Source organism: Tyto alba, unplaced genomic scaffold, assembly GCF_018691265.1.
Source record: "Tyto alba isolate M040663 unplaced genomic scaffold, T.alba_DEE_v4.0 Super-Scaffold_16, whole genome shotgun sequence".
NCBI lineage: Eukaryota > Metazoa > Chordata > Aves > Strigiformes > Tytonidae > Tyto > Tyto alba.
In genome coordinates this window covers 29,605,675-29,676,050 of record NW_024881278.1, presented here as the reverse complement: position 1 = coordinate 29,676,050, position 70,376 = coordinate 29,605,675, and the positions used below count along the sequence as shown (strand labels likewise).

General features: G+C 49.1%; 1 protein-coding gene across 5 annotated transcripts; it reads left to right on the top strand.

The window, feature by feature from the left end:
- Positions 1 to 19,903: 19,903 nt before the first annotated feature.
- VEGFA (vascular endothelial growth factor A) lies at positions 19,904 to 44,169 on the top strand. 5 transcript variants are annotated; one of them, XM_042789714.1, is made up of 9 exons: positions 19,904 to 19,960; positions 20,666 to 21,379; positions 27,470 to 27,521; positions 32,672 to 32,868; positions 34,648 to 34,724; positions 35,139 to 35,171; positions 37,946 to 38,017; positions 39,177 to 39,308; positions 41,606 to 44,169. In XM_042789714.1, exons 1-9 carry the CDS (start codon positions 19,922 to 19,924, stop codon positions 41,625 to 41,627), a joined length of 1,338 nt encoding a protein of 445 aa, XP_042645648.1. In that variant the 5' UTR covers positions 19,904 to 19,921; the 3' UTR covers positions 41,628 to 44,169. The 5 variants fall into 5 exon arrangements, with proteins under 5 accessions (XP_042645648.1, XP_042645649.1, XP_042645650.1 ...); XM_042789718.1 differs by lacking the exon at positions 19,904 to 19,960 and adding an exon at positions 35,335 to 35,481 and having other exon boundaries at positions 20,289 to 21,379; XM_042789715.1 differs by lacking the exon at positions 37,946 to 38,017.
- Positions 44,170 to 70,376: the final 26,207 nt, after the last annotated feature.

Below are 70,376 nucleotides of genomic sequence, written 5' to 3'. Positions count from 1 at the left end.
TACTCATGTAATATTTGAGGAAGAAGGTGGCACTATGGGCGTCTTGAAACTGTACAAGGGGAACATTGGACGCGTGGGAAGGGCAAACTGGAAGGGGTATGGTGACTATGCAGTAACACAGCCATCGTCCTTTCATATGTTTACAATGATCATTTTATCCATCCACTTTTTGGGATGAACCCAAATATCTTTTTTCTGGGAAGATATAAGTCCTTTTTTTCCTCTGCTTGGTTTACACTAGCCAAACACCAAGCATAAAAATTGTTTTGCCACAGCCTCTCCCTCCCACTAAAAAAAAAAAACCAAAACCAGAAATCATCTGTTCAGAACAACCTCTTCATCCTGATATACCAATGAGACAGATACATAATCCAGGTAAAAAGATATGTACTCGTTCTTCTCCATTTCCAAGTATGAGATGTAGAGAAAAGGAATCTCCTTCTGAGGAGGTGAAAGGATAAAATCAAAGACCCATGAAACAATCTGAAGTTGAAACTGGGGATACAGCGAGAGATGTCTCCATTATCAAGTACAGAGGGAGTGTTCCTCCTGGAGATTATTGGATGGACACATATGGATATGTGCTTTGGGATGTACCAGATCATCCACTGATGACAGACAAGCATCTAGAGTGGATAATTTCTGGTTAAATGAAGTTCCAAACTAAGGCAACTAGTTTTCACGGCGAGAAGGGAAGGAGAGGACTCTCTTGCCTACCTCAAAGACTCTGGCACTCAAGAGAGGTAATGAGAACAAGGAGAGTTCCTGCATATGAAGACAAACCATACTTCTTAAAACAGCGCTGAACACACTCTGTTCTTGGCAGCACTTGAGCTTCAGCTGTGTTGAGATCAGGCTCAGCTGCACCCCTTTGCAGTAATTGCTAGCGCAGCTATGCGGCATACGCAGCGCTGGGACTTCATGAGGAACACGGCCGCTTAGATGGATGCTCAGATTGCAAAACGCCATACTGAGCCCTCCCGTCGGTTCCAGGAAGTTTAGTGTACAAAGAGCTTTCAAATGCTTTCATCATGATGGACACTACAGGGGGCTGAGGAAGAAGCCTGCGGTCACACTAACCTGTGCAAGCTGGGGATCTGGGGAAAATATTATTTCTGGTGCATGGAAAGGAAGCCTTCCTTTCTGCAGTGGTATTTCTGGCATAGTTACAACCCCAGAAGTAGCGGAGAGCTCCTGGCTGGAATGTTGTGGGCACCTTGATACCAGAAAGAGCAATAAAAAACAGCTAAAAAGCTCTGGTTTATGTAAGAGCAAGCACATGCTACAGGTGGCCTGACAAGTCAAAATACAACCGGGTTTATGGCCTTGTTTATTTGTTGACATTGTGTGATCAGGACAAGAAAGAAAAATGGGAAGAGGGAATGGTTTGCTTGTTTCTCAGCTAGAAACAGCAGTGTTTTTGCATTGGAATCTTCCTTGAATTTGATGTATGTTTCAGAACCAACAGATGTTTTATGTCTAAATTTACAGAATGATTGTTAACAAAGATACTATTCTTTTCCTATGTTTATTAGTTGCCAATATTAAGAAAAAGAAATGAATCCTTCAACTTAAAAAGCCTGTGTGCTATTCTCTTATGATGTAAGAACTGTCAATAGTTCTCACACCATTTCTTGATAATTCAGGTTACAGGAGTCTGAATACAAGAATGAAGAGAAATTACTCCTTTTAAAAATGCTATGAAAACATTATTAAGCATTTACCTCTTAAAGTCTATAAATTCAAACAGCTTTTCTTTGGAGGCCGACTTTAAAACATTCTTAAAAGATGATGCCATAATATAGAAATTTAGAGGAAGAATCACATTTTGAGACAATCAGAGACTGAGCAGTTGTTTTCCCTGGTTTTGATTCCCTTTATCCTTTTTTTTTCTTCATATCCTTTGTGTTCTGGTTTTTAATTCCTCATGGAGGTCAGACATTTGAGGCATTCAGTTCTGATTGATTGCTGTGGAAATAGGGATGAGGCAAAAGTGAGAGCGGTGACATCATGGGAGAAACAGATGGTGAGAGATGATGAACTTCTAAGAAACAAAGACACTTCTGCCAATAAGTGTTCCTAGAGAACAAGAAAAAGAAAACTGAGAAAAACAATCTTAGTTCGTAATGCGAAGGAGGACTGCTTGGAAATTGCTCCTTACCAGTAGACTGTCTGAAAGGAAGAACAACTATCATAGTGGATAATCTTTTGGACTCCACTAGGCCTTTGATTCAAGCTAAATTAGAGTAGTGTTGAATACTGGAAATGCAGAGAGTAGATCATTCAGGGTGTAAAATCTCCCAGACGCTTCCACGTTATTAGGAAGGTAGTTTAGAGCAAGCTCACAAAAACCCTCCCTCTTTGCTCAGGCATCTTTGGAAAATTTCCTTTCGGGGAACGAGAGTCCTCACAACAAACCAGGCTTTTCAGTTGTGGGGTGATATCGGTATATTTAATGATCTCGTTGAGATGCTGACATTGTGCCAATATTGCTAAATTTGAAAAGGAATATGGGTAAAATGACAGTCAGCCCTGCTATTAAAGAAAGGAAAAATCAGGAATCTGCACAAGTGGATGTGTGTTGTCTTCTAGCGTGAGGAACATGAATAAATGGCTGGTTTGGGGAGGGGGGTGGTAAAGCTTTTGAGTTTTATTCTACCACCTGTCATAATACTGGCATTATAATGACACTGTTGTCTAAATATGAGAGTATTTTGTGATTAGAAGCTTGATTAAAAGCCTAATATCTAGAGTTGCTGGACTGTCTCTGGCTGCATCATCAGTGGGGGTAGTAATTGCCATGTCTACTGTGGATGTGATTTGGAGGGGTCCGAGTGTAGCCTCCTGTCATGAGGTAGACAAGATGAGGTCTCACTGGTGACAAGCTACGAACTGTGCTAATGAAGGCAGCTGAGTTGATACACCTTCTTGATATAAATGTAGAGATTAGGAAGTATTTTGCCTCACATTACTTTGGGGAAACATGAGCTAGCATTATAGAAGTCTGCATCTTATTGGCATCTGCTCAGTGACACCAGACAAGCAGCTCTTCCCTCAAGTGGAGTTTGCTGTGAAGTCATTCTTCTTCTTGTTGAGACAGGGCAATCTGACTCCACTGATGGCAGCAGAAATACCCGAACCAAAGTTGTTGGGTTTAAGGCTGAAGCTTAAGCCTAGCTATCTTCAGGCATGTGAGTGGACACCACTCCCAGACAAGGAGTATAGGGTTGTGATTCCTTCATAGAAAATCCCCCTCCTTATTGTCTATTACTATTTGATCACATCATGGAAAAGACATAGATATTACTTCATGCACTACAAAAGCCCCAAACCCCGGTGACCATTGAAGTACCTTTGTATTAGGCACTTTCCATACACTTTCATCTCTCTCAACTTTTGATGTTTATGTTTGAGCTTCTGCTCCAGGCAATCTTTATAGCCAAAGGAGGGAGATAGGCACTTACAGGACTTGGTTCATCCTAGCGCTTTTCAACATCTACCTTAAAATGAGATTACCCATGCCCCAGAATGCCTGTTTCTCTCTGCTGACTGTTAAAGTAAGTCTAGACGTCTAGCTCTGATGTAAATGCCAACATCTGGACAGGTTTATCCCACCAGCAAAACGTCCCCTGGTAAAATCCAGAGCAATTACTTTGTTCTCTTGAAAGTACAAACAGCTAAATCAAGGGTGAGAGCAGAGAAGAGTGAGGCTGAAGAGAAAGCCAGGGAGAAAATGATGAAGTGATCAAATTTCCATACCACTTCAGGGCCCGTAAGGAACAGAATCAGTGCAGAGTCCCAGCTCATCCCCTTATCTATGAATTTGGTGGGAAGAATTTATAGATTTCAGAGGGAGGAGACAGGAGGATCTGAATGTTTTGATATGGTCTGTAGAAATAAGCTAGTAAGTGCTGGCCCTGTATGTAAATGAAGTTATCCCATTCGCCTAAACTCTGTGATAGTGTTCTGGCTTTAAGTAATGAGCTGTTATTTACAAAGGAGCTGTACATTGTTAAAAAAAAAAAAAAAAAAAGAGAGAGAGAAAATACAAGAAAATTTAAAAAATAATACAAAAAAATAAAATGTTATGGTGTACTAGAGGAAAGCAGAGATGCTATGGGGTAGGTCATCCACTGACAACTGTTCTGCTTATCCACTAAAGGAGCAAAAAAGCAGTGCTAGGTGGTGTGTCACCAAAGAAGATCGCTTCTTTTATCAGCACCTCCAGCACAAAGGAGCCTATAGATAGCTGCTTTCTCACATACTTGAGAATACTTGACGATTTTTTAATTTCTTTCTTTTCTACCTCTGATCTTCCATCAGACCAACAGACACTGAATTGTCTCTTTAAATTTCATCCCTTAAGACATCATAGCTGCAGAGTTGCTGAACTTGACCAAGACAGCACAGCACAACAGTATCTGGCCTTCACTCATATGTATAGATGCATTTTTTTTCTTCTCCTGTTAAAATTTCACTCTCAAACATTAGAGATGCATCTGTTCTTAAATTTCTGGTGTTCTGTTGCTGCTTGTAAAGGCAATTACTATTTTGTGTGAGGAACACTGTCTGTGTGACTGCAGTGTATATTCATTACTGAGTTTTCTGCTGTAATGGAGTCAGTTAAAATTCATGTAGTGTAAGGAGTAAAATATCAGTGTGACTGCTGGAAAGTAAACCAGCAAGAAGTGTCCCACGTAGGTGTATTCATATATGACTTGTTAAAAAATACAACATAAAATACGAGAGGAAGAATGTTGCTATAATTAAAAACAAAGGACTGGAAGCAAGAATATCTGGTTTCTGCTTTCGGCTGTGTCACAGACGCTCTGTGTGTCTATGGAAGTATCACTTCTCTCTCCTGTGGGTTTCCCCATCTGGAAAATGGTCTAATGATACCTTCCAAAAAGGTGCTTGGGAAGCATGACTCATTAATATTTGTAAATATCCAGGGATCAAAGGGCCTGTAGATACACAATGTAACATATTATTATGCTGCTTGTTCTTTGCCAATTTCCCTTCTCTGTAAGGATGAGCTCTTTGAATTTATTGCATTTCACTTAGGCAAATGGCCCCATGGGACTCCATGTTTTTATTGACTCCAGATGAAGTTTTCTCATGTTTACAAATAAAGCGATAACTTCCTGACCTCCCATGCCCACCGTGCAAGCCCGCCCTTGGATCTGGCTCCCCGAAGTGGTTCTCTCTGGTGCACGGCAATAAGCAAAATGCCACATTTCTAGTGAGCAGAACCAGTTTTCCCTCTCATAGCTGGACGGCTCCTGTGGGGCTAGCACAGAGGGAAATGCTGGATGTTTCGGGAGAAAGCAGCACAAGGCAGGCACAGGGAGCTCAGCTCTGCTGTAAGGAGTGGTCATGGCTACAGATATTTTGCAGACCATGATGTGATGCTGTTCTAGTAACAACTGGTCCTGTTTTCCCTGTTCTGGGATGCAGACAGTTTACAGTTCTTCTTATGAGGCAAATCACTTCTGCAGCTGCCCTGCTGTGGGCATCTTTCAGAGCCAGAAGAGCCAGAGAGCAGTTCCTGCAAAATGTTCTCTCTAACTGAAGAGAGTGTATCACCAAACCAAAACCGTCTTGGAAATGCTTGAAAATAACACCAAGGTTATAAACTTTCAGCTATTGGAGTGTGTGAGAGAGTCTGAATGCGCTGGAGTCCACTGGTAGATAACAATTTCAGAGAGAGATTCTGCATAGTTGCAGTCAAAGTATTTCACCAGCCCTTAAAAGACAGAATTTACATCAAAATTTACTCATTGCTATTTTGTTCTCCGGCGACAGCTGAAAGAGTTTGCGATCTGGTAAGATGAACGAGTAGCTTTTACTTACTGGAATAATTACGTCTTTTGGAGGTGGATGGAAGCTGTGTTTTGCTTAAAATAAAGTGCTTGAACATTTCAGATATAGCTGCATTTCTCCAAATGAACCATACAACCCACTAGAGAAGAAAGAAGTGTGATGGCCTAAAGCCAACATTGGCTAAATTAGGGACAGAAGTTTTACTCAGGGGAAAAGTACTTTAGTTTTGGGTAATTTTTTAAAAAAATTATTATTCAAAAATGTTATCTTCATGGGAACAAGAGGTTGCAGGAGAGGCCAGGGCTGACCACTTTGAGCAGGAAATTATTAACGATTCTTATCTTTTGGAATTTGAGTAGATTTGGTTGGTGATCTTTATAGAACAATATTTATCTTTCCCTGGTGGACTTTCTCTTTGTCTCCACCAGCTATCAGAATTATAACCTGGCGTTCTGCATGAGTGGTCTTGTAACTGTGAGCCGAGGGACCCGGGAGCAAAGACAATAGAGTTATGGTTACGGTTGGCAAATTGTGAAGACTTTTTGTTTAAAGGTTGGATGGTAATCACAGGAGATTGGGTTTTGTGATTACTAATGGTCCTTCACTCCCCTTTCCCATGTGAGTCTTTGTACAGAGCTGCAAGAAATTGCATGGAGAATTTCTTTTTTGTATGCTATTAATGTGAGTTAAGATTTCAGTGTGTTTTTTTCCTCCCACTATTTATACTGCTTCTGTGTTTATGAAGGAGAAGAAAAACACAAATGTTCTTTGGAGATCATCTGATGTTTAAAACTCTCTCATTCAAATTTCTGTCTTCCTCTATCTCTCAACTGCCCTGGGCAAAATTTCTCATTTTCTTTTCTTCCTACACCACCTTATCTGTCCTTCCTCACTGTGCTATCTTGTCCCATAAATACCCCAGAATCTATATGTTTGTACGACTTCAACTATTTTTCTTACACTATCTTGAGCTATTCCTGCTGCATATGCAATAATAAACAATGATAGCACAAACTGATGGCAGTTTTTACTCTTTGTATATAAATGTGTCTAATCCCAGTTGTTGGAAGAAGTTGCTCTTCACTTCCTTGCTTGAAAATTGGTAGTGTTGTATGGGCTAACAGTGCTAGAAGTGTTCTACTACAGGGGAAATCAGTGCTGGATTCCTTACAAGATAGGCCAGAGATATACTAAAAATTTACCTTATCACTAGTGGGGCCATGCTGCCCCTGTTACAGCAGGGTCTGTGCTCCCTTATTGCTTTATTCAGAGTGGTTTGTGGTGGCGTGCAGCCCACAGACCAGACCACACGCTAGCCCGTTGTGTTGGTAGGCATATCAGAGTCCTTTTGTACAAAAGTCTGGGCTGTATTTTACCTGATGAACAAACTCTGAAAGAGAGAGTGGGTTGGGGTGGACAGGGAGCTTCATCAAGAGATGACAGGGCTATTTTGGCAGAAAGATATTGACAGAGAGATGGAGGTATCCCAGGGGCTTCTTGATCCTCAGCTCTCTCCAACAGGAATATAATCTTGGTTTTCTTTGGGGTTTAGCAGCCTTGCCCCAAAGTCCTCTACACACAAAGAAAACGCTCAGAGTAGCTTCAGTGTACTCGGGGTCAGGCCTTCTAATGGCCTGATGGGATCTGGGGAGCACAAGAAATATGAAGTGCAAGGCCAGTTGCATTTCACTCTGGAATTTTTCCATCTTCTCACAGCTAGAGCACATTCCCTGGAAAGGCCAACTAACATGCCCCTCCATTAGCCGCATGTTAATTATTACCAGCTATCTCAGAAACGGAAATCTTCACTCATTTTTCTCCTTAATCCCATTCTTTAGCAGAAAAGTCCTGTCTTCAGAGGGTGGCTGGCAGGAGGGGACAAGCCATTCATTTGAGTTAGTACCCCCCATATCTGTCTTCTTAGTAATAACAACAACAGCAACAATACTAATAAGTTAATTTTTAGCTATCTATTTCTGCTGGGGTTATGACCGGACTGTCAGAGGGCGCAGGTAATGGGACTGCTCTTCCACTTCCAGCTATGAGTCATGCAAAGTGTGAGGTAGCATTCAAGTTAATGACATTCCTGTTCGCACACCTGCCCAATGGCCCTCTGTAGCTCTTTGATGCTGTTGAGTCTTTCCTACAGTGGTGTTTTCAGGCAGAGTCTTCCTCGGCTTGGGTGACTGTGTTTACATAGGCTTTATTTTCTTGCTAGCATCAGCCGAAAAAAAAGAGGCATTCCTCGTTGCTCCCCTCTCGAAACACACGGGTGAGGGATATTTAATCCCGTGTACCTCCAGGCGCGGGACCAGGCACCATCGTGATCTTTGTGTGTATTTTAGCTCCAGAATTTGAAGTGGTCAGAACTGGGCCGGCTTGCAGCGGGGGCCGAGCGGCGGTGTGGCCAGCAGGGGGGAGTGTGGGCAGCACGAAAATTTAGTCGCTTCCTTCTGAGGGGGAAAAAACCAACCAACTGACCAAGCGCGGTCCCAAGGGTTTGAATGCTGGTGCAGGAGATGGGAGTCTGCTCTGAGTCCCTCCCTGGCTCTGCCACAAACCTGGAGTATGAGATGGGCAAGCTGTTCGTCATGGGAGTTGCCTTACCTGCTCAAAAGTTGCTGTTAGCTGCCCGAAAATTTGCCTCTGACTCAAGTCTGAGGCAGTTGCATAGCTGCTTTCTGTAGCCAAAGAGAGAGACACAGACGTCTTTCAAGGGCATCTGCAGGGTCTTTCTCCAGAGACATCTCTTGGGATTTAACAGTAGGAGCAGGGCTGGAGGAGCGTGAAGGCTTGGGCACTCCGGGACAGGAATGGAGCTGTGGGGAGTCAGGAGTGGCCTGTGAGAGTTTGAACCTTGTGAAAAGCAGGAGGTAAGGTAATGAAACAGACAGCAGCTTCTGGCTGCAGAGATGAAGAAGGAAAAGGGGCTGTCAGAAAGGGATTCGCTACCCGGTGCAGTGAAACAGCACTGACTGACCAGCAGGAAGGCATGGATCCATATTGGCAACGAGAGCAAGCAACAAATATACCCACAGAATCCATCAACTTTTAGAACAGATTCAGAAACATAGAGCAGAAGGGATTGTGGTGACCATCTCATTTAATCTGTATAACAGCTGTGAAAGAATCTTCCTGAGTTCATCCCTGTTTGAATTAAAGAGAAATGTTAGAGCTTTTTTCTAAAAAATAAAAGACTGAAAGATTTCCAGTTTTCAAAGAATCCACCAGAGCTTATTGTAATTTTCCTCCGTTGTATTTTTGCCTCATTTCTAATCCCCAAGATTGCCTTGCATCATTTCCCTCCCCATTGGCTCTTTTAATATTTGTAACTGTTAAACCAAAGAGAACCATTTGTTATTGCATTGCTGTCTTCAGTGTAAGACTCTTATATGCCATGACAAAATCACCCATGACCTTCTCTTTCATCCAACAAAGAGGCTGCCTCCTGGCAGCTCTACTCCGTGGCATCTCTTCCAGTACTGCAGTCATCCTCTGGCTTTTCTCAGCACCCTCCCGACTCCTCCCTGCCCATGCAGTTATCCCAGAAGCAGTTGTCTTGGTGCTAAAGGCTGGGATAATGCAACCTCCCTTTTCCTGTTTAATATTTCCTGTTTTGCAGCCCAGGATCTTGTTACCCTTGATACCATATTTCACCCTGGCAGATACTTCCATGACCTCCAAGTCCTCTCCAGATTTCTGGCTTGCTTGGGTGGCTGGCTTGCAAGCCCTTATTGGTAGGAGGTCTCCTGCTTTATTTCACAGCTGTGTCATACAGTTTTGCATTAAAATGCACCGTGTGTGCATGAGCCCAGGCAATCTGTATTGTTCTGCACCAAAGACATACCCTCTTCATTACTTAATAGTTCCATCTTTATGCCATCTTCAGACTTCAGTAGGAATCTTTTCATACATCTTTCTGAGTCAAATTTGAAGGAGCTGGGCCAAAAGCACCACCTGCCAAATGGTGACTCTTTACTTACAGTATTGCTTCCTGAGACTTATTAGTTAGCCAGTTTTTAATCCATTTAATAAGATCCATGCTTATTTTTCGTCATCCTATGGCATGAACTAAAATGGGCTGAAGAAGTCCAAGTAAATTACATCAACCCTGTTACCTCTGTCAAGCAAACTTGTAATGTCACTGATAAAAGCTGTCGTTATTCTAACTAGATCCATTCTCTACATATCTAGGCTCACTGATATGAATTTTGAAAAGCTCAGGAATGGAGGCTTCGCCAGCTCTCTAGGTATCTTGCTGCAGTGACGCACAGCCTTCTTCATTTACTCATTGTAATACTAGTACAATGCCACTTTGTTCCTAGGCCTATGAAACCTGTTTTCCAAAACTTATTGAAGCCCCTCAGAGGCTTTTTCTGCCAGCTTTTTTTAATGCTTTGCAGGTTTGCTTTTTTTTGATTTGGTTGGTTTTTTGTTTTTTTTTTTTTTTTTTTGTGTGTGTTCAAACTAAATTGCTGCCCTCAGGTTTCTTTTACTTCTAGTAAATTTTAAAAAAACTCCGTAGTCCCTCTTGAGAAGGAAATATGTCATCACTGTCCAAAGTCTACAACAGTCATATTTGTTGGCTACAACTGTTCTCTGTATCATTATTGGATAATTATTTCACCACTATTTTCATGCAGAAATGAACTAGAATTGTTTTATATCCTTTGTTTTTACTCTGCTTTAAAAAGCTGCCTTACTGCCCTTAAATCTCTTGTCCACAAATACCTTCTTGTCCTTTTGATCCCTTTATCAATTTTCTACAGTTACAATCAATTAAATTGTCAGTCACAATAATTATTGTTACCAGCTTCTCTCTTTCCACCCCCATATCTACATACACACAAATCCATAAAGAGACCAACATCTACATATTTAATTATTGTAGCTGCTTTATTTTCCCTCCAAACCAGCCTTCTTTCTCAACTGTGATATTTCAGCACCAATAAAAATATTCAGTTTCCCAACTATTCCATTTCTTCTGTTTGCGTTTCTGTCCAATCTCATTTAGCTCAAAGCTGAATTGCTTTCAGCTTTGGAAACTGGCCCTTTTAAAACTCCAGGTTTGTACATTAGCAGTTTGGACTTTATTCTGTTTGCCCGTAACAAATCACATTGAGTCACGCTCATTGGACTCTTAACTAATCAATAATTCATTTTTAGTTCTGTAGTTAGTAGTCTTAATCTAGTACAGAATACCAATAAGGAATGAGTTTCCACCAAAGTATAGTGTTTTGGAAGGTGCGACCTGACCCCTCCTACCCCATCCTGCCTCCGTTCTGCCTGCACATGTGTGCTAACTGTTTTGGAATCACCTTCCACGTTGGCCTGGGTGCTGCTAGAGCCGGTCAGAGTAAAATATGCACTAGTCACACGTCTCCTGGGATGCAACTGGCTGGTTTGCTTTTAACCTTGCAGTGCTTTGGAGTCAGACACACTTTGGTGCTTTCAGCACAGAAGCAGCCAGCAATAAAACGCCCTGGATAATTTTTCCCCGTTTGCCAGCAGGTGACTGTCCTCAAGGTGTCTGCAATGACAGAGCACAGGCCATCTTCTGTAAGATGGCACAGAATCGCTGTGCCAGCTGGCTCCAGCTGTGCACTTGGGTGCCTCCAGCTAACTATCGTCCAGTAGCGCGCAGGGACCTCCACATGGCCCACGTCCTGAATCTTGTCTGGTTTCTGCTACCTGGCCATGTCTGATGGTGACCCCATCAGAGACCTTTGTTCTCTCATGTGGCCAGATATATATACATGTGGGATGCCAGGAGAGAAGTGCCTGCATGATTCTCCCAGTCCTCCCCCTGCCTGGATGAGCCGCAGACCTGGGAGAGCAGGTAGCCAACCTGATAGCCGCTCTCTGAAGCACACGTGCACATTGTTGGAGAAAAACGCAGCTGGCTCGGGCAACCTCAGCAGCTGCTTAATGAGTCTTGACTCATCCTAGTACACCAAACATTCAACCAGATGAAATCGGCACTGGCGGATGCGGTTCCTCCGTTCCCACTGCTCGGTCCAGAGCAAAATGAAAGGCAAGCGCTTTTGACCGAAACCTGGCCCCAGCCTCCAGCCTCTGCTTTCTGCGCCATAGGATGCTGTCCAGCAGCGAGGCCAGTCTGCACCTGGGTCAAGGATGTACATTATTAAAGAAGACAGCTCCCTTGGCAACCACTTCCTTCTCCAAGGCGGTAGCCCTTGGGCTTCTCAATGTCTCTAGTGTGCCAGAGGTGCTCTGTTACATAGTGAACTGACGGGTTGTCCTCTTCCCATGGAATCCTTCAGGCTTGATGGTGAAGAGCTACAGAACTTCCACCAGCACCTTCTCTAGCAGCCTCTGCATTATCTTCTCACCATGCACTCTCTGCTGAGCCCAGCCCTGCGTGCCCAGACCTCTCCTCAGTCCTGGGCAGGGCAGGAACACGTTCATCAGTAAAAGAACTGAAGTCCAGAATGAATAAGGTATTTCTGTTCTGAAAGTCACCTATTCCCTTCAAAGACTGCAAAGCCACCTTCCTTTCAAACAGAAAAGGCCAGCTCAATCACAAGCACAAATTCTGCTTCAGCAGAGCTTTGCAGCTGGAGCCCTTTGCCGTTGCAGGGTCGCTCCATTGCGTACTGCAAATGATCAAAGCAAACTCCCCAAGTGAAATGCAGCGAAATGTGTCAGTGTGTAATGGGGAGAGCAAGCAGAAGGGTCAGAGTCGGGACTGCTGGTCTCCAGAGCAGGGCTAGCTAGCCAGGCATGGCGCTGCATGAAGCACACTTATTCTTGCACTGAGTTTTCTGCCTAGCTTCGTTTGCTTAATCGTTTGTTTTCACAGATAGCACTGGCTTGTGCAATCATTTTCTTTGAAAACGGGATTCAGCTCACGTTATTTCACCTAACTGGGCTGATGTTGAGTGAAGCCGTTTTGCTGACAGCCCTGGTTCCCAGCCAGTGTTATGTACTTGGGATGTTGCCTCAGAGAACAGTTGTCTTGTCCCGATGTCAGGCATGTCCTGGGGCCCCAACACAGCACTGCGCATGGCATTTGGGAGACATATAAGCCAACCCCCAAAAAACTAATGGCAGTTACCTGCAGCTACGGCATAAAGATATTTTGAATGGGCAGGAGGGGCTTTTTACCGTCCAAGCCTCAGGGTTACAAGCATAAAAAGGTAAAGTGGCTTAAACGTTTAGTCCTGGGTAGAGAACGTGTTTCAGGGCTTTTGAAACTTTTGGGGGATAAATGAGAAAGGAAGATAGAAAGAAATCGCGTGTTGTTATTTCTAAAGGTTGAGGGAATCTTTATTCCAACTCAGCTTGCTTCTCTTGTATTTGCAAACTGGTTGGCTCTGGACATGAGCTATCCAAATATAAATGCATTGCTGTAAGAGGTTTTTTTATGGCTCACTTTCAGGGAAAACAAACTGCAAGGTACTTCACAGCAAGTTTTTTTGGAGCAAGCACTGTGTATTTTTCTTTTCTAGGAAATCAGCTTGCTCTTTCTGAGCGCTGCTGCCTCACATTGTGATGGTAAGAGAGCACTGCCCTGTGCAGGTTTGGAGCACTGCCCTGATGGTCCTGTGCTGCGCTGCAACATAATACTGATGAATAAGAAGTGAGTGGGTAAAATGCTAGTCCACCCACAATGTAACTCTTGTGAAATGTCAAGGATGGGGATGGGTAAACATGCGCTATATTTCTTGCTACCAGGGTAGAGATAATATGTTAGATTCACTGACGATTTGCAAACTCACATCCCTTCTTCTGTCCATTGTCCTCTGGAAGAGTTAATATTGCCCCTTGGGGAGAAAAATAACATATATGGGAATACAGAGAATACTGAAAAGCAACTTCTCTATCAAACTATAGATATCAGAAGCTAAGTTCTTTGACCTATAGCTTAGTTCCAGAAAAAATACTTCTTTCTAGATGAGCAGAAAATAAGCTGGAAATTATGAAACTGATCATATGTTTGAACTTTAATTTTGTTGATGGATGGCAGTTGTATGAGTAGCTGCCCCTACGGTTTTTGTTTTAAATCATCTGGGCATTTAATATTGACCTTTCTGTGAATTGGTGACATCAGAAAACCTATTACCCAATTCAGATTTTGCCAATTCTTCTTCAAAAGCAGTTTTATTTATGAGTATCATATTTGTAAGAAAGGGGGCATTTCTGGCATCTCAGGCTTCTTAAGCCTTGGCTATGTTTTGTCCTACTGGTGTAAATGAAGTTTTCCCAGAACTGACACTAGTGAAGTGTTGTCTCAAGCTGAAGCTGTTTGGACTAAAGTTCCTTCCTCCAAGATTTGCCCTAAGAACTTGGTTTCGAAATGCTGAGAGGAAAAAGGAATTTGGGAAATTATAATTAGCAAGGAGGAGGTTGATGAGCTTGGCCAAGGATGAGGAAGGCTCGCTCTCAAATTCTGTTCTCGAGAAACGCTGTACAGGCTGCATTTCATTTCCAGAGCCGAGAAGTACTCCCCCAGGAGACTGAGAGCCGGAGAATTTAGGAACCTCCTAACAACTTATTTGCCTTTGTTTTGATCTTCTATTAGTTGAAGTATTGCCCAGTCTTTTTTGAGGTGTGAAGGTGTGGCTTTGGGCAGCCAGCCACCAAGGTGTGTGGGCATCTGCAGAGTCCAGAGACAGAAGGAATTTAAGGAAACTCCTCCACTTTGAGCAACCCAATGTGTTCTCATGAAATTGCTCACTGAACTGTACTCAATATGGTCTAGTCAAGGTCCTGACGAAACTGAAATACTATCTTGTGTAAACTGTGATTCAAAAGACTTATCAAATTTCCATTTATCCAAAACATTTTGTTGAAGTCTGTTATTTAAAAAAAAAATAATAATGTTTTTGGAGTGTAGAGCCAGACATTAACATACCTCTGAGACGGAAGCTTTACAATTGTATGTATGGTTTGTGGTTTACACATCAGATAATAATCTAGCATAAGTATGAAAATATTTAACTGGCATCCAGTTGTAGATTTGATTGGAGCATCCTTTGGTTCAAGTTTATAGCCTGCACAGTTGAGTGGGAAGGATTTCCTGAAGGGATTGGGCCCCAGGTCATTCATGAAGGTGAGACAGGGGTGATCACGAGTTACTTGTGGGAGAGGGAGTGGGAGGAGGAAATGGTGCAAGGAGGTCTAGAATCACCTGTGGGGAAGTGGTGTTTGGGGATGGGGAGGTTCCCTACCTCAGACCCTAATTGCTGGGGAAGAGGCAGAGGCGTTGCTTTGGTGCATATACATTTCATGCCCCGCTGGTACCCTGGGATGGGGAACCACAAATGGCTGGCTGGTAGCTGCTCCTCAGCTTTTCACCCTAAGGAAGTTATAACTCCCAAATCTCCCCCCCCCCTTCATTGCAGGGGGGCTTTTGAGTCTCACCAGGCAGATCTTGAGAGGAGGTTGGGTCAGCCCTTGTTGGCACCGTGCCTGTGTGGCAATAATGCCACACTTCCTGAAGGGAGTCAGGAAAGGTTTCTCCTGCCTTTGAAGGAGAAGGAGGCTTCTGGATTTCTGCTGCAGCTTCTTCCTTCTAGGGGAGCATTGGTGAGTGGGTGGCCGGAGAACGTACATGATTCGTGACAAGGTGTAGCCGTGGTCCTGTCCCCAGCATTTAATCCGACTGTCAGGTCTGTGGGCAGAGGGGAGTTTTTCCTTGATCAGACGGACATCGCTGACTGGGGTTTGCTGCCTCCCTCTTTGGTGCTGACCACTTCTGAAAGTGATGTGGAGCACTGGTGCAAACTGCAGCCTGCCACTGCCGGGGCTTGGAGAGAGCCTTGCGTTCTTCTCTCTTCCTGTGGCACATTACATTTGTGGTATTTGGCCTTTGCTACAAGTCTGAGGTGCGGTGTGAGGTGCTAGGGGGGCCTTTGTGGCCCATGGCACACAGAATAGATGCTTTGTGGGTTCCTCTGGACTGAGGGGCCATTAGCTTGCCTTTGCAGGGGACTGTGCATGCTGACTGTCCAACTCCTGTGTCTCTCTGTTACCATACTCACTTGATGCATCATTTATGTGATTCTGACTTGATCGTTATATAGGTTTATTTGTTGCTCAAGTCAATATTGCTAATGGCCACTTGATTTGAAGGAGAGGGATAGGCATGGTTGTGTTTAGCTTTGGTTTTGTTTGGCAGTTACCAAAATGTTGAAATCTGAGACCCAGTCGTACCTCCTTCAGCAAGCAACATGTGTCCAGCACCTGGGACAAACATCAAGTGATCAACCTCAAACAACAGAACAGCTTTTCTGAAATTAGCTTTTGGTTCTTAGACCCATAGCCATGAATAACACCCACTCCCTGTGCTCGGAGTGTAAAATATGAGCTTCAGAACAAATGATAATAAATGAGCCCAAATGAATTCTCCCCTCCAGGAAATTATTTAATATGTAAGGCTGCCCCATCAGACGTTTCTCTGGAGACTGTGATGTAAGTGTAAGGTGAAGTACTATCGCAATAACCATGTGTGCATATTCCTACCAGCTCTATCAGCTGGGGACATATAAGTCAGAGTCAAGATGTCTGTACCCTTAGGCTGACAGTACGTGTAGTTTTGGCAGGAAAAAAGCTGTTTGAGACTCTTGATCTCTCTGTAGATATTAAAACAATCCCGATGATGGCTGAGGACCCGTCCTGTTACCTCCACTCGTCACTGCCTCTGCTGCTTGCTGCAAAAGGATTGTACGAAGACCCCGCAAGAGACCGGAAAATAGAGATGGAGAGTAAGGAAAGGGGAGCAACTCCCCATAACCTGCTGTAATTACTGACTATGAGAGGAGCACCCGGAGTACAAAATCAACCCAGCAGGACAGAGTGAGTGATGGCGCTGTGCATTCGTGGGCACTTTTCTCTCTTTCCAGGAGCTGAAGATCTTTGGACAAACTCCTGAGTGACAGAGGCAAGTGAAACTGCCAGTGGGTGGTGCATGGACATCCCTAATGCCTGCAAATACAAGCCTAGTGCTGCCCTTGCCCACTGCATGTATTCTATTTATACCACAGCAGAGGGAGCGTTGGCAAAGCATCTCAGAGGAGCAACCTTTTGTTATACCTATAGCTGCTCCCTTCCCTGTTAGTGCAACCAACACAGAAATAATCACAATAGTAAGGATTGTGCGGTTAATTGATTCACTGTCTTGTGACCATGCTGCAGCCGACTCGGCCGTAGCCGCGTTACTGCATCTTGTGTCCCTGTGTTTTCTTACAGGGAAGGGAGCACCTGAGATACCTCAGGACATTTAGGATCCGTTCACCCTGGTTGCTTTTCTCAGCAGCTCACTCCATCCTGGCCTTTTTTCCATGTCTGCTGGAAGGCCGGATCAAGACGTTGATTTGCCTCGTGCTGTTCTCCAGGCTCAGCGCTGAGGGACTATATTTGAAATCAGAGAGTGAGCTGTGTGTTAAGAAATAGCTCTGGCACTAAAATGTTTAAAATTACTCTTTGTTTCCCTGACTTCTCTCCTAATTTAGATTATCCAAATCCAGATTCCCCCTAGACTTGCCCACAAGATGGAATTCTAAGAAAATACTGTTTTCTTTCATTTGTTTTTTAACGTCCACATTTCTCACATTTCCTGTTCCAATTTCAAAGTGGGCCCGAGCTCCTCCGCTAACATTTCTCCGGCTGTTATTTGGGGATCTGAGAGAGGGGAGAATAAATAAACAAAGTACAGGGAATGCATTTCTTGCATTTCCGCCTTGCCAGCCACAGGTTCTTTTAGGCAAGTCTGTAAAGAGCTACTGACATTCCTCTCTTTTCAGGTCACATAGGGGGATTATACAAACGGTATTACTAACATGGGTCAAGGTATTAAAAAATGGATACCTAAATTTAGGCTCCTAGTTTTGTATTTTGAGCCCCGAAATAAGGGCTTGATCTTATGCCCTTTGAAGTCAATGCCAAAGCTTCCACTGAATTCAATCTGCAAGATGAAGTCCTAAATTATGGTCAGGTTCTTAAAAGTTCGCAGCGTCTCACAGCTCCAAATAAGTCATCACCCAGCCTCTTTGCAAATCACGCGTCTTCCCTCAAGTGCCTAAACATGGAGCTCGTACTTTTAGGTATTCCATATTTAAAATCCTGCCTGTTGATGCTGTTTTTCTTTCCGTCTCAGGAGCCATTGACAAGGGAAAGATAACAAGGCTAATGAAGCGCAGCCGGGACACGCATTGATTTGCTTTTTTGGTGAGTGGTGCTCAGCACGAACACTGCGGATTCTATAGCAATGTCAGTATTTATTACGGTGTAACATTAACATGGAAGGCACATGAATGTCCTTGCTGGTGCCAGAATTCAGGCAAGTACATGACCATTTGCACAAACTTCACACACACCGCTCTCCTGGTAACAGGATGTTGGCAGGTGGGAAGATCACAGGATCCAGATGAAACCTAAAACGAGATGAGCAATCCTGTAGTGGTAATTTTAGAAGCTGGGTTCTGTACATTATTTACAGTACATTGTAACTTTAAGGGGATAAGGCTACCCCTTGCCACTCGTGGATTTAATCTTTTCTGCGAGATTTCTGTGCGGGTCTTTCAGCAGTGCAGCAGCTGGAGGGATTTCATCCATCCCGAGGAGTGTTAAATTTGTAAGTTATTTGCAGTAGCGCTGCCTTCATTCATAAAATTCTCACCTAGCGGGAAGGGAAAAGGCACCTAGGACCTTCTACCAAATAAAGAGAAAAAAGTACCAAGTGAGTTATCTGGTTGCTGCTGATCTGAAGTGCAGAGGCCTGGGATAAGGAAGGAGTGAACTGTGAGAGCGTCAGAAGCGGTTCCTGCCTCCGGGAACTTTAATTTGGCTTTACCTTCAGTTAGTGAAATATCCCCTCTTTTTCTCAGGGGAGACTTGAAGTCTCCCTATCTCTTGGAGGACATTTTTGACAATTGCATTCTTAATATGGGAAATTCCAGTTATTTTGGATGGATATTTGTTTCTTCAGAAATCCTTTGCAACAATTAGTTTTTTTTTTTTTAAAAAAAAAAAATGGAGAGAGCAAAGCAAAAGGGATTCTTTTGAAATGTCTGAACAAGACCCACCACTCCTCTGTAGAAACGTGATCCTTGAGGGGAAAGGGACTGTATTCTCCTCCAGGCTTTTTGAGTAGGCTGGATTTCTCCCCTTGCCCAGAAGGAAGGCTGTGGGCACCAGGGGTGCGGGGTGTGACCCCGCTGCGGGGACAGCGGAGGGACCGGGCAGGAGCTGGAGTTGCTCCTTGCTCAGACAGACCTGTCACTCATCTCCCAGCCTCCCTCGGGATCAGTGTGACCCGGGAGACATCCCCACATACTGCACCAAGGGGAGACACAAAATCTGTAAAAAATAAACAAAGGGAAGAACAGGTCTAAGATCTACCAAAAGCAAAGATTATTTTTTATATATATATATATATATATATTTTTTTTTTTGTTTCGTGTGTTTCCCTCAGCCAGCAGGTGCCTCTATAGAGCCAACGCTTTGCCTGTATCAGTAGGAGTCTGTGGCACAGCACTAGAATACCTGCTTTCGAATGATAATATGGCCTTTTCTTTCTCCCGTGTCTTTTTCCCTTTCCCCTTCCTCCAGCCCATGGTGAGCCCCAGGAATTTGCCGGTCTGGACTTCCATTCCAACCGCCACCCAATGTCCTTGGAGGACGGTGGCAGGAGAGAGATTTATATATGTTGACGCACACATATCGTTACTATACATCCCACATGAGGAAATTTTGCCTGTGACACAAGGGAAGCGGCTCGTTTTGGGGAATGCCTGCGGTAACCCCAGTGAGACAAAAGCTGCCTTTTTTTTGCCCTTCAGATACCTCCCCAGAAAGCAGGGTGGGGTTTGTGTGGCAAAATCTTCACCCCTGCAGTACGACACCCTTCTGCACGCCGGGACACCGCTCGGCCCGCGCAGGCAGGCCCCCTGCGCCAAGGTGGGTTGGCACTGGACAAAGAGAAAACCCAACAGAGGATAACCCCCCACCCCCCCACCCCGCACACACCTCTCTACCACTTAGGTGCTAAGAAATCTCTGTATCTGAAAAGGATACGAAAGGGACGGAGGATGACTGTGATCGCAGTTTGTCCCCTGCTGCCCCCTCCCCCCAAATGGCTCTGCTGGACTTTGGAGCGATTCCCACGGGCAAGGTGAATTTTGACCCGAACGTGCATCCATCGGCGGGGCAGAAAGGGTGGAGGAAGCGCGGCCCGTGCGGCGGGGGTGAGGGTGGGGGGGGGGGTGGAAAGCAGGACAGGGAGGTTGGGGCGACGAGTGCCGAGCCGCGGGGGGCTGCGGTCCCGAGTGGGGCGGGCGGGGAGGGCGGCGGAGGGGGCGCGCACCCCTTTACCTCCGTGGCCTTTTCGCCCGGCGCGGAAGGATGGGAGGGGAGGAGGGAGGGGAATCGCCGGGGAGGGTGGGACTTCTCCGGAGCGTCTCTCCCCGCGGCCGCGCCGAGCAGTTGCAGAGCGCCGGCGAGCGGGCGGTGGGGCGGGCGCTGCGCAGGGAGCGGGCGCTGCGCGGAGCCGCCGCTGGAGTGCGCGGAGCTGCGGCTGCCGCCGCGCCGGGGGCCAGGAGCGCACACCGCGCCGGCGGGGGACAGCGCGCCGCGGGAGCAGCCCTCCCCGGGCACCGGGACCTGCTGTTGGCTTGCCGCCTTGCTTTATCCTCTCGTTTAATTTATTTTTTTTCCCACCTACACTTTGATCCGCTGGGATTTTTTTTTTTTTTTTTTTTTTTTCCCTCCCTTTCCTGCAGAGCCTCCCCCCGCCCCAGTTCCCTCCCTCTCTAGCCAGTTTGGATTTTTTTTTTTTTTTATATATATTCTGATTATTTTTTTTTTTTTTTTTTTAAAGCGGTGGACAGAGAGAGGGAGAGAGAGACAGAGAGAGAGGGCAGGAGGAAAACGCTCTGTTCGTCCTCTCCGCCACCACCACCCCGACTTGCGGAGAGGGGTCGGGCCGAGCGGCGGCGGATCAGCCCCTTCCCCCCGGGGAGGCGACCCCGGCTCGGGGAACCGCCGGAGGCAGCCGCCGCGAAGAGGGGGGCGCAGGCAAAGAGAATGCATTGAAACTTTCCGCGCAAACTTTGGCGTGAGTGCGCGAAACCGAGCGAGCGCGGCGCGGGGTGCCTTGCCTGCCCCGGCGCGGGGAGAGCGGCCGCGGCCGGGCGCCGCTGTGGAGCTCGGACTGCCCGGCGGCGGGGGCCGGGCGGCGGCGGCGGGGCGGCCGCGGAGCCTGCGCTCGGCCCGGCGGAGCGCCCACCGAAAGCAGCAGCGGGGGCCGGCGGAGAGCCGGGCTTATGGAGGGGTGAAACCGGAGACCCCGAAGAGGAACCCCACTTCCCCCGGAGCCCTTCGCAGCGCCCGGCCGGCGGCACCCCGGGAGGCGGCGGCGGCGGCGGGCACGGAGGAGGCGCGGGCGAGAGCGCGGCGGGGCGGCGGCGGGGCGGCGGCGGCGAGGCGGAGCGCGGCGGGCCCCGTTCCGCGGCGTGCGCCGGCAACCATGAACTTTCTGCTGACTTGGATCCACTGGGGGCTGGCGGCGCTGCTCTATCTGCAGAGCGCGGAGGTAAGCGGCGGGGGCTTTGTGCCCCGCGAACGGCGGGGGGGGGGGCGGTGGAAAAGAGTTTTTCCCCCTCCTTTTTTTTTTTTTTTTTTAATTCCTCGATTCCCTCCCCCCCCCCCCCCCCCCCCCCCCGTTGTTTCCCACCTGCTTGGTGCGGTGCCGCCGCGCTGCTGGCACCGGGTGGGTGCCTGCAGCGCGCACACGTGTGGGTGCGTGCGTGCAATGCTGCAGCTTGAAGGGGGGGGGGGGGGTGTGGGGGGGTGGGGTGTGTTGGGGAGGGGGGGGGGGGGGCCGGGGGAGGAGGGTGGCGAAGCGCTGCCCGGCGCTTCTCAGGCCCCCCGGAGCAGCCGGCAGCGCCGTGCGGAGTGTCCGCGCACATGTGCGCGCATTGCACCCCGGCGGCGTGTGGGGCTCCGTGGGGTCCCGGTGGGGCCGTGGCCGGGCCCGGGACGCTGCGCGGCTCGGCGGGGCAGCGAGGCAGCGCGGTGGCTTCTTGCATCAGCCTCGCCTCCCGTCCTCGGGTCTCCTGACATTGCAAAAGGGTGTTTCGGCGGTATTTGCCTTGGGTCCCGGCTCGGGTTCGTGCCGCCGAGTGGAGTTCAAAATATCTAGCTGGAAAAACAAATAGAGATCAAAGAGGACAAAATGGATCCTGAATTTCTTCCAGACTGAAAAAAAAAAAAAAAATCAAAATGCATATCTCCTACACCGAGATTACAAAACCACGCATTTTTCTCTTCTCTTCCTCCTCAGTCACTTTTACTTTTGCCTCATTGTCATTCCTGAGGGGTTAGAAACCAACTCTTCCTCCTTTTCTTTCTCTCTCTCTTTTTTTTTTTTTTTTTAAGAAAAAGAGGCAAATTTCTGTGCAAACCTGTCCAATAAATCTCTCTGTTTTCTGAAGAGTCAGAGGGCTGTGTTGCCAAGAGATATTAAGGGGTTTAGACACAGTGCCCACGTGAAAGTGGCTGTTCACTAGGCGGGCACGGATTATGTTTTAAAGGCTATAACAGGTTAGTTCTCTCCTGCCATTTCTCCTCGACACTTGGAGAGAACGTGGGCCAGATCATCTCCCACAATCGTGAAAATAAACGTTGCTTGCAAACTAATCAGTTATTCACATTGTTTGTTCAGCACCGATGCTGGAAGGTAACTCCCCAATTAGGAGCCATTTCGGCTGTAACTGAAGTCATGCAGGCACTGCACGCTTTGTTTCTAGCCTGTTATATCTCTACTTTCTCCAGTGACAGCCGCACGTTAGGCTGTGCTCAGTGGGAACCGAGGCGCAGCTCCCGCTCGAGTGTGGCACGGAGCAGCTCCGTCCTGCCTGCCAGATTTGGCTTATGGGACGATTCTTTCCGCTCTCCAAGACTTTTTCCACCGTCACCTAAAACGCAGGCTTCTTCGCCTCCCGGCTCCTTGGTAAACTTGTACAGTAGTGTCTGTTCCCCGGCTGTAGGTTAGACAACTCTGTATCTGTGTGTAGTGATAATACCCTTTAACCCTCCCCTTGCTCCTTCTCCCCTCCCCTTCCTCTTCCCCGGAGGAGGAAACGGCGGATCAGGTAGAGTCCAGGTCTGGCTGTCCTCAGGAGTCATGTAAAAGCCTCCTGCTGCCTTTTCTCCTAGGCAGGAGGATGGTGCCAGTGAGAAAAGAAAGAGGATAACGGTGGGGAAAAAAAGTAGGGAAGAATTATGGGGTGTTGGTCGGACTGAGGGGGGAAATGTTGCAGGGATAGATACATGAGAGACTGGGAGATGTTCAGATAGCTGGGTGATGCGGGCCATATAAGTGCTCAGGCAGATCAACGGTGAGGTCTGCCCTTTGGTTCTGTCCTTATTTGTCCGTTGATCACCCGGGCACCACGGTGATGGGAACATTAGAAATACCAGCAGATCTCACATAGGCAGCTTGACGATGACTCTGGGCATGGCAGAAGGCATGACTCTTCACGCTGGGACTAGGGTTTTGTGCTTTGATGATAATATTTATCGGTGCTGTTAACCTGGATGTTGTACTGAGTAAAACCTATCTAGCTAGCCAGGCATGATGAAGAGCATTAAATAAAAGCCCTAGCAGAGGCTGAGTTGGCAAAGTGGGGTCCAGTGCGTGTCAGGCAGCTTTCCTGAAGGTGAAGGAGGCAGGAATCACGGTGCTCCTCTGCTGAAGGTGGCAGGGGGACAACTCCTTACTGAGGGAGTTGTTACGGTTGCGCCTGCAGCAAGGCTGGAACGGTGGAAAATTGTGTCACGGTCGGGGCTGGGCGGCACTGATGCCACAGGTGTCTGCTTCCACTGGTGGCAATAGCCTTTCTGTGCAGCAGAGGGAGGAAAAGGTGGTTTTGCACTGCCACCCTTTCAGCTGTTTGCCCGTGCTGAGCTGTGGTTGCACAGTCCTCACGCCCCACGGGGTCAGAGAGGTTGCGTAGTTGTCCCCTTTCTTAAGGAACGGGGGCCGGTCAGTCGTTCCCCATCTTCCTTTGTCTGCGGGTCTTGGCAGCAGCCTGGTGGCAGGTCACCCCCGACGAGGGTCTAGGGACTCTTCCCTTCCTGCCCTGAACTGCGGAGGGACCTCGATACGCCAGCTGTATTGCCACAGGGAACAGGCAGCGATCAGACACCGAGGGAGGGAGAGCGAGCCTGTGACTAGACTGCTAATGATCGCACACCCACCAGGCTCCCTGCCTTTGGTGTGCCTCTGCGCCAGGCCACGATGGGGAGCCACCAGAACCTGCTTCCCCAGCCCGCAGGCAGCCGGGAGGCAGCGGGTCACCTTCCCCAGAGCCGCTGCGGGCCTGTGCTCCCAGGACAGGCTGGGAGGAGGAGCGCTCCTTTGGGAGCGGGGGGGAGAGGGAAGCCGGTGCTGACATCTTGGAGGGGCTCGCCAGTTCCTGAGCAGCAACCCCAAATCCGCTCTCCTGTCCGTCCTGCTCCGTTTCAGAGGTGCCTGGGCTGTGCTGGCAGCTCACGGGATTACTGACCTCGGTCTGCATGTACAATGGCGAAGGAGTGCAGTGAGTCCTGTCCAGCCCCCACCACCCCCCCTTAAGTAGAAACCGCTGAGAAGAATTTCTAGCGCCTAAGACGAAAAGTGCCTTAACTCCTGTCCCAGAGTCCCTCTCAAAGTGGATGGATTGTTTGTTCCAGTCCTAAACAGTTACAAAGCTCTTTTAATGAGCCTGCACAGATTAGGGGGAGGGGAAAGGAGAGAAAGAGTGCTGGTGGTGGTGGTGAGAGGGGTGATGGCTAGAGAGGAATGACTTGATTAACCTTTTCTCTCCCTTCAGAGAATAACTTGCTTCACACAGGGACTGGGAGAGAAGAGGGATGGGGAAGGTGCAGACGTGCGGGTGGTGTGAAATGGGTTTATTTGTTAGGGAGAGTTTTACTCCACTGCGGGACGTGCATTTGCTGTGACCTGCAAAGGGCACAGAAAGGAGCTTCCCCTTGGTCAGCCCCAGTCCCAGGGTCATTTATCCCGCTCTTGAGCCCAGGGGTTGATTCCAGACCTCCGTGAAATGTTGAAAATCTATTGGAAAGAAACTGTGTTACAGAGCTGTTGGGTAATGCCAAAAGCCAGCAGAGGAGAGCGTGACCTTCAGGCTCCCACCGAAGGGCAGGACAGGCCTGCTTGTCCCTTGGAACGTGTTTGATTCCCCATTGCTCTGTCTGATAGGTAGCAGGCTGGTTTAAAGTGAGGCACAAGCCCCTGCTTTGCCTGCTGTTCTAGTGGACAGGCTTTGAGGACACTAGCCACAGGTGAAAGGCACTGCTGAATGGGCAGAAAAGTTTCTTGGTATAGTGAGCAGAGAGCGTGTTACTGATAGGTCTGGCAAACCTTTTGGGTTTCTGCTGATAGCTCCATTGGGAGTGCTCAGAAGCTCTCTGCAGACTTCGTACGGGTTTTGTTTCCTGTCGTCGGGTGGGATTGCAACCCAGGTCTGAGTGCTGGGAGGCTGTTCTGGCTCCTGCTCCAGTACATCAGGGGCAGGGCGAGGTGGTGGCCAGGCACAGGTGAGCAGTAAAAGCGTGTGTCTCATCTGGGCACCCTGTGTGTTTGCATGTGAGGAGGCGGTGGGCTTGGCAGCCGGCTGGGCAGCCTCACATAGAGAATGGGTAGAATGACCCTCAAGGTGTCTCCGAGCTAATTTTGCTCAGTCCATCACGGTCATTCTGTGTGTGAACCAAAAATCCCTCTGTGAAAGGTCTTGGGGGCATTGTGACTTGGATAAACTGACTTGGCTCGTGATCCTCCTCCTGTGCTACGACACAGATGGAGGCTTTTCTGCCCTTCATGCGCTTTTCTTTTGACCCATAGATTGTCAGGCGCTGAGTGGCTTTGGAAGGCTGCTGCAACCTCCGCTGCCTCCATTTTGTTTGTGCTGTTGCAGTGACCTTCACACTTCAGGAATGAAACTGTTTCTGGGAACCTGCTTTTTAAACTGTTGTCACAGCACTGAGGTTGGGCACACAGCCCTCTCCTCCCCAGAGAAGAAGTAGATCCAAACATGGGGGGTGGCTCAGGTCTGGGCCGGTGAGTTATGCCCAGATACAGAAAGTACTTAGGTTGAAATGAGAAGCAAGGAGTTTGGTCAGGGGGACCTTAGACAAAGGGGGCTGTGCACAGACACAAAGGAACGGCTGGGAGAGGGGCTTCACTGGCTCTCTTGCCCCCCTCCTTTTAAAAGCTGACACTCTGGGCTGCTTGGGTGGCGGTGCTGCCCTGTGCACGGAGCTGCTTAAAAGACCATAGGAGGCAGGTTCCCGTTGGGAGCTTGGGGTGGACTTTGCCTGCTCAATTCAGTTCTGTCTCCAGCTACGAGATCAGAGGGCCTTTTTCTAAGCCTAAATACAGCACACCGCTGATGAAGCAGTATTTTGTATGTATTGCCACTCTCTTTTTGGGCCTCTGCTGAAAGGCAGCGGGTTCTGGGGCGGATGGCGTCACACAGGTGGCAACATACCTCGAAGTGAAGACAGCAGGGCGTTTTTTTTTTTTTTTTTTTTTGCTTTTGATTCAGAACAGAACAGCAGGGGGAAACCTGCCTTGGCTGGAAAGTTACGTCAGAGCTAAAACCCTCACGCAGAGGAGGAAGAGTGGAGTTTTTGTTTCACCTGGAATTAAAAAAACTTCCTTAGTAAGGCGGTGTAACACTTCTCCATCCCAGTCCGGGGGTGGGTTACCTGTTGCCACTCCTGCTTGCGTCAGCAGTTTGGAAATGCCGCTCGTCCCAAAAAGCAGCAGGAGTGAACACAGAGCTTGGGGCCTTCTTGTTTTTTGTCCAGGGGAAGCCGCGGGGAGGGCAGGGATGGGAGCCACGCTGCTGCTGGGCCACGCAGGGGCTGGGCACCGGCACCGTTAGGTGAGGGCGCGCGTTGCCCTCCCGTGCAGAGGAGAGGGGGGAAGCCCGGGCGGTTTGGTGGCGTCCGTCCCCAAAGCGGTGCTGTCACAGTTAATCGCCCTGACACCCGGCCAGATACCAACACCTCGGTGGCCACCGCTGCTCGGCGACAGACATCTGTGACATTGAGAGGGGTGCGATGCCCTTTCGCGCCTGGCCACCCTTCTCTCCCCTCAGCCCTCCGGGGCCGCGTTCACCTTGACGGGGGAAATGGAAGCTTCGCGGGGGGGGGGGGGGGGGGGGGGGAAGAAGAGAGCGGTGCCCGGGCCCGTGGGTCACGCCAGCAGTGGGAGGTGACCCCTGCTATTTCTCTCCCCAGGTTCGCTCTCTGGGTTTTGATCGTAATCCCTGAAAGCTCCTCCCGAGGGGCGCGTTTCTCCCTCGGAGGCCTCTCTGGGGCCCGCCGCGCTGGAGGCCCGGCCGCCTCCCTCCCGCCTGCCCCTTCCCTCGGCCCGGGGCCGTCCCGCCCGCGCCGCCCGCGCCCTTCTCGGCTCCCCGGGGGGACGGGGAAGCGGGGGGGGGGGGGAACAAAAGGTCCCTCTGTGCCCGCCGGGGCGGCCGGAGGGGAACGGCTCCACCTCGGGGGGGCGCGCCCTCCGCCTGCCGCCCGGCGGCGGGCCCGGCAGCCCTCCCGCGCCCCGGGACGGCGGAACGGCTCCGTGTTTGTGACCGATTCTCTGTTATCTTTGCAGTTGTCGAAGGCTGCTCCTGCCGTGGGGGATGGGGAGCGGAAACCCAATGAAGGTAAGCGCTGGGCGGCTTCCCGGCGGGCGGGGGCGGCCGGGGGGCTCGGGGGAAGGAGGCCCGAGCCCCGGGAGCCGCCGGCGGCCAACACCGCCACCTCCCGGGGAGCGGCGGCGGCGGGAGCGGGGGGCTGCCGGCGGCGGGCGACGCCGCCATTAACCCTGAGTTCGCGGCGGCCGCGCCGCCCCCCCCCCCCCCCGTGTCCCCCCGCCGTGGGGCCGGGGCGGCCGTGGGGCCGGGCCCCGTGGGGGCCGTGGTGCCGGGCCGCGGGGTGTCCGTGGGGCCGGGCCGCGGGGCCGGGGCGTACAGCAGGGCCGGCCCAGCCTGCTGCTGGCTTCCCACAACTCTGAGGAAAACTGCGTGCGTGCGCTCGTGCACATACACGCGCTCATTTATATATATATATATATACACACACACGCACACACACAGAGGCGCGCACACAAAGAGCTGAGTAGCGGCGAACAGTTTGCTAGGGATTCGCCACAGTGCTGAAGGGATTTGTCATCTTCGCCGCCTGCCTCTTCCCTGGCGGCGCTGGCGGCGCCCGGCTGGGTGGCCAGGGCTGATCCCCAAACAAAGGCCGAAGCAGCGCCCCGACTCTCCCCAGACGGCCAGGCAGCAGGTTTCTGGGGGGAGAGGAGGAGAAAAGGGCAGCCCAGGATGATTTTCCAGAGTCATGTCTCCTGACAGCCCTAGGTAGCTACCCTCCTTCCTCCGTCAGGGTATTGCTAAGCGCTGTACAGAGCCAAGCTCCAAAAAATACACCCTTTTACTGTGGTTTGAGCTATCAGGCTGAGCAGATTGAGGGGACAGCAGTGTGATCTGATAGGTTGTACTTAATTTGTTGCTGGTGGTCCAGTACAGGTGGGACTGTTGCCTGGTGAGGGAACAAGGTGATGCCTCTTGTTGTGATTTTCTGTCTCTCTGGCTACCCAAAGGACAGGCTGTGGCATTGTCCTCTGCCTCATTGGATTGTGTGAGTAAATGTAGACCAGAAGAGCAGTCAGCCCCCAGGTTAGTCAGAGATGCCTCCAGCGAGTGCCTTGCCTGGTGGAGCCCTGTGTGTTGCAGGAGGTCAGCTTTCTTTCCGCAGTCCTCAGTTCAGAAGTGGGGTAAGAGGGCTGTGGACTTTGGAGCCTTCGGGCTGCTGCAAGACCATGCTGACCATGTTTTCCCCATACCTTCATAGCAGAACAGACCACTGACTGTGTGGCAGGGTCTGGTGAAGGTCTTGCAGGGTCCACACGGGTTGTGACCTCCAGCGTCATTCCAGCTGGAGGTCAGCAGAGGGCTCTAGTAGTGTGGGCCCAGATTGGCTTTTTTTTTTTTTTTTTTTCTCACTCCATTTCAATTTCTGTAACTTTATTGGTGTAACAGACTGTATGTGCGTTACCAGAGGCTTGTGACAGTCTGTGTTTGGGATAGGTGTCCATTTTACATGGGCAAAATTTCTGTTTTGCTGGTGGGCTGCTGCCTGTTGTGCTTGACCCTTGCTCCTGTCAACAGAAGTCAACAGAAGAAGGTTCAGTGACTCCAGAGGGATCAAGATGGAGCCTGCTGTGAGGCTTATTTTGGTAGCCAGTCCTCTGCTGTTGGTAGAAAAGAGCTAGTGTCCTCATCTGTGCCATTTGCTGTGTCCGACTGCTTTCCTGGGGAGGGGAAGAATCAAACAGAATTTAATTCCCTGTCACAAGAGGGATGATGGGATCGCCAGAGAAGTTGGTCTGGCCCTGTGAGCGCTGAGACTTTGGTGCTATTGCCTTGATGCTATTTCTGGTTCTGCAGTGCAGATATATCTGCGAGCTAGAAATCAGGACTCTTGGCATTACCTTCCTGGTTCTACTTCTGTCCTGCTATATGACCTTGGAGGTCCTTACTCTGCACCTCAGTTTCTCCTCTGCGAAGAGGAGATGATGATGTGGTTCTGTTCCACAAGAACACTCCCACAGTTCCTTCCACTGAAGCTCTTGGGGGCTTTGGGGTTAGGATGGAAGGTGATTTTGTGTCATTGGCCATTTTGTGCTTGCTCTGAGATGTCAAGCTGTGACAGGTTTTTATTTGGGATGGACTTACTCTCATTGGAGACTGTAATTTTAGCTTCAGCCCCTACCCTTTTGTGCTCAAGAGAGCCTTCCACATGTTTTGTGGCACGGGAAGTTGTAGGGGAGTCAGACAAACACTCTTTGTTTGTTCCACGAGAAAAGATTTTCTGGTATAAATAAAGGAAACCACCAGCACTTGTGGCTGCACTTTTATTTTTAAAAGAACAGTGTGTCTGTATTGCTTCTAAGCCATTGACGGGGAGGGAGGCAAAATGATCACAGACTTACTCCTTTTCTAGTTTAGCATGTTCCCACTCGACTGCTCCAAATTTGGATTTAATCCTGCCTGCTGTGGCTATGTCTGCCCTGAAGAGTTAATGTGGGCCCTCACTGGGTTTTAACCTTACTTCCCCCTCCATTCACAAAGAAGAACCTCTGAGTCAAATCTGGAGGTGTTTTGCAGGGTAGGGGTGTGGGTTAAATGTGGGATTAACTTTTAACGTGGGCTGAAGCCCAAATTGCAGGAAGGGAGCAGGCCAAGTGGTGTTAGTCCTTCAGTGACCTTCCTATGTTTCCCCATGAAAGACAGACCTTCTTCCAACCCTGACATAACCAACGGAAGGGAAGCACAAACTGAATCAGTTCGGCAAAGTGTGGAATATGTCTCCCAGTACGTAGGAGTAAGTGTAGGTACGGTAGCAGAGGCATGGCTTTGCTGTGGGGATGGCTGCACCTCAGTCATGTGCTCTGGTTTGGGTGCTAACTGTGCAGGTGAACTATGGAGTATTGCACAGTCTCCGTGTTAATGCTCTGTGTCCAGTAAAATCAAGGCAGTGCGCCTTTTGTGGCAGGATCTTCTGACTGGCAGCTGGAGGAAGATTCCCCGTTTCCTTTTCAGAGGCTTATTCAGACTTTGGAAAATCATCATACATTAAAGTAAGGGCAAAAACTCCCAGATCCTTCATGGGGAGGATTTAGTCCTCTCAAATCCCCCAGATCTCAAGTATAGTCATTAGGTTGCAGCCGTGAAAGTAAAGGCTCAGCAAAAGAGGTTGAATGTGCTGTTCTGTGGCCAATCTGTAATCTGGATTCTCTGGTGTAATCCAGCTGCTTTCACAGTGCAAACATTTAGAAAGCGTGGCAGATGTGAATCAGTTTTCTACTCGGTTTTGGTTTCTGCCTCCTTTATGCCCCAGACTACTGTGGTGAGCAGCATTTGATCTGCACAGGTAACTGCCACTTTCCCTCCCTCTTTTCTTCCTTCCCTCTCCTTGACGTAGATCTGTAAGCATTTTGATCCAGAACTGTGCCTTTACTGCCACAGTTCCCAAATCCTTTCTGCTGTCTTAGTGTGAATAATCAACAGTGCAGTTCAGCGGCTGTCATTGTGCCTTCAGAATTTCCCACATAGTAAATTGTTCAACTTGTTGAAACAGAGGAGGTGACTAAGGTCACTGAGAAGGGGAACGGGAAGAAGAAGGTAGCTGCAGACAAGATAGGAGAACAAGCAAGAGGCATACTGCAGTTAGGGGAGGAGGGAAGAGGAAGGCAAGGGACAAGGAACAGAAACATGCTGTCTTCTAGATGAGGAATACCAACAAGCAGTCCATGCCTGCCAGGCTACATTTCCCTTTCACAAGCCACTTTCTCTTTTAATAGCTGCTCACACTCTCTGACACTTCAAACTCCCTGGATGGAAACTCCTCCCCTCTTGTACCCGCTCTCAGCACTGTGGCACTGTCAGCTCTGCATGACCTAGAATTAACTTTCAACAATTAACTGCGGGCTGTGAGCTCCAAGCCCTGCAGCTTTTGCATTTTTGTGGCAAAGTAACCTTTATGCCAGTTTGTCACAAGTTCAGGGCACTTTAGAAACGCTTACTGGAGACCATTTTTTTCCATGATGCAAGCAGTTTGCTCTTATCACTCAGTTATCAACCTTGGTGCTGTAGGACTCTGCATACTGTACAGGTGGATCATTATAGTGCATAACAGCATGGGGCAGGTACTGTCTCTTTGTGTGTACTCTTATCCTCTGCTCCATTTGAGACATCTTCCTTTGCCTGTGTGCTGGTAGAGCTGGGAGGCCTGGAGGGCTCCAGGTACTTGCTGTTTGCAGAACTGTACTAGCAGCTGGGTTTTGTGTGTGTGTACTTATCTATCCTATCTCTCATCTCTTTAAATCTCTCCAACCCTTGACCAAGCAGCAAAATGAAGCTTTGGCAAGAGAGTGGGAAACATTGTGAAACGCTTGTGAAATCAGTGCGGATCGCAAGCATTTAGTGTTTGCTCCATTCTTAGGGAAGGCAGGGGATAATGGCAGATCCACCCTGTTCCCCCTCCCACACTGCCTCGTTGTGGTTCAGTAGCCAAGTATACGGTCTAGTTAATCCTGGAGGTGCTGTGGGCTTGCTTTGAATCATTCAGTGGGTGGTTTGATTCCTTGGTCTGGGAAAGTGGTCAATGTGGAGACACGTAGGCTGTGACTTGTAGCAGGTGCTGTCGTGGTTCTGAGGTGGCCTGTTGAGGTGGATGTTCTGCATGGGCAGAAGAGGTAGCTAACAGGAAGAGTGAAGATATGTAGGTGCATTGTTCAGAACTCTCTGCCTGTTCTCTGAAGTGTCTCTGCACAGAGGTCTGTAGAAAGGATGCTTCTGGCTTTTCCACTTGCCTTATAAAACCCGCTGGGGCATCCACTGGCTGTTTTGAAAGAGGGTAAAAGGCAAACTCTGAAGGACCTTAATCTGGAGTGCAGGTCATCTGCAGCAGCCTCAGGTGCTTTTTGACTGAGCTAATATGCTTAGTGGCAGCATATCTGAGAGTATGGGGGATAGCGAGGAAGGGGCTTGGGGAGGAGGCACGTGTGGGACTCATCATGGTGCCAGGGAGGCAAATAGTGAGGCTCTCTTGTCTATCTTGCCTCTGGCCTGAAGCAGCAGTAGGAAGAGATTGTCTTTCAGAGACAAAGGACTCAAAGCTTGCAAGACTGTAAGTGAAGAGCATAGGGTAGATGTGTTGCAACTGTTTGGCTTGTTTTAAGGGGCGAAGTACTAGACATTCTTGAGCTAAGTTTGCATTAACTTATTCCCTCCATTCCTCCTTTTAGTTGTCAAATTCCTGGAAGTCTACGAGCGCAGCTTCTGCAAGACAATTGAGACCCTGGTGGACATTTTCCAGGAGTACCCTGATGAGGTGGAGTACATATTCAAGCCATCCTGTGTGCCTCTGATGAGATGTGCGGGTTGCTGCGGTGATGAGGGCCTAGAATGTGTCCCTGTGGATGTGTACAACGTCACGATGGAGGTGAGGGCCGAGCTTGCAAGCTGGCATGCTTGGGTGGGAGGAGGCAAGTCAGCCGTCACTGCCACCCCAAGTCGCAGTTCCCAGCTAATTCAGAGGAAGGGCAGCCTACCCCAGGGAACTGGAGGTTGTTGGATCAGGAGGGCTCACCTCTCTCCTGACCCTTGTGCCCAGCATTACACCATGCAGGGTTAAAAGATGAGCTGCCCACATCTATTCCAGGCTAAGAGGAGAATCTGTTTTTTGGCTCTGACCTCACTAGTGCCCGAATACAGTAGCTAGGAGCATGCAGAGGAGCATTTCTGCAAAGGAGTACTTCATGTTTAGAGAATGCAAAGCAGCATTTCTGATGGTGTTATCTCCGAGGCCCCAAAGAAGATACTCCATGGGCCCTTGCTCCACCTTCACTCTGCATTTGATTCACACAGCTGCTCTGAAGGCAGCTGAGTAGTGCAAAAGGGGAAAGCCTGTCAGTACTCTCCCGGAGGGCATGTGAGGTCAGCCTTTACCTACAGAGCAGGGGATTTGGGTCATTAGCTACATTGGCACAGCAGGGGTGGAAAGGGGCTCTAAGAAACACACTGCTTCAGTGTCAAGTGGAAAAGCCTTTCTGCCTCTGGGCGTCCTCCTTTGTTTGGAGGCTGCTGAATTCATTCAGTGGAAGAGATGGAGATGACCGTGGCAGCAAAGGCTGGGCACATGGGGAAGATGCAAACTCTGCTTTAGGGAGCTTTGTCTGCCAGCCTGGATACCAGCTTGTGTCCACAATGGTGCTGGTGTCCAGTACCCTTAACCTATAGCTCCCTCACCTACTTTTGTCCCTCAGCCTCTTGAATAGCCACTGTAAATATTGCCATCACTTTTTGATATGGATGAGAGACGTGCAGGACTAAGTGATTAACCAGCAAGCTCTTTTTACTTCTCACTTGAGCTGTGTTTGAACTCTGGCGGAGAACTTGTCTGTGCCCTTCCATGGTTCCCCATACTGCTGGCACTTGCAGGCTCCAGCCTGGGCCAGAGCATACTAGCATGGTGTAGCTGGGGATGGTTTTCTTCCTACCATTCCTTGCTGAATTACAGTTTTTGGCTGGTATGCCCACATGCCTGTAAAGGGTCAGAGGCCCTTGAGCAGATCTCTGGTGCGAACGCTAAACCTAGTGGTCCAGTCAGGTTCTGGGTTGAGAGACTGCGACAATGCATGCACAGCTTCTAATACAACTTCCCTGGAGGCACCTGGGGCTGGGGGGACGGGCAATGTCGGGCTCTGCAGGGCTGTTTTAAGCACAGATCACCAGATTCACTTTGTGTGTCGAGTCACTGAGAAAGTGAGATGTTATCTGGGAAGGAATGGTGGCTTAGAGAAAAGGAGTTGGGTATTGAATTTTTGCTTCAGGCCTTTGCATTAGACTGAGGTACGCTTCTACCCGAGAGCAGGCCGGATACTCCGTTACTGTCTCTCTAGCATTGACCAGGGCTGGCTCAGTGAGAACCTTGCTGTGGTGTTACGCCCTCTCCCATGCCTGTCTCCAAGGCAGTCCACCAGTGCTGGCACCTTGCACACATGAGCGAACAGAGCTTTGGCACGAGTCTGGTGTTGCCGCTTGCTTGTGATCAAAGGCCTTCGCTGCCTGGGAGAATGGGGCCTCAAAGCCAGCTCAAACTCGGCCATGCTCTTCCCAGGAGCACCTGGGGTGCAAATGCTTTGCTGAGCAGCAGGCTGATTTGGAGCTGTGAATATAAATAGTGAATGGGCAGTGACCCTCTCTGTTTCTTTCATTCCAGATCATGAGAATTAAACCCCATCAGAGTCAGCACATAGCGCACATGAGCTTCTTACAGCACAGTAAATGTGACTGCAGGTGAGAATGGAGCAGCACTGGTTCCTCTTGCAATAAACTTACTCTGAGCCTTTCCTTTTTTCTGCCATTGGGTTGGGACTGTTGTCCAGAGGCTTCTGCAGTCTCCTCAGTTGGTTTGCAGTGGGATGGCTGAGCCTGGGAAAAGAAGTCCTTTGCTGGCAAGGCTCCTCCATCTCTAGATATCACAGGTGGACAATGCTAGCCTGCAACCTGGGGTCTTTTGGCACTGGCTGCCAGCGAGGTGCAACAGGAGAGCAAACACTTTGAGAAGGACCACTTAACCTGTGCCATGGGCATCCCACAATGCCAGCTGTACAAGTCCTTCCCTGGACTTGGTGGGAACTGGGGATAATATTGGAAGCATATGTGGTAAGCTCCCTTCTAATGAGGCCTTTGTTCTTTCTTCTCCCACAGACCAAAGAAAGATGTCAAAAACAAACAAGAAAAGTAAGTGACAAGCCTTTCCTCCTTTCTCTTTTGGTGGTTGGTTGGTGTTTCCTCTCCCCACTGCCCCTTGCCCTTTTCTTTGGTTGGAGATACTCACTTTGCGAAGGTGTTTTTGGAAATGGCATATGATAGTGCATGGGGCGACACTCTGAATCCATTCCAGGTGGGCACAGAAACCCAGATCTGACGGTCCTTCCTTCATACCCCAGACCTGGAGCTTGCATGACCCACAGCCATGGCAGTCATTCCTAATGCTTTATCCTGAGTCAGGGAAGTCCCGTCGTGTGTGTCCTACCAGAATGGATTCAAGGTGCAGCCCCCATTCTCCCTTCCTTCTTCCTGGGGTGTTTCTGGTTACTGCAAATCGCTGCCTTTCTTTATTATTAATTTTTTTCTTGCTGCTTGAGTGAGTACTCGCTGGCTTCTTTCACAGCAGCTTGGGTAGGAACTCTGCTGGCTACAGGGAGAGGTGGCAATAGAGGCCTGGTGGAGGCAGGACTGATGCCATGCAGGATGTGATGCTGGTTTTGGTTGGGTGGGGGCCTGGGAGGGTGTAAAGGGAGGTGGATGTCCTAGCTGGGTCTTGGTGGAGGCTTTCATGAGAGTTTTTTTTTCAATCTGATGGATTTGCTCTGGTGACCTGAAGAAGGTTAAGGCACAACCTTCCCTTTCCTTCCTGCCCAAAGTCAAAAGGTTGTGGAAAGTAGGGAAATAAGTTCTCGTCCTGCAGTAGTTGCAGGGACGATCACAAAATGTGGAACAACATTGAAAAGAAAGACTGACCTCTCTGGGCGAGAGGGTCAGCTGGACTGCGCATGGCTGGGACAGTGACTCTGCCATTTAGAGGTGTGGAGTTGGAGCGGAAGGGGGTGAATATAGGGAGATGAGGCTGAAACAGAAAGAGAGAGCAAGCGGGAGAGTGAGAGAACTTCTTTCACCCCTCTCCTGGTGGTTGTATATTTCTAGCTGCCTTCCAGCCTCTCCTCCTCCCCCTGGAAATCTGCTCCCGGCTTCATCGGGCTGTGTGCAGCCAGCACTCCTCTCTGTGCAGGGCTGTGTCGGGAACGGTCGGTCTGCGTGGCTCTGTGGTTTGAAGGTGTGCGAGAGAGTTGGGTCTGTGTGAACTCTGGTGAGGATGGGATGTGGGTGAAGCAGCCAGCCCGGACTGTGTTGCATTCCCTTTCCTCTTCTAACAGCACCTTGCCTGCTCTTTGCTGGTTCTGCGCTCCCCGGGGAAGGAAGGGAAGGGATGGGAGAGATTGGTGTGCTTTGATTTGTGCTGGATTGAAAGTCTGTTTATATTGGTGCCCCTCTCCTCCCTTCAGGTTGATTTTCCTCCCCTCACCGCCTCCCCGTGACTCCTGACATATAGGGCAGAGGCTGGGAGCAAGCTGATGCTCTGACACTCATTGCAGTGAGACGACTTGAACAGGGCCTAAGAAACACCTATGGTGCTGTCCCTTCTGTCCCCTCATGTCCCCTTGACAACTTTCTCCCGAGGTGGACTGTGCCAGGGAACAAGGGAGCCTTTGCTGAACTGCCACAGTGCTGGGGCTCACTTGCCTGACAAGCCCTGGTGCTTTGCCGAGGGCCTTCTCCTTGCATGCCTCTCCCTTGGTCCTGTGCTCCTGTGCTGACATGGCTCAAGGAGCAGCGCAGGCTCCAGCCTCCCTCCCTCCTTCTGTTCTCACTGCCCGGTAGGGATCCATGGTTAGTGTCCAGGCCTGCATGCCCTAGCCCCTGCCTGCCCAAGAGTCAGGAGCACTTGGTGAATTTTTCAGAATGGAGTCAGTGCCTTGGCTCTGTCTGCTCATCTGTCTGGCAGATCCATGTGGAAGGCAAGGGGAGGGAGAGAGGGAGGGAGGGAAAGGAGGGAAGATCAGAAAGTGCTTGCTGGTTATCTCCTGGGTGTCATAACTAGGTCAGGCCTCCCTCTTACCCCTTTGGTATTCAGGATGGAGACTGCCAGAGGGGATGTTAGCAGACATCCAGCGAGGTCTCCTGGAGTCCTCCAGACCACAGACAGGATGTACAGTGGGTGAGCAGAGCCTTCGAGCTAGATCGCCCAGTCCCACACAGCGCTGCTGTGCAGACCAGGTCTCTCCCCTTGTCTGCAGGATGCTGAGGCCAGGCCCCGTTTGCTCCCATCCCAAGGCAGGATTACCACCGGCCCTGCAGAGGAGCTGTTGGAGCTCAGCTGCCCCCTCCTAGGCCCAGTGCGTGAGGTCAGAGCGGTTTCCTTTTCCCCGGGGAGAGCCCCTCTGCTCAGGTTGCCTCTTGTCAGTCAGTGTGTGCCCACGCTTGTCGCCTGGAACAGTCGTCTGCACCCACTGCGCTCGCGTCACGCTTTCACGAAGCTTTCTGTTCCTTCCCCCTCACCCTCTGTCCCTTTCCCACTGCCCCTCTCTGGAGGGGGGCAGGTGCCCCCCTGAGGCTCCAGCAGATCCACCTCTCCTGGCAGCAGCCCTGCTGGAGGTGGTCCCTGCTGAGTCCCCTGGCGTTGGCTTGGCTGTGGGCAGGCTGGTTGTGGTGCTGGCAGGAGCGCAGGAGAGCTGGTGAATGCGTGTGCGAGGTGGAGATCTGTGCTTCGGCCCCGGGACTTGCCCTCCAGTCCTGCCTCATGTGCTTCCCCCCTCCCAGCAAGACACATGGCTGTATTTTTTTTCTCTTCTTCCTTGCGTTTTCTTCCGTTTTCTCTCTCCCTCTCTCCCTTTCTTTCCTTCTCTCTCTCTCTCTTTCTCTGTTTTTTTTTTTTTTTTTTGTTTTTCTTCCAGAAAATCAAAGCGAGGAAAGGGGAAGGGTCAAAAGAGAAAGCGCAAGAAAGGCCGGTACAAACCACCCAGCTTGTACGTTTGTGTCCTCTGCTTGTAGACTCTCTTCCTTCCCTCTCCCCAAACCAATCCGCCTGCTTGCTGCTCACTCAAATCTCACCCTCCCCTCCCAGTCACTGGTGGGCTGCAGGTCCTGCAGGGGCAGCACTGGTGGTGGCACCGCTCTGGCATCTCAGGGTATCTCAGGGAAGGTGGCTTTAGCTTGCTTGGCTCTCTAATCATCAGTGGCGACCACCTTCCCAAGGCGCAGGAGCGCGGGTGGGTGGGCGAGCGAGCACCCTGCACCTCTTTTCCACGCCTGCCGATTGCAACTCTGCCACCCGCTTTCCCCCACTCGTCTCGTGCCCTCACTGCTACGGCGACTGGCGACAGGCAGGCTGGCATCTGCCGTGCACGTGTGTGTGTGCGTGCGTGCGTGCGTGTCTGGTGGAGTCACAGGCGGAGAGGAGAGGTGGGACGGTGGGAAACCTGAAAGGGGGTGCTGGGGAACTTGGGGGGGTGCTCTCTCTCTCTCTCTTTTTTTTTTTTTTTTTTTTTTTTCCCCCCTCTCTTTCTGCTGAGTTTGGTGGCTTCTCCCTGTCTCTGTCTCTTTCTCTCTGCCTCTGTCACGGTGGTTCACAGAATTCTGCATTGTAAATTCATGGCCCCTCTATAGGAGATGTCTAGGTGGCAAGGCTGGGATGGGGCTTACAGAAAGGAAGGCAGTGCTGGGCTCAGGGGTAAGCACATGATACTGGAGCCCAGCTGCTTTCCAGGGGAGGAGAGACCCTGTGTATTTAACTCATTTAGCCGTTGGCCTCTTTCTACTCGAATAGCCCACTTCAGAGAACTCCTTTCATTGATACGTCAATAGCTGGTTGGGACCTCTCACCTTCCCATCCTCGCTTTCCCCTTCTTCCTCCCTCTGGCCTGTGCCAATGGATCCAATGCAGCATTTGTGAATACTGTGCAGAGAGCCTGTTTTCTTTCTCTTTACGCTAATGCAAGGGGGTGCTGTCCTGGGGCTGCCGGGGTGCTGCTGGAAAATCCATCAGCCCGTGACACTCCAGTGGGCAGCATGGGGGCTGTGGGAGGGGGGCCAAAGGGATTGCTTTGATGTTTAGGGTGTTGCATGTGTATTTTCTTTCTGCTGAAGCGCTGTAGCTTAGACATCTTTCCTTTTGCCTTTTTGCAGTCACTGTGAGCCTTGCTCAGAGAGGAGAAAGCACTTGTTTGTACAAGATCCCCAGACCTGTAAATGTTCCTGCAAATTCACAGACTCACGTTGCAAGTCGAGGCAGCTTGAGTTAAACGAGCGCACTTGCAGGTTTGTGTCCTGAAGGATGAAAGAGAAACACACAAAGAGAAAGAGAGAGAAAGAGAAAGAGGGGGGGAGCTTGCTTCCTGCTGACTTCTGGCACCAGTGCTGTATGATTACTTCTTTTCTCTGTCCTGTGTGGGCCAGAGGGGGCTAACTGAGATGAGGACAGAGTTTCCCTGTGTCAGAGGGCGGCTGTGCGGTTCAGATGTGCTGTCAGGACTTGGACAGGGATGGCTCCCGCAGACAGGGTGTCTGTATCTGAGGTATCCTTTCCTGCAGAACAAGATAACGGAGTTCATGTTGCTGAGGTAGCGAGGGGGGGTGTCTGTAGCCCTCTGCACATTATCTGTATGCAACTCTGAGCGTACTGTTGGACAAAGAAAAATCCTTAGCTGACTGGGATTTGACCACCCCTGTCTTCCAAGCCCTTTTTATGCGGCTTGTGGACACTCTGCTGAGTGCAGAGTGAGGAAAGCCAGGCCGGGAGCCTCCCTCAAGGCTGTCCCCACATTCTCCTTTGTCTCTTTGTTCTTCTAAAAGCCAGGGAGAGCAGCATGTCCTCTTAACGCTGTGCCCAGAGTTCCCCATCCATGTCTGGACCAGAGTTGTGGTTTGAGGGGCTGCACTCAGGGCTGTGACGTGGGATACAGCAGGATTAAGTCTGTGTCTAGGTGAAGGCGGACAGAGGTCTGTATTTCAGGAGTGAGGTGGGAGATGCAAAGGCACTGTCTGCTTAGTGTTTGTTCAGAGATCCATGCTGTGCATGTGTCATCTGGGTGCTACCTGTCACACACCATCTGAGGCGTGGACATGTGCAGAAACTGATTCCTGGTTCTCACCTGAGCGCTTTGGTGAACTCAGTGGGGTTTCTTAACTTGCACCAGCTGCGTGTCCATGTCTGGTGTGGGATCATCCTACCTATCTAGAGAGAGACATAGAAATGGGGTTGCTAACGAGCCCTTGGCTGTGGCTGAATTTAGGTCCCTTTCACAGAGATGTAGGAGATTCCTCCTGTCGAGAGAGTATTGCAGCAGCAGTGACTGAATGGGAGGAGGTAAGGGAGAGAGATCCAGGGTCCTCTGTGGCTACATCCTGAAAAAGGAGACATCATTTGCCTCCATTTACCTGCCTGGAATTGGCTAGGTGACTAAGGTTGCTACAAATAGCAAGTGCTTCCTTTAGGTATGAAAATGCTTTGTGCCCAAACCAGAGAGGTGTTGGCACTGCTAGCGTGGTGGAGACTGCTCTGTAGGCAGAGGAATTTTCTGGGGTGCTGTAGTTTCAGTGTGAAAGTAATTGATGTAGGGGCCAGAACAGAGCAGCTTCTGGAGTTAAACTTCTCCCAGTGAGCATAACCCCTGAAGCGTGAGACCAGACCTAACTTTGGCCTTTTCCCTCTGCTCCTGTTCCCAAACCTCAGAATAACTGGAAATTACCCTGTGGGGTTTGAAGGGTGAAAAATACTAACAAGTACAAAGAGAAAACAAACAATACCCCAAAGAAGTCACGGTGGCAGAAAGGGTTTACTAGTTTCTCTTACTAGTCTCTCTCTGTGGTGGGCTAATTGGCACTAAAGGAGGTTTCCAGAGTTGGTGCGTTGGCCAGAATGATAGGAAGGAGTCATAGGAAGTGGGTAGCATATCCGTTTCTGGATAAAAAGCTGGTTATGCTGAAGTTCCTCATGCTCTTTCTTGTAGAATTAGAATTGAGCCCTACAGGGGAGGGTAAATTCTCATTTCTCCTGCTGCTTCTTCAGGCTGCTGCTGCTGTTCTCTGGTGCTAACCCCTGCTCATGGCAGCTAGTGGAATGAGAGGCACTTTCTTTTCACTTTCTTGCCTGCATGAGGCCTTGTTGTCTGTGCTGCTTCCAACCCAGACAACAGGCTAGGTGGAGAGCTGAGGGAATGTGTCTTTCTGCATGCATTGCTTAGCCTTGTTTTCCTGTGTGTTTGTGTGTATCTATGTGTGCATGGTGTGAGAGGGTACAAACAAGACACTCAGCTCATCCGTGAGGAAGCCTCTGATTCTGCTCCTAAATTTACCCCTGTACCAGTATCCCCCGCCCCGCCTAGATGAACCTGGGAAATAGAATTCATTGACCCAGGCAGGGGTCGAGATTCTCAGCTGTTTTGCCCCATCTGCACAGCACTTCACCCCACCAGTGACGTCATGCCATGTCTTAACATCATGTGCTCTTAAACGCATTAGCCACCTCCCTTCCTTCCCTTCCTTGTCCCACTCACGCCCCCATCACAAACATTAACCCCTCCTCTCTTTTCTTCCTTCCCTCTCCTCTCTGACAGATGTGAAAAACCGAGACGGTGAGCAGCGGAAAAGAAGGGGGAACAGCCCTGTTTCTGGAGCCTGATTTCTCGCCTGGACAGAAAAAAAAAAAAAAAAACAAAACAAAACACTAATCCAAATGAACCCTAAAAATGAAGGATCGGTAGAGCACAGCACTTTCAGTACGGACGATGGACTCCGGAAGGAACATTCCCCAAGGCACCCGCCGCACAGAATTCACCTTTGGGTTTTGAACTGTTTTATTTTATTTTTCTTTTCATGCTGCTAAATAACAGAGCCAGGAAGACTATAGGGGTGTATTTGATGGGTTTTCCCGTGCATACATATATATGTGTGTATACATGCATATACATATATATATATGTATATATATTTTAACCACATCTATATATACATATATGTATATCTTAACCACACACACACACACATATATATATAATATATATATATATACTGATTATTTTTTTTAACATTGCTAATGTTATTGGTGTCTTCACTGGATAATACTCGACTGCTGTGGACACAAGCGGGCTACTTGGGGCATAAGAAACAAGCTAAGACTGGACTTGAGTAGAAGCGCTGGGTGTAAACTTCTTAACTCTAACTGACTTGTGCGGCCTCCGCTGTTTCTCTGTAGAGTGTGCTGTACCACAAACCACCTTCTCCTTGCCTGGGACAGGGAGGAGAGGTGATGGAGAGGATGGGCAGGGAGTTCCAAAGAGCGGCATCCTAGGGTGCGATGGGTCAAAGGCCAAGGAAATGGCCATCTGCGTGATCAAGGATTCCTCCTCCCCTCTCTTCCCCCAACCTTCGCCCTTACTCGTCTCATAACCTGCCTGCCTCGCTGGGACATGGGATGTCAGTGTACATTTTGCGTTGACTTTATTCGCTATAGAAACTTTGCCAGAGAGGCGTGCTGGCTTCTCTTAAGGATGGTGGGCAGCTGATGCGCACTAACTTTCCATTCGAGGAAGTATCACAGGAGTCTAGATTTCCCGCCCTTGGTGGCTGCAAAAGGACACAAGGCCTACAGTGTGCTGAAGCAAGAATGGGGACCGGTGCATAGCCACACAGTTATTCAGCACTGTCTGCTTTCTTCATGCACAGAGCTGCCACTCAAGAGCATCCAAGATGCTTACGGAACATTTCTGGAAAGGGATATTAATCAAAAGTATATACACAGTAGGGGGGTGTGTGTGTGTATGTGAATGTGTGCATTTGTGTCTGTGTGTATGTACGTTTGTGTTTTTCTCTCTTTTTTATATATATATATTTATTTTTATACATATATATATATAAAAAAATAATATATATGTATGCCAAGATTGAAGGGGGGGAAAAAGAAAGCAACTTTTGCTGCCTTCGGTTTGTGTGCCCAGTGTGAATGACCCTTAAGAACGTCAACATTTTTTTTATGATGTACTGTAAATATCGGGCCCCTTTTCCAAGTCTTGGGCTGGGGAACCAAATGTGAAGGCAGCTGGAGTCCCTAAGCCATGTCTGAGAATCTTGGCTATGTGTGTATCTGCAGTATATGCTGTGGTGTATGTGAAACCCACCTTACACACGCGCGCACACACACACCCCCCTGAAAGTGTGTTTGTACATCTATGTGGATATATATAATCTAGTTCTGTGATTAAAATTATTAATAATAATAATAATAATCAAAAAGGTACTCGGTCTGTGTCAGAATGCTGCCAAACATCATCTGCAATTGAATTTTCAACGCCTGATAATGTACAACACGGAAAGCTTCCAAAAAGACAAGACAGTCTAAAAACAGACTCACAAAATGCGACTACTAACCACTAGGAACTCCCCATCCGACTGATGGCTTTCAGAAGGAGAAAAAACACAAGGGTGGGTGCTTGCATCTGCAATGTATAATACTCATGCTGCATCGCGCGCAAGACAGAGGCTTCCGATGGGGGGGAGGGAAGAGAAAGTGTTTTATATACTTATTTAATATCCCTTTTTAAATTAGAAATTAAACAGATAATTTAATTAAAGAGTAGGGATTTTTCAGTATTCTTTGTTAATATTTAATTTCAACTATTTATAAGCCGTACCTCCTTTTTTTTTTTTTTTTTTTTTTTTTTTTTTATTTGTACTGGTTGTGTATAAATTTAACCTTCCTGTTGTCCCGTCCCATCTCTCCCCAATTGTTGGCAGAGTCAGTAGCATGTTATGGGCAGTTATTTAATTAATTTCTCTAACACCTACCCCTACACATTCCTATTGAGACAAGGGTTAGATATACATCTACATACTATATATATATTTGGCTATGTGTTTGTATATATATATATATGTTTATGTATATGTGTGATTCGGATTAAATAGACGCTACGATTTTTTTATATATGTAAAAAAGAAGAAACAGGAAAAATAGAAAATTCTACATCTTGAATCTCTCTCCTTTTTAATTTTAATATTTGTTATCATTTTATTTATTGGTGCTACTGTTTATCTGTAATAATTGCGGGGAAAAAAGATATTAACACTACATATTGTGTCTAGTGAATTTTTTCAAGATATTCCTTAGTACATATTTATTTTTAAACAAAGAAATTACAGATATATCTTAAAAAAACGACGACGACGACGACAAACAAACTTTTTTTTGTATTAAAGAATTTAATTCTGACCTTGATTTCCTTTGCCTTCTCCTTCTGCCTTGCATCCTGGTTTTCTTCCATTGTGTAACAGACCCTCCAGCATTGCCTCTGGAGGCTACAGGGCACCAGCAACCTGCCAGTCGGACTCTTGGATTTGGGCCCAGAGCCTCCAAAAGCCTCTGGGTACCTACAGCCCGTTGAAATGAATGGGAGGTAGGCACCAAAATCCTTGCGTGGAGCTCAGCCCAAGTTCCCCGCTCAGTGAGAAGAGGGTGGTCTGATGGGCAGGAAGGAGGGGGCAGGACTCCCGGGTTCCTCCCCAGCCTCTGCCGCCAAGGAGCGCGGTGATGGTCCCGACCCTGCCTCTGGCTTGTCAGGAGCCCAGCCCCACGTGCTGGGCGCTGTACGGGCACGAGTGAACGCGGTCACGGTGGAGCTTACAATCCACGATGGAAGCGGTGCTCTGAGCCTGCCCTTCTCCGGTAACGGATGTGGTGGTTGCAGCTGGAGCAGCGGCTGTGTAACCCGCTGCCAGCAAAGAGCTCACCTGGACGGCGTCGAACAAATTTCCGGCTCTGACAGCGCTCGTTGCTTCGTGAGGGATCTTGCTGCCGTTGCATCTTTTGTGACGTGCTGTGGGGCCTGGTGGGAGGTAAAGCTCTTTGGAAGTGGTGTCGTTTCCTCATCAGCCGTGGAGGTGAGTGTATCACGGGTCAGTGTGGCCATGCTGGAAAGGAGCGGACAGGATGTTCCTGAATGTCTGGGAGGTGACTCACCTGGGTTAATACGGAGCACCGAGTTCATGGCTGCCTCCGTCCTGCTCTCCTGAAGGTAAAGGATCTGGCTTTAATTTAGGGCGGACTTAGGTAGCTCCACGGGTGGATCTGCAGCCACAACCCTCTGCAGAGGGCAGAGTGGAGGAAAGAGGATGAGTACTTGAGGAGGGTCTGGTTTGTCTTGTCCGGTATCATCTTGAGTGCAGCAGTGAGGCGAGAAGGTGAGCGGGGCCTGTCTGCGGATGCTGCTGCGTGAGGAACTCAAGAAGTTGCTTTCCTTCTGTGTTCACCACCGGCTTTTGATTTGTGAGGATCTATGGGCTGTTTCGCAGATGGCTGCGGAAGGTGGAAAGGACAGCAAGCCTATCTTCAGTAGACCTGCTTTGCCTCTGTGCGACCTGGGAAACGTTTACAAGTCATCAGCTTGAAAAGATTGAAACTGGCAGGTCGGTGTTGCTTTCCTGGGCTGAGCTGGATGTGAAATCTTGGCATGATGGAACCTGGGTCTCCCACCCTACTGTTGGTTGCAACATGTCAAGCCCTGCCTGCCGGTGGTGAGCTGGGCTGGCCGCTCCTGGTGCCTGAAGGAGAAGAGCACGTTGCAGCCCTCTTTTTTTCCTGCCTCTGAGGGCTCAGAAGTGGGACATTTGCAGAGCCAGGTGACCAGGTAGCCACTTACTCCATGAGACAGGGGCTGCACCTGGCTGGATGGCACGTTGTTTCGGCTGGGATGACTCTACCCGCTCAAAAGATGCGCTTGCGTGTGGCTGCAGCAGAACTGAGGCAGCTGCCTCAAACCACTGCAGCGAGAACCTGCCCAAGCCAGCTCCGAGTGAGGTATCTGGGGCCCTGGAAGCAGTCCAGCTCTTCTCCTTTATCCTCCAGGGTGGATGTAGCTGGGCTGTCACCTTGCGTGAGGAGAGCGTTTGCAGCTTGATGTCGGGGGGGGGGAGCTCAGCCTGGCTGGAGAGGCTGCCCGGGAGTGAGGACCCTGCTCCCCAGAGCGCCCGGGATGCAGGAGTGTGGCTGCCCCTCACCCTGCCCAGGGTTCGCACCCGGCTCACCTGGGGCCTGTCCCGAGGTGAGGCGAGGACACGTGGAGCGAGGCCAGGTTTGCAGGCTGGCGCTCTGATCCCCGGCGCACAGTCTTTCACCCTGCGCACGAGAACTTTCCCTCGGAGGCTTCTGGTCACATCCACATTTTGGTGGCTGGCTAATTAAAATGCTGTCTTCAGGCAGCTGGCTGGTGCTTTCCTCGTACCTGCTTCATTTGTTCTCTGGATTCAAAGAGCAGAAGCACCATGAATGGCAGAAAAGGGTGCCCTGGCCAGACACAACAGAAAACTTCAGTGGCAATGGAAAAAGGTGTGCATTTGGTTGAAAACCCCTTCCGTCTTTCCCATTTGGCACCTGGTAGCTGGTTTAACCCCTTGCTGCTGATGTCTTATGCTGCTGATCTGGTCTGTAAGTCGGCCAGGCTCTGCTTGGGCTCCATCACCACCTGCAGCACCTACGTTAGAAATGCCTGTAAAGCTTCTGTCCTTCAGCGTGGTCCCACAAAGGACCTTGGAAGCCCAAAGGATATCCATCCCACAGGCCATGTCCCCCCACCGTCCACCCGCAGGAGCTTTGGTAGTGAGAGATGGGTATTTGTATCCCAGATGACATGGTGAGCATATGGGCAGCTTCTCTGTGCTTGGGACGTCTGAAATTTAAGGCTAGTCCCGATCGTCCAGCACAAAGTCTGCAGTCCTGGTCTGTGCAAGCACCATGCTTGCTTCCAGTGCCCCATTTGGGGCTGTGCCAGTGTGGCCCCAGCAGCACTGTGCCACCCCACAGGCAGCTGCTGGCCTCCACCATGCCCTGCAGCACCCAACACCCTGCAGCATCCCGTCCCAGAGGGACCAGGCTCTCATGCCTGCACCTCTGGCCAAGTACCCCATATCTTGTAAGAGATGGCGAGTCGTGGATAAGAGTGGGGAGGTGATATCCTCTGCATCAGCAGCAAAGGAGGGTGCGAAAGGAATGCAAAGAGTGTCTGACCATAGCTTTGGGGAAGGCTTTCCCTTCCATGTGGGGAGCTGGGAGGACCCTGGGGGCTTTTCACCATGGAGAGGACAAGGATCAGGTCCCCCCTCAAGTATCAGTGGTTTTCTGGCTGCCCGCATCAGGGAGGGGGTCTCAAAGTATCACCTAGACATGCAGCTCACTGTCTGTGTGAAGAAGTTACAGGATTTTACAGGCGAATGGGCTTGTTGGGCACGTGTCACCCCTTTACCTGCTCACGTCTGGCCTCCCGAGGCCAAAAAAGCCTTCCTATAAGGATTTCTTTCAATGTGCTGCCTGAGCTGCCTCTATACATCCGGGCTGGCGATGCTGCACATTCACAGCTGAAGGACATGTTCAGAAATATCTACTCTTCTGGGCTATATCTGTACATTGTGATACGGGGCTAATCTTGCTGGTTCGCGCTCTTTATTTTTACCTCGCTCTTTCAGATGCCCCCCAGACACTTCTTTGGGGTTAAAAAAAATATCCCAATCTCTCCCTAACCTGAGAGTGCCCAAACATCTCCTTAAGCGCTGAAGCTGCCCACTGCAACCTGCTGCTGTAGGCTTCTACAAGCCTTCAGCACCAAGGTGCCTCTGCTGCCCACCCCGCACTGCCCAAACCTGGTGCACACAGGAGGGGGAAGGCACGCTGTAAGCCCGATGCCAACACGGCAGAGGTTCAGTTAGGGGCTTATTTTGACACCTCCTTTGCCAGCTATTCCTGGAGCCGATGGTGTGCTCCGTGCTTGGAGCATGTTGCGTGATGGGACCCGGGCTGGGAAAGGCGTTTGGCTCTGCTGAGTGCCCTGCCAGGACTGCCGATGAGTGGCAGCTCCTGCTGAGCACTCCCCAGGGAGGCCTGTGTAGTGCTGAAATAATCTGGGATGTCGTGCTCCCAACCCGTGTGGTGCCTTGGAGGTGAGAAGTTTTGGCTCTGGATGGCAGTACCTCTGAATCCGGGTTGAATGGGTCTGTGGTGAAAGAAGGGTATGTCTCACGCAAGCCCTTGGGCCTTTCCTGTGTAACCCTATTCAATGGAAGCATTATCTAAGCAAAAGGGGGAGAGGTCTAACCACTTAGACTCAGCCCCTACGGACAGCTCAGGAGAGGTGGCACAAGATGAGTACAATCATCAGCTTAAGCAAATAATTCAGTTCCATCACTTCTTCAGAGATTTTAAGGTCAGAAGCATAACCTACCTGAGCCGATCAGAGCCCTTCACCTTCGTCTTGCCTATAACTCCTACCTGAGCTGTGGTGTACACTTTGGAAAGGCCTTCAAGCTGCCATCTCACTGCCTGGCCTTCCTGTCCTTCTCACCTACAGAGAACCTGCTGGCACAGGAGGCAGCCTGTGCCACAAAAATGATGATACCCAGGGAGTACGTGTTTGTGTCATTGGCCCCTAGTCCAGAAGCTGGGCTCCCACCAGCACCCCTTCCTGCCCTTCCTACCTGTGCTCAGCTCTGACTCCATGAGTACAGAAGCAAAAGCCCCAACAGAGCTTTATGATGGATTTGTTCCTTTCAAAGAAACCCCTCACCTGGCTTCTCAGATGCCAGTGCAGGTACTAACTTTTGGAAATGCAACTTGCTGTCAATCACCTCTTTTTTTTTTCCCCTACATAAATTGGCTCAATCCTCCTCCAAGTCCCCTTCCTTATCTTGGGCAGCTTGCTGGAATGTTCAACCCTTCTTTTTTTTTAACATTGCAAGGACCTCACATCTGGGTGTAGCAGCCTGGAGACTCCTGAGCAGATCATGTTTCTTCTAAGGTGTTGTTGCTCCTTGGGAATAAGGAGCCAACTCCTACTTATTTTGATTTATCTCACCACTGGAAGTGTGGTGAATGGGGGGTCAATGGCCCTGGATCTGCTTGTTTCCAGTCTCCGTAGGCACCATAAATTATGAGTCATAGGATCATCCTGAGTTACTTGGTGACTAATCTGAGGCTGGTCTTGAGGCTGAGGGCCAATTTCTTGTTTGCAATATTGGCTTGCCAGAGCTCTGTGTTGTGAACGTGCAGTGTAGACCTAGTCAACACACGGCACCTAGGAGAACTGGCTGAGCTGCTGGAGGAGATGCTGATGAGTCAGGGAGTGGCACTGCCCTCTGCACCAGTACCCCACTGGGGTGGCTGGATGTACAGTGCAAGAAGCTGTGACATTTGTGAGTCACTCTGTGGGACTGCGTGTGATCCACACCCCTGCTGAATTGTTGGGGCCACTCACGGACTCAGGGACATCTCAAAAGGAACAATTTCTGGGTTTAGGTTGTCTTGTCAACCAATTGCAAATGTGTGGCTGTTCTGAACATGTCTATCTTTGTGCAGGTCGTATCCCACAGTCTAACCTGTTGCACTGCCTGGACTCTGTCGTGCTTCTTAGCCTCTGTTTTCTCTGCCTTAATTTCACCCTGTTGCTCTAAGTTTGCAGATGTGTCAGTAGATGTGTTCCTTTCCCCTCTGATGTAGACCCCTCAGATATTGTGGAGTCTCATCACATCTCCTCTGTGGATGTTTCTTGGCCAGTAATGTAAAATGGTTCTTCAAAGCCTCTGGCGTCAGGTCATCGAGCTCTGCCCTTGATCATTCCCGTTCCTCATCTCCTGACACCTTTCATATATAACAACAATGCTCCTTTTCCCTCAAAAGGTGTCTACTGCTGAACACACTCAAAGGTGGATCACTCCGGAACCACAGAAGGGGAAACAGGCAGCTGGCTCTGAACATATCCCCTTGTGTCTCTCTTTGGATGCGTGTCTCCATGGTTGCTCTTTCTCAAGCTCTTCTGGCAGTTCTGCTTTCCAGGGTGTCCCCTCCCATCGCAAAGCAGCTTTGTCCCAGATACATTAGCTTATCTTTTCCCAAGTTAAATCTCATTTTGTTTCCTGCTCATTTCTAATCTCTCTAATTCCTTTTGGAGGACTTCTCAGTTTCCACTGGAATTCACAATTGCTTCTGCTGGAGGTGCCAGCTCGGGGAGTTCATGAGGGAACCTTCTTCTTGGTGCTGCTGAGTCAGGAGGGTGCTGTGGCTCCCAGTGCTGGGGTGGGGGTGGTGGTGCCCCACACTGTGGGTGCAGGTGCGGCTCTGCACGTAGCTGTGTTCAATCATCTGGTGAGGTGTATTTCTCCCTCACCATCAGATAGGAATTGCCTAGCGCAGCTGGAGGAACCGTGGGAGTCAGCGGGTCCTGGTCTGTAGAGCAGAGCAGAGGTGTGGGAACGGAGGCAGCCAGGTTCAGTTCCCAGCCGGGCCACCAATGCTCTGCTTTCCCTCCCTGCCTTGATTTCTCCATGCAAGAAAAAAATCCCATCCGTCTCTTTTGGGACCTTTGACAGACGACTAAGTGCCATTCACCGTGTGTTATTTTATTCCCAGTTAGTAGAAAGCTTCTCGTCTTGCTGAAATTGCTAGTGATCTCTGTGTACTTTCCCCAAAAGCAGGTAAATCATCATTCCCTCACCACCCAGTCCCAGATGCACTCACGTGTTCCTGCTCCATCTTTTGAGAGAGAACCTCAACAGATATTTTGGTACTGATAGCACCTCCTTCCATCTGCTCTTTGGGAAGGGGACAGCAGCATATGGGGTACAGGGGTGGAGGGAAGGGGAAACAGCAAGGGAGATCTCAGGAGGGACTTTGCTGGCTGGGAGAGGTAGGGGACAGTGCAAGGGCGATGAGGATGGAAGGTAAGGGATGCCCTGTGAGCTAGGAGGATGAGGAGGAATAGGCTGACTGTGTCTCAGGAGTGGGGTGGGGCAGGCCTGAAATTATCTGGCAGCCTGGGGCACAGGGAACCCTCCCAGTTATGAAACCTCCTCCTGCACTCCCATGGACACATCTCTGGCTGGCGTGAATTGCTCTGAGTGATTGAAATTGCTGGAGTGCCTGAGCTGCCAGCTCCACCAGCACCTGGGGAGCCTTCCCTGGGAAGCCCCTCGGCCTCCCTGTGCCACGGAGAGCCCTGATGCAGAAGGGGTGGTTGTGAGATGCTGCACGGCTGCCTCCATGGCTACTGACTCCCCGGAGTGTCCCCTCTCTGTGGGGTGACCATGCAGGTGAAGAGGCGGCTGCTAGAGCCCAGGGTGGCCAGCGCTGAGAATCTCGTGCTACTTACACCAGCACAAGAGCCATGTGGTGTGCAAGACCACCCGCTTTTAGTCAAGCCAAAAAGCTTTCAATCCTTCATATTTGTGGGGGGAAAAAAAAAAAAAAAAAAAAATCTAACATGAGCCAAGTATTCTCCAAAATCTCAGAAGGCAAACGACCCCAGATTGCATTAGTTTCAACCTGCTGTGGGATTCAGCTGGGCAGGTGATTTGCTAGTAATGACTTTCCTTAGCCTTAAATCCTTCCAGTGAGTCCCCTTGGGCATGCTTTAGACTCTGCTCTCCAGGCTCTCACCATATCCCTTTACATCCAGGTCCTACCCTATTTTTAATCCACTCCCCATCTTCTGGTGTTGTCAATCTCAGACCTTTCCTAAGCCTGGAGGAGGACTGTATATATGTCCTTGTCTCGCTGTGAATATTTTTTACAGTTTCTCTCCTGGTTTTAAGTCACTTGAGCCCTGTTTGCCTTTTGGGTTGTAGATACACACAAAATCCAGGCATCCAATCAGAGGTATCCACAGCAACTGCTAAATATTTTTTTCCAGAGGGGACCTTCAAGACCTGTTGGTGAAGAGGTGAAGTTTTGGCTGTTCTGTGCCAGCGTACGTCACCTTGCACCTATCCAGGGGTCGTTTCAGAGGACTGTTACGCTACTGAACTCCAAAGTGTCTTTACATCCCTTTCAGGCTCCTCAGACATTCAAGGACCATGAGCCAAACCCATTAGCTCCTCATCCTCAGTGTGTCCTGGGATCATTCAGCAGCACCCAGAGCACTGGCAGCCTGCATCTTCCTTATTGGAGGCTCTGCTCCAAGCAGAGTTTTCATTTTCTTTAATCACATCACCAAGTTTTAATGCCCAGCAAGAACTTTGACCCCTATCCAGGGATTAGTTGTTATCCTTAAGAGATTTCTGCGGCAAGCCTTATAAAAGAACTCCAGCTTTCGAGAATGTGGGCAAATCATGTCCACTGGGTTAATTTTCTTTATTAGCTGACTACCTCCTTTTTCCATCTGTAGCCCTCAGACATTGCCTCCTCGCTTTGGGAGAAGGGCTGTTCCCATCAGTTCACAGGAAGTTCACTGCTGGGATCCTTGTTACCACCAAGCCACCCTCAGCAAGAAAGGGAAATCTTGTCCTTGGTGAAATTAAGGGAAAATTGTTATGTTCCCTCAACGGGCTGTTTCGCATCCCGCCCCAGCAAAATTAGGCAGTGATGGAGGGCTGCCAAACAGACCCTGTAAAGAGGCAAAATGTTATAAATGCGGGGTATAGAGGCAGCTGGGGCTAAGCAGCGGTAGCAAAATCCATTCAGCTGTTTAGCAAGTTGTCCTCATGAAAAGAAACGTGGACATCTGTCTGTCTTTCCTTGTATCCCTATCACAGACTGTTTCAAGTATAATCCTGTTTACTGAGCAGGATTTTAGTAAGACATAAAAGGGGATTTTTCTTCTCATTATTGACTGTTATTTTTCATGTGTGTGCAAGGTACTCGGATATGGGAAAACCAGGACCACAGTGTGTTTTGCTCTAAGTAATTAAAAGCAGGATTCACAGGTATATTCTGGCTGCTTTCAGCCTTTCCCGTGACAGAAAGCAGCTGCACACCCAGCATTAGCCAATCTGCTAATAGGCTGTGTCACAAGACACAGCATCACCATGTCTCACAAAGCATCTGCATTGTCCTCTCTAAGCTTATTGTGCGAAATATCACGGGAACACCACCAAATCGTGTCCTGCAGACTGTTCCAGACTAAACATCCACGGCCCGGCTCCCTGACCTGGATTGGGGTCCTTGAGGGAGGAGAGGAGGTACCTCACTTTTGCTATGCTGGGAGCACAGGAGCTCCGTGCACTTGCTTGGCATCTCCACGCAGACCTGCCTGTATGCACAGACTCCGATGCATCCAGAGGCTTCTCATTTTTTCATTCTGGCGTTAAGTGCGTGGAACATGTCAGTGACAAAAATCGGTCTGTGGATACCTCTGAAACAGGTCCTTGGCTCTCCGAGCCCAGGTGGCCGAGCAGACTGAGCCCTGCACCCGAAAATGCTGGATCCTTTGAGTCCAGGATGCTAGGTAGCACAGGACAACTGGTCTCTAACTCGCTGAGGGTGACAGGTTGTGAGTAAAGATGGAAGGCAGAGTGATGATGGGAAACCTGCTTGGAGGCTACTACAGAAAATGAAGGGAGTTTTGGAAAGGATCTTCTAGCCAAGACAAACCAAAGCTGTAGCCTCTATGGAATATTTGTTGCCAAACCCTGTGTTTTGATTCAGTGTAAAAGAAACTGGCTAAATGTTATGGGGTTGTGCAGTACAGGTGATCCTGTATCTTGGTGCTGTGCCAGAGCTGGGAGTCCTGGGTCCTCTTCCCAGCCCTGTGCCTCACTTGCTAATTAGAGTGGTGTCAATCACTGCTCTGGTCTGTGCCTCAGTTTCCTCATCTGTTAGTGGCGATAACAGTACAATGTTGATAACAGTACTGAGCTACCCTGGGGGATGATCTGTAAGTGCGTTAATGATGAGGAGTAAAAGAAGAATTAATTGGTAGCCTCTCTCAAGTGCTCAGAGATTCCATGATAGCGGGCAGCAAGTGGCTAGCCGAAGTTTTGTGTGCTGTGCAAAGCATGGCTTTTGCTTACATTGCAGCCTGCCTCTGAGTCTTTGCTCCTCTCTGCGTGGCTCCAAAGGAAGGTCACGCCTTGATTAAGACAAGCTCTCATCAGGCACGTAATGTTATTTCCAGGTGTGCAGCAGTCTGTGTGGGCAGGATGGAGTAGCTTCCCAGCTGTGTCTTCCCTTGAAGCAATATGTAAAGAGATAATCCAGGGGTAGTGTTCTCTAGGAGACCCCAACATGTTGCATGTGATGACAGAGAAAAGGGAAAAAACTAGGGGAGATGGAGAAAAGTGGGATGTTGCTTGTAACAGCATTTGTAGTGTTTTAAGCATAAAATGGTAAAAGCTAGGGAGCATGGCTCTGGGGGGAGAGAAACCTGGAGAGTGCAAAGCATCACACAAAGTTTTCTGGGAGGGTAAGATCAAGGATTGGAAAGAAATGTCTGCTGAGAGCTGGGTTTGATCTCCACCTCCATAGTATGCACTGTGAGTCTGGGGTATGACAGCTGCTTATTAGGCTTCAAGTTTTTTCAGTCCCTGAACCCCTGCCCCTCTTCCAGGGGTGTTTCAGAGCTCTTCAGAGAAGACAGATGCGTAGATCTCTGCAGAACACCCAGCTAAGTGCCCTACTTTGTCACTTCTTCTGGATCACTAAGATGTAGTCGACAGATCTGTGGAGGTCTCTGGACCACAGGCAGATCACCCTAGGTGGATCATTTCACCTGTCTGCACCTCCATTTCCTTCTTTGTGAAACGGGGATGTTAAAATGAACATCCTCTTAAACAGCAGCAGCTGCGGGGCAGGAGAGAGGGGCAGGGGCAGAGCTGGGGAGACACATGTAGGTCTGAGCGAGACCCAAGAAGACCAAGACTCTTTGTGGATAGGGGATGGTGCCCCCAGCTCATCCAAGCGCGGGCGATGGGAAGAAAGAGGATGCTCCGTGCTGGCACGTCTGCTCTGCACCCGTCTGCACGTGCTGTGCTGTGTGTTTCGCAGGTCACCCCGGGGGGCAGGGGTCCCCCACTCCACGGGGGCTTCTCTGTGCCTCAGGTCAGGATGCTCTGCTTGTAACTCCCTCCCCTGCGCACAGCAGGTCCCCGAGGCAGCTGGGTACCCACCTCGCCCCCCATCCCTGCGGCTTCTGCCTCCAAAGATAGAGCCTCTCTCCCCTGAGAACGAAGCAATGTGGCAACGCTCTCAGACCTTGGCTTGTAACAGCAGTAACCTCCGAGCTGCTGACTGTTGCTCAGCAATAAACACCACTTGTGCTATTAATAAACATTATCTGTCAGCCTTGGTATTTTTAATGCCGGGACACTGTGCCCTGGCATGCGGAGCCACTCAGAGACTGAAGGCCGGAGTCAGAGACGAGTCTAAACTGGCGCAAGGTGCCGCACCGTGCAGCCCTGCAGCCTGTGCCTGTTGCAAGGTGGAAGGTCTCTGCTCTCCTTGGTGTATTAGATGGGATCCAAGTTCCTCCCCACAAGGGATTTCCTCTCCCACCCGTTGCAATCCCAAGGCACTGAGACTCAGAGACAGGCTCTACCTGCTCTCATAGCCTGGGATAAATCGAACAGGTTCTCTGGACCTGTGTGAGTCAGTGAAAATACTTCAGCTTTTTTCCTGTGATGTGCCAGTACTTTTAGCTGAATCAGCAAGGGAATGCTGCCTACTTACACGGTGTCTTTGGACTCACAGTTCTAGCATAGGAGGTTTCAAGCACCAGCTCGAGACATGCTCCCCTGTGCATCAGAGGTTGTCAAGAAAGTCCGAATAATGGGATTGATGCCTCTGAGAGGGGTGCCTGGATCCTGCCCACCTCGTGCGACTCCTCTGCTGGCAGGCTGGAAGAAATGTAGAAAAGAAAACGAAAACGAAGCATGTGTGGGGGCTAGTCATGGTGTACTGAAGCTTCCAGCTGCTTCCACCTGGCTGGGCTGAGAGCCATCCCTGTGTCAAGCTGGTGTGTTCTCTGATGGGGGTTAGTCTATGCCCAGGCGGGGCTAAAGGGGGGCTGGTGTGATGCCACGAGGGGGTCTGCGTGGGAGAGGGTCCGAGGCAGCGGGAAAGAGCCGGTTTCACCTGCAGCCTCAGCGTTTGGCCCTGGAAGTGCAGCTCGGGTGGCGGGTGGGTGGCTCCTTCTGTGCTCAGGGGCAGGGAGTGGGGCTGTGGGTGCTGGCAAGCCCGGGTGGGGTGCGGGTGATGTCAGAGGGGAGCAGCAGGGCCCCGGTGCTGGCTGCTGCTGGGGCACACGCGGGGCTGGCCGCGGCTGCACCCTTGGGGTGCTTCAACTTTTGCTGCTGTGAGCGCGGCAAGGGAGGCTGCGGAGGGTTTTGGAGGGGCAGGGGGGAGGAAGGGCTGAGCAAACAGTGAGCTGGATGAGCAAACAGCTGCCACAGTGAAACAATCGGGTCCCGTTCTGGTAAAGCTCAGCAAATACTGTGTAAAACCTGCTGCTGGCAGTGGTGCTTGCTCTAGTCATCAGGTATAACACTATCAGAGGGCAGATACAGAGAAATCTGGGGAGGAAGGGAAAGGTTGTGCAAGAGAAAGCTCTGGCCAGCATGACTCAACACTCATTAGCAGTGGCACACCTACAAGAAGCCCATTAAAACTGAAAGGAAGAAGCTCAAGCACCTTATTTCTTCTCTTTGCTGTAAACCATCTCTTTTCCCACGTGCACAGCTCAGTATCTGCAGTGATGGCAGCAGAGAGAAGTGCTGTGCATCACAATACCTGGTTCTTAGAGCTGCACAGCATTTCTGGAGAATTAGTCCCTGGCCTGAAGAGCTTCCAGCATCACTGGAAGCAAGTCATTATAATGGAGTGCACATGGCCAGGGAAAAAGGGAGGTGAGAAAACAAAGTAACAGAGAGAATTCCTTACCCCATCACTTTAACTCCCTTTAAATTCCTCCGAAGCCTGGCTCCAAGCCCCTCAACTCTGCCTCTGCCTCTCTCTCCCGCCCCATGGACTCCCTCCCCCCAGCCCAGCCCCAGGCCCCCAAAAGCTCCCTGCAGCCTGACGCGCTTGTCAGTGATGTGATCCAAAGCTCATTTTTCAACCACTGCCTTGGACTCTGGTTTCTTCAGAACCATCCGCCCTGATGTCTGCTGAAGGACGGTGCTGCCCTTGTGCACTGTGTACAGCCCTGCACTGGGCTGGCAGTGTCTGTAGCACAGTTGTAGATCTGCACTTGGGAGATGCCCTCAGCTTTTCAGGTGAAGCTGTTCTCTCTGAACATCAGTCCACCTGCCAACTTTCTCTTGCCTGCTGGCTGGTCTCTTGGATATGTCCCTGAAGAAAGCACCAAATGAGAGAGAGGAGACTTCTGTGTCTAGGTATAAATACCCCAACCTGGGGTGTGCAGAGTGGAGACACGAGCAGAAAGCATGTCTGCAGCATACCTCCCTGACACTGGTGTCCTGTGCTGATACATCACTGGAAAAATGGCTTTGTTTTTCTGGTCCCACTAAAGACACCAAAATGCAGGTTTACCCTGAAGTGCTTAGTATACAGCTCTAGGACTGGCCTTGGAGCAAAACTCCCTTAAGTCACTTCTTCATTAGTATTTTATGAGGAGATAGCTAAATCCAGTCATCCCTTGGGTATGTCTGCATTGCATTCCAGAGGTGGGATCACAGCTTGGTAAACACACCCTAACAAGCTTGGGTTTTAATCTGAGTTCTAACCTAGTTTCCTGCCTGCTCGCGTGGGTACCAGTAGTGGTGTGTCACTGTCTGGATTGCAGACCCCTCCTAGGCCAAGCTTGGCTGGCTGCTGCGGCTGCTCATACTCTCCCATTAGTCCCCAGCTAGTTTAATCCAGCCCAAGGATATGTCCCGAAACCATCCTCATGATTTTGGACTGCTTTTCTGGAACTTTACATCACTGTCTCACTACTACCACGTCCCCTAGTGCAGAACCACCACAAGTGCTCCCCTTCTGTCCTGCTGCTCCCAATACGTGTCTGACCTCTCGGGTTTGCTGGTTTGGACCAAGGTGCGCAGCCCTTTTGCAGTTTGGAAGAAGGGATCATCTCTCTGCAAAGGCAGGGGCTCTGGAAGGTGTGCTGCCTGCTGCAGTGAGGACGGATGGTCCCAGCCCTCTGTGCTGAGGGTGGCTTTGCTGTTTTAGACAATTATCTGCTGCAAAGGAGACAAATCATCCTTCCTCTTCTTTCCTCCTTGTGCCCCTCTTTCCTGCCCTCATGGTGCCCACAGCAAGTCTTTATGAGGGGTCTTCTCTCTCAGAAACGCCATCCTAGGCCCACTGTCTTTTATCTGATTCAGATTAGGTTTCTTTCTGCTTTTCTCTTCCCTCCGTTGACACACAGAAGAGTGATACCCCCAGAGGGGAGGGTCCGGACGTGCTCCAAATGATGTCAGCTTTGATTTATTATTGTTTAATATCATGTTGCTTACTGTTGCCATTGCATGGAGTTAGCTCAGTTTGGGAAAGACTGCTCTTCTTTGGACAGGACAGATGGTCTGAAAATTAATTTTTTTCCCTTGCCTACCTAAATATCCAAAGCAGGCTATTCTGTCATCAGAGCTTTGCTTAGGCAAGATCTTTCCTCAGCAGAAGTGGTGGGGGAGAAGGTGGGAATAAGGGGGAGAGCAAGAGGGGAATGAGTGCGCTCTACCACAGTTGAGGTTTCTCGGTTTGCCTTCTTGTCTCCCCTCTGCAGAGCCTCTTTCCATTCCTGCCAGTTTCCCAGTGGTCTAATTCAGAGCTGCATCTGGGACAGGGCCAGTGCCAGACACTGCAGGGAAGAGGGGCAGGAAATGCGACTTCAGGTAATTACAAAACAACCTGCTCAGATGTGTTGTTTTGTCTTAATCCCTGTCAGTCAGGGCTGGCTTGTATCCTGGAGAAAGAGGGCTTAGATCTTACGTTTTTATTCTATCTTGTGTAGCTCTGGATGTTCTTTTTTATCCATTGAAACATCTGATCCTTTCGTGCTTCCTGCAAAGCTCTTGGCCTCCCTGATGACAATGATTTCCATCTGTGCTCTCCCTCAGATCATTTCCAGGCTCTTTTTGGTGAGCGTGTGGGTTCGTGGGGATCTGAGCTCCTGTTTTGTGAATGAGCTCAAGGACTTGCTGGGAAGACTGCTTGATCTCTTGCTGCCTCACAAGCTCCACACAGCTTGGCTCCCTGTCCTGCATTCAGCAGGACTGTGTGGGTCCTAGTCAGTGTAGATGGGTCCTGTTGTGCTTTGTGCCAAGGTCATGAGCCAAGCTGTTGGGCTGTTCAGAGTGGGGAGAAGAAGACTCCAAGCAGGAGGAGAAAGGAAGGGAAGATGCCCAGAACCCACATGCTCAAGCTAGCTCCAGTTACAATCTTAGCAGTGATGCTACCTGACACACACTTTACTCCTTGCATGTCCACCGGGCAGAACAAGAACACTACATTTGTTGCCACTACTACTTTTAGTATTCAGGTCTCAGATGCATAGACCTATATCGTCTCAAAATGTTCACTTATTTTTTTTGGCCTGAATCCTAGAGAACATAACTGTGGGTTTCCGAATATTTAAGGCCAATGTGTTATTTATAAGCCATGTCGGAAACATCCTAAGCATGTGGATTTTTAGTGAGGAGAGTCTGAGTTTGGTATGTCCACACACCTCGGGTTTGCCATTCTGCAATGCTGTCTGTGGTGATTGCATTTGAGGTTAGCAATGTCTGTAGCTGCACTAGCTTCATGACATTCTCATCTTAATGTCTTCAAATCTACTGGTAAACAGTAATGAAATAATAAAGCGGGTAGCAAAAGACTGAGGGAGACCTTGTGTGCTTTCAGATCCCTTGCAGTGCCCCTGTTTAAACTCCTAGCAGCCGTCACTCCCCTCCTCTCAACTCTCATTTGGGCCCCATCACAACTCTTGCCCTTTTCTTCTGAGATGGTGACTGCCATCCTTGCCACAGCACCCCAGTCTGCAACCACCCCCCCCCTACCCCCCGGGAGGAGCAGGAGACAGAGAATTGAGCCTCCTCCTCCGAGTACTGCTCTGCCCACCTATCCCTCATGGTGTTTAAACAGATCTCATCTCCGTGCTGGCTGCCCATGGCATCCCTCCGGATACAGCAGCCTTTCCTGCAGGATACATGATCCCTGCAGTGCAACTGCCCGGCAATTAGCTGAGAGCCAGAGCGGCTCCTGGGGCCCACGTTTTCCTTCTCCTGCAGGAGCAATTAGGCTGCTCTGAGGCTGTCTTCAGTAGGCTGATGTTATCTCCACCATGACGCAGGCAAGAAGCCCAAAGCCCTTGTAATAACCATGCCAGGGTCACCCTCTCCCCACGGCCTGTGTGCCTCTACCTGTGAGATAGGCTGGGCTCCAAGACTCTTCCAGATATCTTCAGCCAACGGGCAAAGCCTTTCCTTTAGCAGCACCAAAGCTTGAGAAAGCCTCTCTGATCTGTGCTTGAGGCAAGCCCGCAAGGCTTTTCGGAGGGGAGACGCATCTCGCAGTCCCTGAGAAAGCCACACTTTGCTTGGCGTGTTGAGGCCAGGGAGCCGCTTCCCAGCTGGGGACTTGTTCTCCAGGGGACAGCCTTGGTTTTCCAACCAAACCGCAGAAGGTCTGAGATGTTGCTTCCCGCTAATTGAGACAAGATAAAAGTTTGCGTCAGGGACGCCTGCTCCTGCTGACACTGTCATATCCAGTGACCCTGCTCTGCTCGGGTGTTAATTGTGTCTAGGAGCACTCCCAGCTGCCCTGTGTCACTGCCCAGGGAGAAGCAATCTCTACCCTGGAAAGCTTTTACCTAATTAGACAAGACAGATAGGGAGGGAGACAGAAAGAAGGAAGTGGTAAAATGGCTTGCCCAGGGCCACGTGTCGGGTGAGTCGTAGCAGCAGGATGTGAAGCCAGATCTCGTGGCACTTGCACTACGGGTACACGTCACCTCCACGGCCGGGCTCCGGCACATCATGGTACTGAGCCCGTCCCGGGGCCAGGCACCCTCCAGCCCACCCTTCCCCTTCGCCCATGGGCTGCAGGAGGGCTCTTTCCTCTCCTGGCACAGCCCACAGCTCGGCCGGGAAAGCCTGGCCTGACTGGGAGCGTGGATGGGAGGACGGGGAGGCGAGCGCTGGCCAGCCAGCAGCCCTTGAGAGCAGATGGAGGGTTTGGGGCACTGTCTGCAGTGGGTAGTGATGCCTGGGCAGGTGAAGGGTAGGCAGGTGTTGTGGCTGATGCTGGTAATAAACGCGCAGGTACACAGGAGTGATGTGGTGAGCCATTCCCCTGTACCTGTGGGTGGGTTCCTCTTGCTCAGAGAGACCGCAGTATTGATCGCTAAGCCTCAGGACACCTCTCCGAGGCTGTGGTGTCTGATGTTGTGTCAGTCACTGGAGAGAGAAGACCACAAATCAGGCTCCACACAGGACACTGGTCCCACTGTATTCTGTCCCTGACTAACGTGGAATCGGCCACGGGGCAAAGGGGCTGGACTGGCACCAAACCCACACCCTGATACATGCCTTGCCTTGAGCGTGGCTCTGAAGTAAAATTAACCCAGACTACCTACACTTCTCTGTATGTTGCAGGACACATTCTTGTAGGTCAGTGAGACCCCTCAGCCCTGCCCTGATCTCACACTGACCAAGACTCTACCCTGTATTGTACAGCTCTGCTGAAGAATCGAGGGGTTTGAGTGACAGGACACACAAAGACACTAGTCCAGGCTAGGGCCCTTCTTGCAAAACTGTTTTATTCTGCTACCCACGATTATTTGGGGTACATCGAGATCTTTACATCTTGGTAGAACACTTTATATCTTACCATGATTGCAAGTTCTTTAAACAGCAAGCCAAGGTCTTGCAAAGGAGGGGAATGGCAGGGGTGAAAGAAAATGGCCCTGAACCGTGAGACACAAAGTGGAAGAAAGATCCTTATTTCAGCTGTTTCAGCAGGCAGAGTTTCCTCTAGGTAACAACCACTTGGGATCTGTTTGCTGCTCCCCAGAGTCCTAATGCTTGAATGGGAGGGGAGATAAATCAGGAACAATGTGCTTCCAGTGAGCTGGGAGGACCATGGCTATGGGTCTTCAGGTTCAGCCTGGTCTGCAAGCCATTTCAGTGCAGACATACTCACACATTAGTACCCACAGGATTATATTAGTGGGACTCTTTTTGCCTCATTCAGCTATTTCTGATTTTGGGGATCACCTGGTATTTTGCTCACAGGCTTTGTTCATTGAGGAAAGTCATCCGGGGCAAGCAACAAGGTGTTTCACCTTTCTCCCTGATTAGATGAGCCAGTCCCATGCAATTAAGCAGCTTAGCTCAAGGCAACAGAAGCCATTATCACTGGGGCTCCTGTGCTCTGCTTGAACTCTGTTATCCACGCTAAAAATGTCAGAGAAAGAAAACATTTCCTTCTCTCCCCGGCGTCTCCCTGGCGCGGGTTGAGTGGCAGGTGCATATCTGAGATACCTCTACGTGCATCTATCTGATCACCCTCTCTCCCCACTTCAGGCTGTCTCATTTGTGTTGGGGTGGGAGTTGGTCTCATGAGAGAGCAAGAACACCTGGCCAGGTGTGACTGTCAGTCCTCCTTGGGGAAAAACTCTTTGGTTTGGCAACTTTCCTACCTCTCAGGGAGAGAGCTCATCTTGACTGCTGAAGGCACCATGTAAAATTCTCCACCTGCTCCAGCAAGAGTTGAGAAGAAGCCCTCCTCTGAGCGTCTCTGTGCTTCTCTATCCTTCTTCTCCACTGGGCCTGCACCAGAGGAGAGGGAGATGCCTGGGGTAGGCATACAAAGTACTCAATTTTGGGGTAATCCTGTGACTTTATCTGAGCTTGATCTTGGCATGTACTGCAGGGTTGGGAGGGGTTTTGCAGATAGGCATAAAAATTGCAAGGATTATTCTCTTCTGGTTATGAACATTCATGCTGCAGTCCTGCTCCCCCTTATCTGGACAAAAATATATAACATTCAAAGAAACACACACACGTGCATACTTGTATGTACATGTATACATACATGTGCAATGCACAGAACCGATCCCTATACCTAGCCCCAAACACAACTGGTGCTTGAGGGCAGGGTGTATTTATTCCTGTCTAAAACCACAGACCGTCTATTCCTTCCCAGCTGGTCCCTGTTTATTTCCTACCTATTTACCTGGATGTCACTAAGCATTGCTTTGTTACTCAGATGTGGTTCCTGGTCATAACTCATTGCGGGTTTTCACGTTCAAGTGTTATCACCCATTTGTGTATTAATAAAGACAATTAAAGACCTGTTTTTAGAAAGAAACTTCTTTCCAGTGAAGATGCTTCTAGTTCATCTTGCTGGTTAGAAAGTCCTTAGTGTCTGTTGGCACAATAGCCAGCTTATTGTCCAGTGGTTGCCTTCAGACAGAGCCTAAGAAGGTGTCCCAGGCTCTCTGGGTAGCTCTGAAAGGGCTGTGGACACTTCCATGGCACTTCAAACACCACTTTGCTACTGACTGTGAAGTGGCCCTGCAGGAAATGTTGGTGTATATCATAGCAGCTGGAACATGTGCTGCTTAGGGGAACAGGACAGCAGAGCTCAAAGGTCGGGACACGGATGTCAGAGTCTGGATCCAGGTGGGAAAGAGGAGGGAGATCTGTGGAGGTAAACTAATCCATCTGGTACTGGATGCTGAAGCAGGTAACTTCTAACAGCACAGAATACTGTTTACATAATTGAACTGTGTGGAGACACCTTTCTCTTTCTTTTAGGAGGTGCAAGTCTCATACTGTCACCCTGACTGGGAGAAGATCAGAATGAACTGATTTGGCTCCAAGGTAAGCAGCCGCACAGGATTAGGTAGGAATAGGAGCTTTTGTCCTTACGAAAGACCTTTGGTTAGAATTGAAGATCTCAGTCCCTTTCGTTGAAGAGATTGCATGGGATTTAAGAGTGAATCTGCAGAAATGAGCAATAGAATTTGATGCCAAATGGGGAAAGCTCCTCTAGGCAGGGAGGAGAGCTTTCTCGTGGGCTAATCTGCAGGAGCAAAGGACCATCACTTTCTGTCTTACACATGAGGACATTTCTCCAAACCTACTTTCTCTGGCTATGATACTTGGTGAGCAAAACAAACCACGTATATTACCTGTATACTTCTGCCTGTGGGATAGGAATGAGGGAAGGAGTTCCATAGGGCAGATGTTAGTCAGACTGTTGCAGGTGCTACTAGGAGGTCTTCAAATGCCACCACGTTAAGTTCATGTAAGGAAGGGACCGACTCTGACATTTGGGTAAGATTCAGCAAAGCATCAGAAGTGGGAGAAATGTCTGGTCCTATAAAGATGACACATGGACAGGAGGAGAGAAGGGAGGGCCTCTTCTTGTGAAGTGGTGTCAGGAAAAGGCTTTGTTTTTCACTTTAGCAGGTGGTACGTCATCCTGGGACAGGCACTGATGGACTCATTTCTGAAGCTGCTCATCCCCGTGTTCCTGCAGACACAAATATTCCCCCCAATGCTTTTACAACACAGAGGGGAAAGTGACTTCATGGCATTTCTTTTCTGACTCTTTCTCTGGCATGTGCTTTCTAAACATAGATCTAAAAATCAGAAAGCACCAGGAGAATTACGGGTTTCTACACCCTATTGTGCTTTATAATAATTATAATTATTGTAAATACGGCCCAGACACTGTAATTTTCTGCTCTCCATTGGGTCTTTCTTTTTCATTTTCTTCTTCTTTTTATGACTGTTTTCTAAGAAAGTTTTCATATGTCACCTTGTAGATGGTAAATGGCAGAGTCAGCTCTTAAAATAAATGGAGAGGAGTGGCTTGGGGGGATGGAGAGAGGGATGAGAAGGGAGCGAGGAGAGAAAAATGCATTACAGTCTGTGGTGAAGGCACTAGTGGGGACAATCAGAAGACTTGGTGCTGTACCTAATCTAATGCTGACCTGCTGTGTGATTATAGGCTCCATATTTGTATCTATTTTTGGTTGTGGGGGCCTTCTCCTATCTCTTACTTCTTACCTCATTACTTGGCTCAGCAACTATCTGATCTTAAGTTTAGAGGTGCTGAGCACTTCTCCCATGTAAGGTCTGGTTGAAGTTACTGTAAGAAGATATGGTATAGATATTTGAATAGGCGGAGTTTTTGCAGCATTGTTCAGGCACAGCCAGGAAAACCTGTTTCACACTGCAGATAGATGTATGCTATGGTATAGGCTCTGGTCCTACATCCTATGAGTGTCCAGAGCAGAGATGTGGTTGAGCTACGTCTTTCTGCCCAGGCAACTTGGTCTTATTCCTGTGGATGTTAAGGCATCGGGTAGAGTGGAGGGAGACTAAGAATCAAGTATATCCAGGTTTTGTCCCACCAGGAAATCAGAATGTGGCCAGGTTATGGACTTAGACAGGTCAAGTGAGAAATATTCCTACATCTCAGAGAACAGCCATAGCTAGTGCCATCTGGAGCTTTGCACAAGTGTGGTGAGGAAGGGAAAGATTCAGTAAACAGCATCAGGGGAAACAGAAGACAAAATGTCCAGATACCCTGAAGTCAGGCAAGGGAGTTTATATTAATTCAGACTGAACTTAAAGAAAGAATTAGAAAGAAAATAGAAAAAGATAGGATAAGGGTGGATAAGACCTGGTAAAAGATGTAGGGGGATATATTGTGATGGATAGTAGAAAACCAGCAGAAATATCTATATGATGTAGAGAATAGGAAATCAGAAGGCAGGCAAAGGAGGAGTCACCTGGAATGAGAATCACTATTTTTAAATCAGGAACTGAGTTGAAACACCTCCACCTGAAACCCAGCAGATATTCAGATTGAACCATAATTAATTAATCCAACTTTTGCCAAAACAGGATAGTTGAGTAGTCTTTCACTGAGAACTCGGTCTTGTTCCTCTCCTCAGGGGCCTCCCCTGAGACTTCCAAAGCAAACCAAAGAGCAGAAAGCTGCTCTCTGCCACACAACCTGGGGAAACTTGGTTTTATATAATTTTAAAGCAAACAGAGGAGTCTCTCTGGGTGACATTCTACACAGTGTAGGGTTTACAGTGTGGACTAGGGGTTTGAGAGGTGTAGGTACTACTCTGCCAATGAAAAGAGAAGTAGTTCAGATATTGCAACTGGTGATGGGACTCAGGATTTTGGCTTCTAGTTCCACACTTGGGAAGTGACTGACTGTAACCTGGAAGTGAAAAGTGCATTAGTAGAGTTTAATTCCTGCCTTTCCCACTGTCCTACAGCTCCTACTGAATCACTTTCTTAGCACAGCAGCACCAATTAATTGCCTCACAAAGGGTTTCCCTGATGCTGAAGTCCCTGTTTGCAAAGTGTCCAGAAATCTGCTGGTGAAAGTTGATTTGGAGGAACAATGATTATCCCTATACCTTATGGGGCAAGAACTTCTTACAAGAAAGTTTGTGTATTTGCCTCTGGCCATCCATAATACATTGCAATTGCAGGCAGTGCAATAGGCTGAGCAGAGCCCTATGCATTAAAAGGAACAGTTGCTGTAGTATTTGGAAATAAGTCAAATACTCTGCTATCTGCATTTCTTGCAAATACCACAAATTCCTTACGTTTGTGCCTCCACCATTCCAAGCTGTTGCTTTGACTTGCTAATAGGTCTCTGTTGTAAAGAAAACATGTGTGCTTTTTTTTTTCTTTTTTTTTTTTTTTTTTATGGGTCTAACACTCAGATGTTACTTCATGCCCTGCAAGACAGCAAGAACATGGAGTCTGCTGGCTTCCAGAAGGAAAGGTCTGCAGGGATCTGGGAGAGAAAAGTGCCAGCCAGGTATTTATGAAAAGGAAGTGATCTGGTTGAATTCAAGAATGTACTACAATCTAGATGCTTATCTGGTGCCAATTGACAGTTTCATTGAATTAATTTGAGCTATGCTGATTTATAACTACTGAGGATTTGGCCAAGTCTATATAAACAACTCTAATTAAGCCCCTTTCAAGGCAGCAAGAATTAGTACCAAGAGATAAATCTTGATGAGCTATAGGTCCTTGCCAATTGTCTTCCAAACTTTGCTCTTTCTTGTCACTGTAAAGAACGTATGGAACTTTTGTGATCCAGGTTCAATCAACTCACTTTCCACTCCTCTCAGCTTTGCTGATGCAACTCCTCCAGCCTGTGCTGAGTCAATGATCACAATTAAAAACAAACAGCAAACCTAAAGAGATGAGCAGCCCCACAAGGAACTGCATCAGGTGGGAGCCAATGTATGGAGCTAGGTTCGTGTGCCAAATTCTAGCTTGACCCATGGAAAAATATATAGCAATGGAACAGGATCACTAAGCCTTGCAATTCCAAGTTGAGCTTGGCCAACTTTCCAAGGGACAGGCTTTATTTTGTTCAGTGATTGACAAGACTTGTGGAAGAGAGGACTGGCAGAAACTGTACGGCTGGTACTGAGCAGGTATTAAGCAGAAAGCTGGACTAAAAGTGCCTGAGGATCCCTGTGCGCATGCAGAAGTAAGGATTTAGCCACTCAGGCAGCAACCGTTCTTTGTGGGCTCACATCACCTTCCCTGCAGACCTGCTCGTGGTGTAGCAGCAACACTCAACAGCTGTTTCCCCAGCAGTGGGTGGCCGAGACCTTACCCACGGCACTTCACTGCAAGGTTGCCGGAGGGCTGCGTGGCACCTGCTGCTCTTCTCCAGGCCCTGGGTATCGGTTTTGCAAGCCTCAACATGGACCCTGGGATCCAGGGCTACATAAGTTGCCGAGACAACTCAAAAAGGGGAGGGCATGAGGATCTCCAGAGCAGGCAGATGGCAGTTTAATTTCAGCATGGGTAGGTATAAGTTAATACAACATGAAAGATCAATTTAAACTACTTATGTAACACAACAGGCCCTAAACTAATTATTTCTTACTCAGGAAAGCGTCAAGGTCCTTTTCAGGCTCCTTGAGCAATAGTGATCACAATAGTTAGCTAGCACTGAAAAGGTTGTATTATAATACCTTCCTATGAATTGAAATTACGTCTACATTTGAAACGATGTGCTCAGATTTTGTCACTTTTCTGAAAGACATATCAGAAATAGAAGGTGTCTAAAGACAGATGATGCAAATTATTAGAAGACCTAGAAGGATTACACAAAGGAAAGGTAAGGACCATTAATTTAATGAGAGGAATGTGACATGGGAATGAAAGGAACAATAGCAGGGAGGCATGTGAGACCCTGTTATTTATCTTTTATTAAAATACCAGAATGAGGAAGAAAAAGCTCATCATTTAAAATACTGCACCTGAAATTCTAATAAAGGAACACACTGCATGACGCAGTATGTAGCTTGCGGAATTCACTGTTTGAAAATACGACTGGGGCCAAGAGCTTGGGAAGACATTACTCTCACATTTTCCATACAGGAGCAATAAAAATATCATCCACCCCTACACCAGCTGGGATAAAAACCTATGTGGGATATAAATCTTCATCTTGCATGACAATAATTGCCGCGAGCTAGACGAGGAAGCTTATTGCATAACTGTCCACTATGAGGGTTTTACTACCTCCCATGAAGCGTGTGGTGCTGGCTGCTAGCAGAGATGGGCTGCTGGGAGGGACGCTGCCATTTTCCCTTGCCATCCCTCCTCTCTTCACTCACACCCTTTCGTCTGGAGCAGGTCCTTTAGCTGTGCTGGGGACCTGTATTTGGCGTGCGTGGTGCTGTTCTGGTGAGCTGGCTGAAACGAGATGTGCCTCTGGCCTTGGGAGATGTGAAAGCTGGTAGTCATTCATCCGGCTCCCTGCGGGAGCAAACTCCAGGGGTAGGAATCAGCATCAGGAAAGACGCCCATCTGCTGCAGACATCAGCGTTCCCCTCGAGACAGAGATTTTTTGGGTGAATCACTGCCACTTTGAGCAGCCGCGATCAAAAAACATGAAGCAGTTCCCTTAGGCAGCCGTAGCCTAGACCGTGAATTGTTTTGGAGAGAAGGACTGAAAGTCTGGATTTGTCCAAAATTTGGTACAGAGCTGGTTCAGAGAATCAAAGGGTCTGGTGTTTGAATTTGGTGCCCAACCCAGAGTTAGGGAGAATAAATTCAAGAGGTGGTCGTCTCTGGAAGGGCTGCATCAAAATGTGAACCCAACGGGAAAGAGGTGCTGTCTCCGTGCCAAAAGATGCTTTATTACTATTCATCAGCAGTATGGTTAGGTGTCAGCCAAGAACGGGGCTCTGCTGCTCAAGGCAATGTTCATACAGAGCAGCAGATATGAATCTAACAGATGTGGCTACTTCAATGTCTAGAAGCGATGAGGAGCCAGGGGAACACCAAGGCTGCAGGTTGTCCTAACATGCCAAAAAATTGGGCCAGTGTTGTAAATTCTTCTTATCCTTTGCCTGCTGATTTTCAGGGCAAGACCCTCAACTTTTCCATGGGAAGAGAAACTCTGAAAGGTATTTACAAAACAATACAAAATGGATTTTCCCAGAGTTTCCAATCTGGGATTTTGGGTTTTTCATTTTGTATTTCATTTACATTCTGGAATTCCAAAGCATCATTTAGAAATCCTAATTCATGTCATTTTTATGTTTTATGATGATTACTGACTGTTTTAGGATAAAGTTTTAGTGCATAATATGGCAAGAGATTTGAAGCCTTCCATTCTTCTATTTTTAAACACAATTAAGGGCAGCTGTTATATAGTACTAATTAAAAAATCTTATCTTTCTCTACAGATCAAAGTGACTTCTGTTTGTTTTGTAATGAAGCTGTCTGACAAAAAGTCAAACACAAAAAGTGTCAAACTGCTTCATTACAAAACAAACAGGAGACACTTTGATCTATGAAAAAAGATAAGGTGTTTTAATTAGTACTAAATAACAGCTGTCCATCATGATTTAAGAAAGGAAATTAAACTCCAATATTTCAAGTCTTTTATATGGTGATGTGCACATCGAGGAGCTCTCATAAAGTTAAAAAGCATTACAATGAAAATTGGGATAAAATTTCGAATTTTGTAAATTAATGAAAAAGTATTTCTCAACCCAGAACAAAGAAGATGCTCATCCTGACCTATTTTGCCAGGGGAAATTTCCACTGACATCAATATCTGGTTATTGAAAACAACACATTTAATCAAAACATCTTTTAGGATAAAGCTGTGTTTAAAAACATTCCAGCCTGCTCTGCCTGCAGACACTGGTTACAGCTGTGGCCCCACTGGGGTGGGGTGTGGAGGTAAATAACAACGTAATGCAGAAGCAGCTTCACCAACATGTTGCTGGCACGTCTGCCGCCGGGTGCGATGCAGATGCAGATGCAGCACTCCAAGCACATGCCGCCTGACTAAGCCATTCTGGACTTACGGCTGGGCCCTTGACACCTCTCTTCACTGCACCATGAAGCCGCACGCGTTCATGGAGGTGTTGGGGGGAAGGCAGGTGAGCTCGGGTCTTGCGGGGAGCACTGGCTGTTGGGAGGCAGCGACTGATCCCAGCCTTCTCTGCAAGGAACAAGGCACCCTCTTGGTGCGGTCCTGATGAGTTTTTCCACGTTCCCGGGCCAGGGCAAGTGTTTTGAAGCTGGCTGTGTCAGATATTGCCAAGAGCAATGCAAGTCTACTCTTAGGAAAACAATGGTTATCTATTAGTA

What these genes read in the sequence shown, in the direction of transcription:
- VEGFA (XM_042789714.1), top strand. Translation starts at nt 19,922, where the DNA reads ATGGCTCTGCTGGACTTTGGAGCGATTCCCACGGGCAAG. An exon ending in CGGTACAAACCACCCAGCTT is followed by an intron (nt 38,018 to 39,176) that starts GTACGTTTGTGT and finishes GCCTTTTTGCAG; the next exon opens with TCACTGTGAGCCTTGCTCAG. An exon ending in TTAAACGAGCGCACTTGCAG is followed by an intron (nt 39,309 to 41,605) that starts GTTTGTGTCCTG and finishes CCTCTCTGACAG; the next exon opens with ATGTGAAAAACCGAGACGGT.